The sequence below is a fragment of the Hyperoodon ampullatus genome (genome assembly GCF_949752795.1).
Source record: "Hyperoodon ampullatus genome assembly, chromosome: 1".
Lineage (NCBI taxonomy): Eukaryota > Metazoa > Chordata > Mammalia > Artiodactyla > Ziphiidae > Hyperoodon > Hyperoodon ampullatus.
Window position 1 is genome coordinate 177,332,004 of NC_136914.1, and position 72,089 is coordinate 177,404,092.

At 42.8% G+C, this 72,089-nt stretch overlaps 1 protein-coding gene across 1 annotated transcript; it reads left to right on the plus strand.

Annotated features, from left to right (window-relative positions):
* Positions 1 to 14,201: 14,201 nt before the first annotated feature.
* SLC34A2 (solute carrier family 34 member 2) lies at positions 14,202 to 37,763 on the plus strand (the record flags this gene model as incomplete). The annotated part of the gene is made up of 13 exons (XM_079706072.1): positions 14,202 to 14,329; positions 23,289 to 23,403; positions 23,507 to 23,641; positions 24,685 to 24,813; positions 26,292 to 26,435; positions 27,857 to 27,968; positions 30,853 to 31,048; positions 31,838 to 31,933; positions 32,364 to 32,484; positions 33,648 to 33,815; positions 35,201 to 35,317; positions 35,416 to 35,540; positions 37,158 to 37,763. The coding sequence occupies exons 2-13, from the start codon at positions 23,292 to 23,294 to the stop codon at positions 37,761 to 37,763; spliced, it is 2,061 nt and encodes a 686-aa protein (XP_079562198.1). The 5' UTR covers positions 14,202 to 14,329; positions 23,289 to 23,291.
* Between the last annotated feature and the right edge of the window lie 34,326 nt (positions 37,764 to 72,089).

A 72,089-nucleotide genomic window follows, 5' to 3' on the forward strand; every position in this document is an offset into this window, starting at 1 on the left:
TTTCAGGCTTTTATGGTACAATCCACTTTAGACCTTTTTCTTGCAACGGCTGCGGCCAGGACAGCACCAGGCTGCTTGTGTACTGCCCTCTGGGGTTGGTGCCCGAGCAGACAGGCTCAGAATGCAGCTGCCTTCTCTCCAGGCCCAGTTTGGACAGCTGTGAGTCAAACAGGTATACTTGCCATCCCCTTCTTTTCTTGTTTCAGTCACTGGCAGCTTCCTAATGTTGGGGAATTGGGGATGAACAGGGCAAAGGCCAGGGATTGGTTCTCCTATCAGTCTGAGTGCCTTGGTTTTCCCAGGCCTGGTGACTCAGAGGGCAGGGCACTGAGCCGAGGAAGAGAAATGAGAGTCTGGCTCCTGGGTGCCCATCTCTCATGGCACAGCTGTCTCCCGGGCAAGAGTGTCACTGTCACCTCTCGGGAGCCTCTTTCTGCCACTTTCAAGAACACCAGCCCCACTGAGTGGATTAGGAAACCAGCAGGAATAAGTACCTGGGGGCTCAGAAGACACGCCATATACATGACTGGTGGAAAGGGGAAAGGGCACTGGGCCAAGGTCTGAACACCTGAGAACATATTCTGGCATCAGGATGAAAAGTGAATTGGCAGTCCATAGACCTGCTTTGTTTGGCCTGCCCAATTTTATTATTATTATCTTTTTTATTTTTAGTGGTAAATTTCACATGAAAAACTAGCCTCTCCAGGAAAGTCCAAAGATCTGGCAGTACCAGTGCCTGGCTCTCATGCAGAATCTGGAGCCGAGCCCCAGCCTGGGCGTTCCCTGTCCAGGCTAGCACAGAACACACCTGTCTTATCCCTGCCTGGGGCCTGCCCCTGAGGGAGTGACTCCTGTCCCACTCTGTGCTCAGGCACTTTATCTGTGTCCTTAAACAGCTAAGTGGGACTGATGATGACCTCTAAAAACAGCAGCACTCTTTAAAGATAAGATGTCTTACCCCTGGTGTGTCTTCCTCCTCCAAAGGCAGGGACATTGGGGTGGGAGGGGTTTGCTGGAAAGCAGGGACATTTGGGGAGGCTGCTGGATTTCTAGGAAATAAATCTTTCCAGAAGGAAACAGTGGGAGAGGACACTACTTATGGGCAAAAAAGTCTGAAAGCCTTTCTCTTTTAGCTGGTAAAGTGTGAGGTAGGTAACAGGGTGGGTGAAAGCAGGATGCATTTCAGAAGGAAGAGATAGGACAGCATCATTTCGGCACAGGCCAGGCTTCCCCTTAACATAACCTCGGGTTGGGTTGTTATATGCATGAGAATAGGTGCCCAAAGGGCTAGAGTTTGTGTTATTATAATTTATTATGCATTTCAGCAGCTTTTCAGGTAAAGCCAAGGGCATGTAACTGATAAAAATGTTCCAAATGCACTTCCAATCCTTGTCAATGCACAAGTACACGTTTGGTAGAGGTTATTGGGGATGTAGAGGGACTCCCCTGTTTTCTACCTATTGAACATAACAATATTTGTATATGTGTATATGATGTTGAAACAGTTCAACTATCATACATTTGTGTAACTCTTTACAGTTACAAAGTCCTTTCCTTATGTTATCTTACTAAATTTTCATCATCTATGAGTTAGGTAAGGCAGGTCTAAATGTTGTCCCCATTTAACAGGTAAGAAAACAGAGGTTCAGATTAGGTGACTTGTCCATGTCAATGAGTGACAGAATAAATGGATGGATGATGGATAAAAATTAAACTTTTATTTCTAATTTCAAAATTAGTGTATATGGATATATATATCCATAAGAATAAATTATTAAATCCTCAGGTGATCTCTGCTAAAGCTGGTATATGTCTTCCAATCTTTTTCTCTCCGTAGCTATTCTCTGCTTTTTCAGTAGTACCCCAATGGCTCACAGTTGGCTGGATATAAGGATTTCGTTATGTATGTAAATACAGCATCTAGACTATATTACAGCATTATAACAGATGTCGATGTGAAAAAGGTTGTGAAGTTTGAAGTCATTATACATTCACTTAAATGGTTTCCAATTATTTGTCAACATAAACATTGTCTTTAGGAACATCTAAATACATAATGCTTCGGGGAAAAGTCATGAGGCCTAGGAGCTAAAGCAGAGTAGGAGACCATTTTTTAAAAATTAATTAATTAATCTATTTATTTATTTATTTTTGGCCATGCCACACAGCTTGCAGGTCCAGGGATTGAACCCATGCTCCCTGCAGTGGAAGCATGGAGTCCTAACTACTGGACCACCAAGGGATACCTAGAAGACCATTTTTTAAATTTTATTTATTTATTTATTTATTTATTTATGGCTGTGTTGGGTCTTCATTGTTGTGCACAGGCTTTCTCTAGTTGTGGCAAGCGGGGGCTACTCTTTGTTATGGTGCACAGGCTTCTCATTGCGGTGGCTTCTCTTGTTGCGGAGCATAGGCTCTAGGTGCACGGGCTTCAGTAGTAGTGGCACATGGGCTCAGTAGTTGTGGCTCACGGGCTCTAGAGCACAGGCTCAGTAGTTGTGGCACATGGGTTTAGTTGCTCTGCAGCATGGGGGATCTTCCCAGAGCAGGGCTTGAACACATGTTCCCTGCATTGGCAGGGAGATTCTTAACCACTGCGCCATCAGGGAAGTCCCAAAGACCATTTTTAAGCACTACTGTCACACTGTCAGCATTGTCTCCTAAGATAATACATACGCCCCCTTTTTTTCCCCATAGCTCCACCCACATTGGGTTCTATACATTTCATTTTCTGAAGGGTGTAATACACATGATGGGAATGTGAGATGCCTTAAAGCCCTGTTAGCAGATCTTTCTGTGTGGGTGGGGTGCTTGGGAATCACTCACATCTCTTCCTTTGGCATCTCCAACCAGGCCTCTTGGTCCCAGAATCAACGGAGAATAGAAGGGAGATGAAACCCTCCTGGATGGCATTCAGGCTAAAGTTCAAATGTGATCAAAAATTATATATTCTAAACTCTTTTTTTTGGCCGTGCCACGTGGCTTGCGGGATCTTAGTTCCCTGACCAGGGATTGAACCCGGGCACTGGCATTGAAAGCACGGAGTCCTAACTACTGGATCAGGGAATTCCCTATTCTAAACTTCAAATCCTCTTGGTTAAAAAATGTTTAAGTCAAAAGTAAAATATTTAGGGAGCAATTTGGACCCCAATTCCAATCCCTCAGCCCAGGAAAAGGCTATCTCTTTGAAGGTCTGCTGTTGAAAAAAAGAAGGCATACAATAATCTGTGAAGGAAATAAAAATAGGGTGACAATGGTTGTGGAAGAAGGAAATGCTCATAGAAACAGAGAAGGTCTCTGAGACCTGAATGATAAGGTGGAGTGTCCTTGCGAAAATCTGGGAGAATGTTCCCAGCAAAGGGGATGGCAAGAGCAAAGGCCCTGGGGTAGGAATGAGTGATGGAAGCAGAAAGAAGGCCAGAATGTCAGGAAAGCCATCTCTTTCTCCACACTGGTCTCCCGGCCACCACCCAGGCTATGAGGCTAAGAGTGTGTGTATGTGTGTGTGTGTCTGTGTGTGTGTGTGTACATATATATATATATATATATATATATATACACACACACATACATACTTGTCCAGATTGGCACCAACTTGTTAGACTTATTCCTGATATGGTATGTCCTTTTAAAATGGGAGTTTAGTCGCCAAAGTTAGCAGAAGGAAAGAAATCATAAAGATCAGATCAGAAATAAATGAAAAAGAAATGAAGGAAACGATAGCAAAGATCAATAAAACTAAAAGCTGGTTCTTTGAGAAGATAAACAAAATTGATAAACCATTAGCCAGACTATCAAGAAAAAAAGGGAGAAGACTCAAATCAATAGAATTAGAAATGAAAATGGAGAAGTAACAACTGACACTGCAGAAATACAAAGGATCATGAGAGAATACTACAAGCAACTATATGCCCATAAAATGGACAACCTGGAAGAAATGGACAAATTCTTAGAAATGCACAACCTTCCAAGACAGAACCAGGAAGAAATAGAAAATATAAACAGACCAATCACAAGCACTGAAACTGAAACTGTGATTAAAAATCTTCCAACAAGCAAAAGCCCAGGACCAGATGGCTTCACAGACGAATTCTATCAAACATTTAGAGAAGAGCTAACACCTATCCTTCTCAGACTCTTCCAAAATATAGCAGAGGGAGGAACACTCCCAAACTCATTCTACGAGGCCACCATCACCCTGATACCAAAACAAGACAAAGATGTCACAGAAAAAGAAAACTACAGGCCAATATCACTGATGAATATAGATGCAAAAATCCTCAACAAAATACTAGCAAACAGAATCCAACAGCACATTAAAAGGATCATACACCATGATCAAGTGGGGTTTATCCCAGGAATGCAAGGATTCTTCAATATACGCAAATCAATCAATGTGATACACCATATTAAGAAATTGAAGGAGAAAAACCATATGATCATCTCCATAGATGCAGAGAAAGCTTTTGACAAAATTCAACACTCATTTATGATAAAAACCCTCCAGAAAGTAGGCATAGAGGGAACTTTCCTCAACATAATAAAGGCCACATATGACAAACCCACAGCCAACATCATTCCCAATGGTGAAAAACTGAAACCATTTCCACTAAGATCAGGAACAAGACAAAGTTACTCACTCTCACCACTATTATTCAACTTAGTTTTGGAAGTTTTAGCCACAGCAATCAGAGAAGTAAAAGAAATAAAAGGAATCCAAATTGGAAAAGAAGAAGTAAAGCTGTCACTGTTTGTAGATGACATGATACTATACGTAGAGAATCCTAAAGATGCTACTAGAAAACTACTAGAGCTAATTAATGAATTTGGTAAAGTAGCAGGATACAAAATTAATACGCAGAAATCTCTTGCATTCATATACATTAATGATGAAAAATCTGAAAGAGAAATTAAGGAAACACTCCCATTTACCATTGCAACAAAAAATAAAATACCTAGGAATAAACCTACCTAAGGAGACAAAAGACCTCTATGCAGAAAATTATAAGACACTGATGAAAGAAATTAAAGATGATACAAATAGATGGAGAGATATACCATGTTCTTGGATTGGAAGAATCAACATTGTGAAAATGACTCTACTACTCAAAGCAATCTACAGATTCAATGCAATCCCTATCAAACTACCACTGGCACTTTTCGCATAACTAGAACAAAAAATTTCACAATTTGCATGGAAACACAAAACACCCCGAATAGTCAAAGCAATATTGAGAAAGAAAAATGGAGCTGGAGGAATCAGGCTTCCTGACTTCAGACTATACTACAAAGCTACAGTAATCAAGACAGTATGGTACTGGAACAAAGACAGAAATATAGATCAGTGGAACAGAATAGAAAGCCCAGAGATAAACCCACGCACATGCGGTCACCTTATCTTTGGTAAAGGATGCAAGAATATACAATGGAGAAAAGACACCCTCTTCAATAAGTGGTGTTGGGAAAACTCGACAGCTACATGTAAAAGAATGAAATTAGAACACTCCCTAACACCATACACAAAAATAAACTCAAAATGGATTAAAGACCTAAATGTAAGGCCAGACACTATAAAACTCTTAGAGGAAAACATAGGCAGAACACTCTGTGACATAAATCACAGCAAGATCCTTTTTGACCCACCTCTGAGAGGAATGGAAATAAAAACAAAAATAAGCAAATGGGACCTAATGAAACTTCAAAGCTTTTGCACAGCTAAGGAAACCATAAACAAGACCAAAAGACAACCCTCAGAATGGGAGAAAATAATTGCAAATGAAGCAACTGACAAAGGATTAATCTCCAAAACATGCAAGCAACTCATGCAGCTGAATATCAAAAAAACAAACAACCCAATCCAAAAATGGGCAGAAGACCTAAATAGACATTTCTCCAAAGAAGATATACAGATTACCGACAAACACATGCAAGAATGCTCAACATCATTAATTATTAGAGAAATGCAAATCAAAACTACAATGAGGTAGCACCTCACATCAGTCAGAATGGCCATCATCAAAAAATCTACAAACAATAAATGCTGGAGAGGTGTGGAGAAAAGGGAAAGGGAACCCTCTTGCACTGTTGCATTCAGTGGGATGGGGGGTGGGAATGTAAATTGATACAGCCACTCTGGATACAGCCACTCTGTTACAGCCACACTTTAGAATGGTGTGTTAGTTTCTGTATCAGGGAATTCCCTATTCTAAACTTAAAATCCTCTTGGTTAAAAAATGTTTAAGTCAAAAGTGAAATATTTAGGGAGCAATTTGGACCCCAATTCCAATCCCTCAGCAGCTCTGGAGGTTCCTTAAAAAACTAAAAATAGTATGGAGGTTCCTTAAAAAACTAAAAATAGAACTACCATATGACCCAGCAATCCCACTACTGGGCATATAACCTGAGAAAACCATAATTCAGAAAGAGTCATGTATGACAATATTCATTGCAGCTCTATTTACAATAGCCAGAACATGGAAGCAATCTAAGTGTCCATCGACAGATGAATGGATAAAGAAGATGTGGCACATATATACAATGGAATATTACTCAGCCATAAAAAGGAACGAAACTGAGTTATTTGTAGTGAGGTGTATGGACTTAGAGTCTGTCATACAGAGTGAAGTAAGTCAGAAAGAGAAAAACAAATACCGTATGCTAACGCATACATATGGAATCTAAAAAAAAAAAAAGGTCATGAAGAACCTAAGGGCAAGACAGGAATAAAGACACAGACCTACTAGAGAATGGTCTTTAGGACACGGGGAGGGGGAAGGGTAAACTGAGACAAAGTGAGAGAGTGGCATGGACATATATACAGTACCAAATGTAAAATAGATAGCTAGTGGGAAGCAGCCGCATAGCACAGGGAGATCAGCTCGGTGCTTTGTGACCACCTAGAGGGGTGGGATAGGGAGGGTGGGAGGGAAGGAGACGCAAGAGGGAAGAGATATGGGGATATATGTATATGTATAACTGATTCACTTTGTTATAAAGCAGAAACTAACAGACCATTGTAAAGCAATTACACTCCAATAAAGATGTTAAAAAATAAATAAATAAAATAAAATAAAATGGGAGTTTAGTGCCAATGGCCTCAAGTATTTATTTATTTTTTGGTCTCTGCTATTTAGAACCCAGCCCAGTAAGTATCAATACGTAAGGGAAAGTTTTCTGATTATCCTAAGTAAAGTTATTAAGTCTAGGTAGCAAAAGATGAATATGAATAGAACTTTGCTTGACACACGGTTTCATTGACTGTTAGTGGAACAGATAAATAGATGAGGTGAGCTATTTTCTTATTCCACAACAGGTTAGAAATAGCAATGTAATAATGATGGATGATGATGATGATAAAGTAGGGCGGTTACTGCTACATGTAGTTATAGTGATAACTCAGAAAGTGCCTGTGAATGGCCTAATTGCCAACATCATGCTGCAAAGGAAGAAGCAGAAAAATTACCCAAAAAGTATATATAGGGACTTCCCTGGTGGCGCAGTGGTTAAGAATCCACCTGCTAATGCAGGGGACATGGGTTCGAGCCCTGGTTTGGGAAGATCCCACATGCCGCAGAGCAGCTAAGCCCGTGCGCCACATCTACTCAGCCTACGCTCTACAGCCTGCAAGCCACAACTACTGAGCCCATGTGCCACAACTAAGGAAGCCCGTGTGCTTAGAGTCTGTGCTCCTCAACAAGAGAAGCTGCTACAACTAGAGAAAGCCCATGCACAGCAAGGAAGACCCAACGCAGTCAAAAATAAAAAGATAAGTAAATAAATAAATTTATAAAAATTTTTTGAAAAGTATATATATGTGTGTGTGTATATATATATACACACACATATACATACAGATATATACACACAGATACACATATGCACACAGGAAAAATTTTAAAGCGCAGTAGCAGTCTGGACCTATTTAGGATATAAAAACAGCTCTGAAGTGCTTAAGGAGTTATGGGATTGTCATTGGATTTCGTAAAATGATCATAAGTCAATAAGCCATGAGGAGGTTGTTATATTCAGTTTGCTCCCGGCAGGAAAGTCTGTATGTTCTGTTTTAAAAGTTTATCACATAATTGGCGTTAGAGGAGGTAATAGAGAGGACGTGACCGCCATTTGACCCACGAGCTGGACCCAGGCAATTGGAGGCTCCTCATCCCTTCCCCTGTCCTTGGAATGTACATTCTGCCAACTGTTCCCATGGTGGGAACTGTTCCAAGGACACAGCCTTGGGAGAGTAAAGTGTTGTTGAGACCATCTGGGTGGTATATGGGACTGAGCCCATTTAAGGCTTCCATATAAACTTTTAAGATTCTGGCAGGTGGCTGCAGAAATCTACTTGTCCTGCAGCTGCCCAAGACAAGCCTCATATGTGAGTTCCGTAGCTTATTAAACCTGCCACCTATCAATCTGAAGTGGCTGCCTCTTTGGTCTCTCCCTGCCCTCTGTTTATGGGGCCAATTGATGAACCAACAATTGGTTAAGCATCCTGGACAGAGCAAGCCACATAAAAGTACTAGCTCTGCTGATGATTAAACATTTATGTGGCATAGCCAGTAAGTGGCTCAAACTTACTGGCTTTAAAAGGACTCAACTCAGTGACATAACTCAGAACGTACCCTCTTCCCTGCTTTCCTCCCTAATACCAATGAAAATTTTAATTGTGACATATTCATAGAAAAAGATACACAGGATTAGTATAACTCAAGGATTTATCACAAAACAAACAGCTACAACCAAGAAGGAGATTGTCAACACCTCAGAAATCCCCCAATGTTCCTTCACTCTTACTCCCTCCTTCCCACCAAAGTGACCATTACCTGACTTCTTTTTTTGGCAGTGCTGTGCAGCTTGTGGGATCTTAGTTCCCTGACCAGGGATCAAACCCATGCCCCCTGCAGTGGAAGGACCAAGTCCTAACCACTGCACCACCAGGGAATTTCCAGTCTATGCTTCTTTTCTTCAGAGTTTTACCACTTAACGCATGCATTATTGAACACTAAGATTTAGTATTGGCTGGTTTGGGAATTTTCTATAAGTAGAATCAAACAGTATGAACCTTTAGTTCTTTTTTTTTTTTTTTAAATATATTTATTTAATTGTTTACGGCTGTGTTGGGTCTTCGTTGCTGCGCGCGGGCTTTCTCTAGTTGCGGCGAGCGGGGGCTACTCTTCGTTGTGGTGCGCGGGCTTCTCATTGCAGTGGCTTCTCTTGTTGTGGGGCACGGGCTCTAGGCATGCGAGCTTCAGTAGTTGTGGCACGTGGGCCCAGTAGTTGTGGCTCGCGGGCTCTAGAGCGCAGGCTCAGTAGTTGTGGCACACGAGCTTAGTTGCTCCGCGGCATGTGGGATCTTCCCGGACCAGGGCTCAAAATCGTGTCCCCTGCATTGGCAGGCAGATTCTTAGCCACTGCACCACCAGGGAAGTCCCGAACCTTTAGTTCTTTAACTTAACATTATGTTTGTGAGATGAGACTTATCCATTTAGTTCCATGGAACAATAAATTGTTCATTTTCATTGAGGCATATTATTTGACAACTTTTGACTACAAAAAATGGCAATTTCCTAATAGTATTTCATTGTAGGAGTGTTTCACAGTTAATATTCCATTCTATGAATGGAAATGGACATCCAAGCCATTTTATGGGCTATTTTGTGTATGCCTTTTGGTGAACATAGGTGCACCTTTCTCTTGGGCAGAGGCCTGGGAGTGGACGTATATACACTGGGTTTAAATCTCACCATGGTTCAATTTGCATTCCCCTCAATTGTGATAAATAAACCTTTAATGTGTTTATTAACTATCTTCATTTGTGAAGTCCCTGTTGTAGTCTTGACCATTTTTCTTTTTTTTTGGCTGCGCCACGCAGCTTGCAGGATCTTAGTTCCCTGACCAGGGATCGAACCTGCGCCCCCTGCAGTGGACGCATGGAGTCCTAACCACTGGGCTGCCAGGGAATTCTTGATCATTTTTCAATTGGATTCTTTTTTCTTGATATACAGGCATTCTTTACATATTTTGGAATAAGCTTTTAGTCAGTTATATGTGTTCCAAATCTTTCCGTTGACTCTGGTTGGCCTTTTCACTCTCTCAAAATATCTTTTTCTTTATGGTTAATGCATCCTGTGTTCTACTGAAGAAGTCTTTTCCTACCTTGAGTTCATGACTATTTACCTATTTTGTCTTCTAGAAGTCCTATTGTTTTGCCTTTTACATCTAGATATATTCTTGTGTGGCGGAGGCAGGGTGTGGGTGTATAGGTGGAGAGTACTTCATTTGTTCCCATTTGGATATCCATTTATTGCAGATTTTCTTTACCCTACTGCTCTGCAGTGATATTGTTGTAAAGCAAGTATCCATATGTGTTTCTGGGTTCTCTGTCTTATCTCATCCCTTTCATCACACAAGTCCTCTGGGCAACCAAATATCCGTATAGTATAAGGAAAATGAGGTAAGAAAGTAGCAAAAAACTTTGCTGATTCTGTGGTTGAAATTGGTTAACTGGGTTAAGACCTTAATTCTGCCACCTACTAGTCCTATAACATTAGGGTAAGCTGTTTGACTTCTCTGGGGCCCCGTTTCCCTGCCTTTATATCTAGCTCATAATATTATAAGGATTAATGACTTTGTATATGTAAAATGTTTACAACAGTAATTGCACACAGTAAGCACTCAATAAAGGACCTTAAAAGTCCTCATCATAAGAAAAAAATCTTGTAACTATGTATGGAGATGGATGTTAGCCAGACTTATTGTAGTGGTCATTTCACTTTTATACAAATAGTGAATCATTGTGTTGTACACCTGAAACGAATATAATGTTATATGTCAATTATACCTCAATTTAAAAAGTAAAAAAGCTACTAATACACACCACATTAGGCTGAATGAATCAAGTCTTTCACAAGAGAGCACATATTCTACAACTCCCTTTTTTTGGAGTTTGAGAACAGGAAAAACTAATCTCTGGTGGAAAACAGTTGTAAGTGTCATGCCTTTTGGGGAGGGAAAGTTTAGATTTATTGATTGGGAAGAGGTATGAGGGGATTTCTTAGGATGGCAGAAATACTCTATATCTTGATAGGAGTTTGAGTTTCACAAGCATACGTATTTGTCAAAATATACAATTCACATTCATTTCCATAAATTTTACCTAGAAAATAAACCAGAAAGAAATAGTGAACTCTGGTTAATAATATGCATGCTGAAGAATTTATAGCTGACGTAAACTGATGAAAAATTAAGCAAAAATAGTGGACTAATAGAAGAATTGATAGATGGACAGATATGTAATGAAAGCAAGTAGTATAGTAAAATATTTATTACTAAATCTAGGTAGTATGTATATAGATGTTCAGTGTAAAAATATTTCCACTTTTCTGCATGCTTAAAAATGCTTATGGGGAATTCCCTCTTGGTCCAGTGGTTAGGACTCCACGTTTCCCCTGCAGGGGGCATGGGTTTGATCCCTGGTCAGGGAACTGAGATCCTACAAACCGTGCAGTGCAACCAAAAAAATAAAAAATTAAAAAAAAATTAAAATGTTTATAATAAAAGTATAGATAAATGGAACACATGTATAGATAATGTAAATTACCCTACATATGTAAAATATTATAAATAAATGTAAAATACTTAGCTGTGGCCCCCCCCAAAAAAGTCATGATCTCTAATCTGCAGTTTAAAAACCCATTTAATGCCCTAGCCTGATGTATAAAATCAAATTTATTCCACTTACTACCAATATTTATACATTTTTACAGTAAAAATATCAACAAGTTTGATTACAGGATGCTTCCCAGGTCCCATTAGAGTATCTGCATCTTTCTAAAAATGTAAATTCCTAAATTCTGAAATACATCTGGCCCCAGAGACTCAGTAAGGGATGTGGACATATATTAGCTCAGAGTGTTGTAGCTTTGGGCAAGACACTATGTGGTCTCTAGGTGGGCCTCAGATCCACCTTAATAATATCGTGGAATTCAGTCAATTCTACTTTATAGGACAACAGCAGGCAAACAAGGTATGCTGAAGGAAAGTAGTTTAGAAGTTTATGGGTAAACATAGGCTGTACTTTAAAATGCTAAATGGTGATAGTATCAGATTTGAAATGAAGATAGGAAAATATGTTCCACTAAAGGGACAGATTCTAGAGTTATATGCACATACACCATCCACCCTTTCTCTTCACTGTACAAAGTAATACAAAAACCCTACAATCCCAAACTAGAATCAAACAGCTATCATCCCTGATCTATAAATGAAATCCCTTCCCATTAAAAAAAAAAAAAAGCCTCCTGATTGAAACAGCATTTTGCCTTTTCAACTGGAACATAAAAGGGAGACCTGAGACCTTCTCCAAGTTTTTGAAATTCCCATCTGTCAGCTCCTTGTTGGGAGTGATATGAAGGCAATGGGAACACAGTTAGATCCATACCCCATATAAAACCCCCAGTTACTGGGGGAGGCTCAGCGGGATGAATGTCCAATTAAGGCCTGCCCTAATTGGGAAGGGAATTAAGGGAACACCCCCCGCCCCCCCCCCCAGATGAATCTGCAGCCTGCCTAGGGCTGGAGGCGGAGCTGAGCCCAGTGAGCACCTGCCAGCGCCTATCACTGGTGGAGTCTGCTTTAGAAGTCACTCCCTGGAAAGGTGCTGCTTGCTCACTGTCTCCAAGGGCCGGCTTTTAAGACCAGCACCCACTGGCAAAATCATTATCCCTCTAATAAGAACAGGCTGACCTGATTTGATTTCTAGTGCCCACTCTCCAAGCAATATGTCTTAGCCCTTGGACTGATGTGACCAGCATTTGAGTCTGTGGAGAATGACCTCAGAGTCCCAAGGTTCCAGATGAGTCTAATCAAAGCTTCCCACTCATCTCCCAACACGAGGGGTTCCCAGTGAAACTTTTAACAGTTAACATGTACTGAGGACTCTTCATATGCCAAGTACTGTTCTATGTGCTATAAATATTTTAGCTCATTTTCACAGAGAGGGTTCATTATTTCCATTTTATAGACAAGCAAATGAAGGCAGGGAAAAAGCAAGGGGCAGAACAGGAAACTGGTCTCAGGCAGTTTGACCCCAGAGTTAGTGTGTGTAACCACTGACTTCTCAGCCTCAGGGAGATCCTCGCTCTGTGGATTCCTGGAAGCAGCACTCCTGGCTTCTTCCCCCTTATGGTGGGGAGAACTCTTGGTTTTGGAATGAAACCAACCTAGTTCCAATGGGGCACTTCCACTATTAGCTGTGGGCTACTGGGCAACTCGTAAACTTGCTAAGCCTCCCTTTCCTCAGATGTAAAACCAGGACCAGTTGGCAGCGGGAGAGTGCCTGGGTATTGGAATAAAACCCAAGTTTGACCCTGGCTCAGCAAGTCCTGAGTAATCCTACGTCATGCTCGCTAGCCCCTCTAACCTCAGCTGGGAAGGGAACCACTCTTACCGCAAGGAAGGCATTGTGTGGGCCCTGGAGGAAGTGTTTGCTCCGCACATAAATGAGCTGCTGCTTTGATAAGTGTCATGATGGGCTCTCCCTGGGACAGGTCTTCTCAAAGCCAGGATGGAGAAACATGTGTGGTCACACAGGGAATACAGGGCACAGTGGAAGGTGAAATAAGGGCCACGGTTTGCCAAAGCCGGGACAGGCAGGCAGGACGTTCTGGCGGTGAGATCAGCCCTCCTCGCCTTTCTCAGCCTGGCTAAGCCAGCACCGACCTGTCGCAGACCCAGGGTTCCAGCTGGCCAAGTGTCTGACTACTGACTCCGAGCTACGAGGGCAGAAAGCATCCCGGAGCCTGATAAGGCGAACAATCCTGGCTTTGTTTGGAAAGATTTGTCCCTGAGTTTCCAGTTGGCTTCTGTCTATGTCTCAACGTCTCTGACCTCTTCAGCCTTAGAGGAGCTAAACTAGAAGGTTCAGGTTCTTGGGGAGGAGGAAGCCGGGGACACGGAGACCCCCTAAACCGCCTTGGCTGGGATCTCGGGCGGCCTGCGACGGGGCGGGGTGGGCGTGCAGCAGCCGGGGGCTCTGGGCGCGGGGACACTGGCCGCCTTTCGGGAGCGGGGGGCCGTCTGAGGTTTCTCCCCGCAGCCCGGCCGCCTCTTTCCTCGGCGCAGCGGGCGAGGTCACGATGGGCTCATTAAGCCGGCGGGTAAGTAGTGCCCCGGCGGCGGCCGCAGGCGGTCCTGGAATGTGCGAGGGGCGTGATGACTGCAGCGGCCGCCGGCCTTTTTGCGCAACACCCTCCTGATATATATCAGCGCGCCCGCGCTCCACCTGGGTGCCTGCTCCGGTCCATTACCTGCGCAGAGAGTGCGGGTGAGTACCGCCGCTGGGATCAGGGCGCTTCCTCCTCCCTTCTGGCTCTTGAAAGAACCTTAATTCACTTTTAATTTACTTAATTCTTTTAGATCTCCCTCTATCCTGACCTCAAGGAACTTCGCTGGCTTTGGGCTTGGAAGAGAAAAACATAACCTCCCCCAAATTTTCAGATTTTTCTTTTTCTTCTGACTGTTTCTACTTACTGTTGCCGCTGTTGTTTTTGTTTCAACTCCTATGACTACACTCTTAGTAGTGGCATACTTGGGGATTCTAAAATAATAGATGTTTGGGGATTCCTACCCCGTAGGAATCAGGACTAGTGTGTTCTCTTTTTGGTCATTAACTAGCTGTGTGATCTGAGGGAGGTCCCTGTGTGCCCCTGGACCTCAGTTTCTCCCTCTTTACAAGAAGGGGAACAGAATGGTCGGTCTTTTCTGCTGTCTTTCCTTCGCTGAAAATTCCAGGTTTGGGTGGCTGTCCAGTGATGCCGTGCCTCCCCCAGTGTGACTTCCACGTGCTACTGTTCTAGTTTGTAGGGTTATTTATCTAATCTGACTTGCAAGATACAGTCCTGGTTTGCTGGTCCCATCAGGGCAGGCAGCATCAGACAACCTTCCGCTTGTCTTTGGAAAACAGAGCCCACAATTTTTCAGTGTTTTCGGAGTCAAGGTACCAGGCTGGTGGGCTGGGGAGATGTGTGCAAGGTGTGGTTGTGTTGGGGAGCTCAAGCATCTCCAGGTCAGAAAGGGAGGCATGTGGAGTGGAGTTAATTCAGTCTTCAGATGCCCTGGGTAGCTGGTACTGAGGTGAAGAGAGTCTCTCCTTTTCCCTTAATGAGGAGGCAACTTTCTCAAACTTGTTGGTTTCACGGAGGTGGCTTGTGGATTTCATCACTTAGAATCCCCTTTTCCTGCCTGTTTAGGTTCACCAAGAGATTTGTGTTCGCTTTGCTTGCTCCAGCCCTGTTTGACTTTTTCCTTTCCTGGCTCCTGTGCTGGAATTCTTTAACCTGTTGTCAGTTGAGTGTTCTTGAAAAAGTTGTGCCTCATGGCAGTAACCATTGTTTCAGATTGTTAAGTGTGTTTGAATCTCTCACCCCTGCCAGGCCAACTAGCTGATAACGATCTCTTCTCTATTTTTGTAACTTTGAGAACTGCATGCTTTGTAAAGGTTTGGGTGTTAAACTGCCCCCTCCAAAATCCACCCTAAGTCACTCAACTGTTTCACTGAAACAAGTCCCCAGTGGCGGGAGGATGGATGTCTGGGTTATTGCTGCTAGACACGAGTCAGACATAAATGTAGCCTGAATTCACTTTAATGAAGAAAACATCTTCTCAGGATCAGTGATTTAGAATAAAATTTTAATTTTTAGCTACTTTCCACCCCGCCTTCCTCCTGCCTTCCCCCCAACTCCACCCTGGGGACAGAAAGGCAGTATCAGCTGGGAGCAGTCAGGGCATCCCAGAGAATTAATTCATCCCAGTGAATTTAAAAATGCAAAACAGTACAGAAAGAAGGCTGCAAAAAGATTGCAAGATGTTTATAGATGCTTATCTTTTATAAATTAGCCCTTTTAAACCTCTGCCCCCCCAAAATTACAAAATAATTGATATGGTTAAAGTTAATTGGAGGATTTATTTTAAAATATCATAAATACAGATTGAAAGCACACTGTGAGGGAGGGTGTGGTTTGGTAAGAGGGCCTTAGGTTAAAGCAGCAGGGTAAACATCTTTTTTTTTTTTTTTTTTTTTTTTTTGCGGTACGCGGGCCTCTCACTGTCATGGCCTCTCCCGTTGCGGAGCACAGGCTCCGGACGCCCAGGCCCAGCGGCCGTGGCTCACGGGCCTAGCGCTCCATGGCATGTGGGATCTTCCCAGACCGGGGCACGAACCCGCGTCCCCTGCATCGGCAGGCGGACTCTCAACCACTGCGCCACCAGGGAAGCCCTAAACATCTTTTTAAAATCCTATTAGTGCATATCTTCCAAAGTCTAAAGCCATTCATCAAGGTAAAACTGAGCCAATTGATTCTCTGTCTCACATGCTTCCCTCCTCCACCACCCTGTTCTCTGGGGATTATTTTGCTTTGTGATGGCTAGAGGAAGCTGAAGGAAAGTAACCACTGCCCTCTTGGGAATTTCTGAAGTCTTGGTCATTCTTTCAAAGTATAAGGTAATATTTCTTGAGAACATTGGAGTCAGAATACCCAAGCTTGAGTTGTCTCTGAAGGCTTAGTGCGATTTGAAGCAATTCATTTCTTTGTGCCTCGGTTTCCTTTTCTGTAGAATGGGGATAACATTGGTACTAAGGTATAAATACTTCAAGCAAATGGACAGGAATACATCAAGTGCTTGTGAGATTAAACAGGTTAATTTGTGAACAGGGCTTACTGCAGTGCCTGGCACAAATCACTCAGTAAGTATTTGGCTGGCAGACACTGTCTGCACTGTCCTGCCTGCTGGGAGCTCAAGGTCATTCTCCCTGTGCTTGTGGAGGCCACAGCCCGGTGGGAAAATGCCTGCGTATTGAGGTCTCTCAGCAGGAGGATGCCCCGTGCCTCCTTCCTCCTCTCCCCACTTCTTCAGATGGCCTTGAGCTGCTGCTGTTCGGATCGCAGGTGGCCCCAGAACAGGTCCTGGTTGGAGAGGCTCAAACAATGCAGACCATAGGGGTTGGGTGACTTCCAAGTACCCTACATTTCCCTGCTGCCCAGGTCTGAGAAGGCTGAGCAGTTTATTTTCCTTGGCCTACAAGAGTTCCTCTTGGCATTGGGTACACATGTGGATGCAGGAAATTGAGCCAAAAGAGTTATCAATACAGCCAGCTCAAATTATAGGGAGGAGCTTGGGGTGGGGGCACGGGAGCAGATGTGCAGTCATAGTCACTAATCTTGTGCCTGGGCAATAAAAAACACTCTTCTGGGTATTAGTACCAAACTGCCAAAAGGGATGACTTTACCCTTCTCTGCTTTTGGCAGATAGCAGGAGAGTGCTAGAGTACAACCTTGGGGGAAGGCGGGGAGAGGGAACAGCTGAATCAGAGGAATAGGGATGGGAGAAAGGCTTTGGAGGGGAACACAGGCTCCAAGGACCCCTCGGGCCCCCAAACCCCTTCCCAAGGGAATTGGGTTCCAGACAGGCTAGTGTCTGCCACACCCCTGGGAGTAGTGGCCTCAGATTCAGGCTACATCTGTCTGGCCAGTACCTACTAAAAGTCTTGGCATATGCCGAATCCAGGCCTCTGGTATGCCTGAGCCTTTGTAGGGAATCAGCAGCCTGCCGTTAGAGCATCTTAGCTGGCATTTCCATCTGTCTGAATGACTAGGCAAGAGTGACCCCTGCAGAGGTGTGAGCCCAGCCAGCTATCTCAGACACCTTCAGAGCCTCCACTGAGCCTGGACCTGAGGCGTCTTGCTGCCCTGATGCGGCCCAGAGCATAACTGCTCCTTCCTGTCTTGGCACGTGGCTGAGAGCTCTATCGAAAGCCTCTCCGGCTTTGGAACCAGCAGTCCTGGGTTGAAATCCTGACTATCCCTAGGTAGCTGTGGACTTTTTTTTTTCCCGGCCTTGCTGTGGGGCATGTGAGTCCTTAGTTCCCTCAGCAGGGATCGAACCCACGCCCCCTTCATTGGGAGCGTGGAGTCTTAGCCACTGGACCACCAGGGAAATCTCACTGTGGGACTTTTGAAATTTTTCTGTGCCTCAGTTTCTTTGTAAACTGGAAAGAAGACTTCCTTATTATAAGATTTAATGAGGTCACAGACCACATAGGACACTCCCCATGGCAAAACAAACGTTAGATCCTTTTTTCTTAGGTGCTTTGGATTCATTTGTCAGCACAAATATTTACCGAGGTCCACTCAGCTGTGCACTGAGATGAAGAGCTTATGCTCTGGGGCAAAGTGGAGTTGAGGCTGTTCATTGTTTGTGATGCAATTCATTTCACAAAGTTCTGAGTGTTCACTCTGCCAGACACTCTGCTCGGGGCCTCACCTACACTCATTAATCAATTAGTCTCACAACAGCTCAGTGAGTATTCTCCCCATTTTTGAGATGATGAAACCGAGGCTCAGGGTCACACACAGTGAGTGACAGGGCTCTGCAAGGCTCTCACCTACTGCATGGTTCTCTCTCTCCCAGTGCTATGTGACAAGCGCTAGGGTATCAGCGTACTGAACAGCTGCCTAGTCTCGGGACTAATCATGGGCCGTTTGCTCCAAGCTCTCCTTTACTCCAAATCTGCGGGGTGAGCCTACTTGGAGCATTGGGGCTTTGCTGGCTGGGGAGTCCGGGGGAATGGGGCTCCAGAGCCACGCTGCCTAATGCAATGGTTGTGTGCCAGGTGGCCTGCATTTCCCCACTTGCCAGGTCCTGAGAAGAGCAACTTGAGCCGGGGCGGTGGGGTGGTGTTGTTGGTGCAGGGGTGCAGGGTGGGGGAGGGCTGGGAGCCGGAGAAGGCGGGGCAGCTGCCTCAGAATGTCCTGGGCTGGGTTAGATGACTCCTGGTTGCCTGCCCCTCTGGGGGACAGTGCTTCGGTGTGTGGACCTGCACCTCCTCTCCTTACCTGCAGGCGACTAGCACAGTGAAAGTCCAGTGAGTGATGGTGGAGTAGATGAATGTACCAGGAAATGAAGAACAATGGCCCCTCGGTGTCTGCGGGAATTGATTCCAGGACTTTCCCAGAGTCCCGTGTATAAAATGGTGTAACATTCGCACATAACCAATGCGATCCTCCCATATACTTTAACTCATCTCCAGACAGATTATTTATAATACCTAATACAGTGTAAATGCTATGTAAATAGTTGTAAATACAACGTAAACACTGTGGAAATAGTTGCCTGTGTGCTGGAAATTCAGCTCTTGCTTTTTGGAACTTTCTGGAATATGTTTTTTCCCCCTGAATGTTTTCCATCTGTGGTTGGTTGAGTCCATAGATGCAGAAGCCAAGGATAAGGAGGGCCTACTGACCTGGATGAGGAGAAATGATTGCTTCATCAGGGAAAATTTGTAAAGGGGATTTGGGCTTCTGACAAATGGCTGAACTTGGAGTAGGGGAAGCAAGATTTCCAGGAAGGAAGAGTAGAGAATTTCATTAGAAAGTTGCCTTTGGTTCTTGGTGATGCTGATTAATAGTAAATGAGGACCCAGGACGTGGAAGGGAAGGAAGCCAGCACAGGCCTCGCACAGAGGAAGTATTCAAGGTGCCCTAGCTTGTGGGATCCCTTACAGCCATATTCTACTCCTTTCTGTCCAGTTCAGTGGAAATGGGTGTCTGCCCATTCTGTTGCTTGTATTATTGTGAATTACTTGGATGTCAGACCATAGACGTGTCTGTGTCTGTTTCTGAGTTCGCTAGACGCTTTGTTCACTTCTTGAAAGAAAATGATTCTGATCAGTCAGAAATCCAGTCACCGGAAACAGTTTAAATAATAACACCTTACTGCTGATGAGAATTCCCAGGTGGCACTGCTGTGACATCCTGGTTGCAGCTTCTTGATACAGTTGCTCCATCCAGCAGATCTTGGCCAACCCAACTTGCATATGATGATGAGGAACAGCACTCATCAGTAAGATTCAGGCTTGATTTGTTTCCTGGTCATGATCAATGTGGGTCTACGACACAGCAAACCTTCTAGGGTTTCCCTCAGCAAACGCTATATGTTGACTCCTCCATTCACAAATGTACAGTACCTACTATGTGTAGTCTACTGAATGCTGGGAGGAAAATCCTAACAGGGTTTCTGCCCTCTAAAACTTAAATTCTAGTTGAGAAGGCAGTATAAGTGTGCATAAATGATAGGAGAACAACCCTAGGGTGAATTACGATTATAAGAGAGAGAAAGATGGTAGAAGGTGGCAATCTCCAAATTTTTCCTTCAGAATGCCCCCAAGAGCAGAAAGGCAGATATTTAAATCCTTGGAGGTCTGTAAGCCCAGAACAGCCAGTTGCAAGCTCAAAGCAGTTTTTTGTGCTCTGTTTTCTTTCCTTAATTTTTAATTATACATCTTGCATTTTGTACTATAATATGTCCATGCTCATTTTAGTATGATCCTTGATAATCACACAAGGTTTACACTATGTCAGTCACTGTTCTGAGAGCTTTTAAAACATGACACACTTGATCATCACAATAACCCTTCATAGGATTAGTCAAATGTAAATCATCCACTGGTCACATTATTTAACATTCCCTTGCCCCAATTGTGTGGGTTAAAGCAGTGCTCCAGGAAGATATGTCTGTCACAGCCAAGGATATTGGGGATATGGCCCATAGCCTCACTGACAGGTGGAGAGCTGTGTTTAAAAACTGGCTGTGTCACTCACCTACTGGGTGACTTTGAACAAGTTGCTTAAATGTCTTGGAGCTCCAGTTTTTTCCCATTTGTAAATGGCGATGCTCACCACCCCTTTCTTGCCTAAAGACTAAATGACATAATATGTGTCAAGTACCAGCACAGCCCCTGTCACCTCTTTGGTACTCATTAAAGTGATAGTTGTTGTTATCAGAAATCAGTTAAAAGGTATTGCAGTAATGTGTGATGGAGTGCCAGATGAGTCACACCGGTAGGACACATGCTTGAGTGGCTGCAGGAGACTCTGAATTCAAACTGACCTGTGTCCAAGGCTCTACCATGTGGGACCTTGGGCAAGTTATAAGTCTCCTTGTGCTTGAGTTTCTTCATCTGTATCATGGGAGAATAAAAACACCTCCCCAAATGGGTGGCAGTGAGGTGGGGCACAGCCTGGCTCAATAAGTATTGGCTTTTGCTGGCCAGGCAGGTCCCAGTATCCTGCTCAGAAAGCGCACGAGGCCTGTTGTGTGTCAGGCCCTGTGCTGGGTGCTTCTTACGCTGAAAAGAAAGACCTGGCCTATGCCTTCCTGGAAGCCAATGACTGCAGGATGTTCCCTGTGATCACAGAAGTGTGTGCCATGCGCTGCAGCTGCATGGGGAAAGTCGAAAAGTTCCCTGGGCCAAACAAATTCACGAAGTCCTCTCATGATGGGGACTCACAGAATCAGCTTCTTTTAACTTCTAGCTTTGTCAGTATGAGTGACAGTAACAATACAGGTGTCCTGAACCATTTTACCTTTGTGGGTTTGGGGGTTGGGCTGCATCTCTTAAAAGAATATGGAAAGTTCAGATAGAAGAAAATAATCACAGACAATCCTATCACCCACTCTGAACCCCATGGAACATTGCTGGTTCCTTACTGAGATCATACTGTGAATGGGACATAAATGTGCCTTTTATTCACAATTCATCTAAAACATTTTCCTGGGTTTTTTTTTTTTTTTGGTTTGGTTTGCCGGTTCTTTATAACATTTTTAACGGCATGCTATTATGCTGCATGGATGTACCATAGTTAATACAATAGTTTCCTGTTTCTATTTTTCACTCTGTAAATTATAGTGCATTTTGGCCTGCATCACATTCATTCATCAACCAATATTTATTGGGCACTGTCAATGTCCCAGGCAGAGCTGTAGACGCTGAGGATGCAGTTATGAGTAAGACAAAGCCCCCTTTCTTGGTAGAGCTTACATTCTGGTAGGCAGGAAATAGATCCATTGAAGAAAGATAGGAAAGGAAACGCATAGACAAAGGTTCTGGGAAACCCTCTCCAAAGAGGTGATCAGAGCAAGGCAGGTGGTTTCGGTTTTCTGAGGAAAAAAAATGTTCCTAGATTCTTCTTCTTTTTTAAAAATTTTATTTATTTTTTTATATAGCAGGTTCTTATTAGTTATCCATTTTTCCTAGATTCTTAATTCCTAGAAGTGAAATTATCGGGTCAGAGATATTTGAAAAATATAGGGCATTTGAGGCATTTCGCCAACTGCTTTCCAGAGCTTCAGCTGTGCTTATTTCACTGCATCTTCTCCAGAGTGACATATTATACTTAAATTTTTATTTATTTTTTGCTAATTTGATAGTTGAAAGTTATCTCACTGTTTTGGTTTGCATATCTTGGGTCGCTGATGAGGCTGAACTCCTTTTCTGTAATAAGTATTTTAGCCACTTGTACTTCCTGTCCTGTGAATTGTTCGTTCCAGTCCTTTGGGCCGCATTGTCTGATGTGTCAGGACAAGGACTGCGAGTAGTGGACGTCCTGGCTTGTCGGGAGCCAGGCTTCCTCTCCATGGAACCGAGAAAGCCTTTGTTGAGAAAATGGGTTATGAGGAAGTCTCTGTCAAAGGCTGGGAAGAATGTAGTTCTGACAAAGGGTCATTAATTCAGGCAGCATAGCCTAGTAATCATTGCTACTATTTACCGGGCACTTTCTAGGCATCACTATTAATCTCATAACCCTGCAAAGCATGAAGAATTGTCCCCATTTTATAGATGGCTCAGAGGCATAAAGGGACTTGCCTAAACACACACCCACTGAGAAGCGGCTCCTGTGGGATTTGAACCAGATCTAATGTGTCATGCTTCTCATAGAAGACCCAGTAGCAGGTAAAGCAGGTAGAATGTGTATGAGCGTATACATAGACGTTAAGTCCACTGGATGAGGTTTGGCACAGATCTGCAGGTGAACTTGTCCCTTAATGAGCAGCAGGTGGGGAGCCCATTGGAGCGTTGTGAGGACTTGGTGGTACCACAAGGTGATGAAGATGAATGGGTCCGTGTTCCCTTTCAGACTAAGGGAGAGAGTCAAGACAGAGGCCAAGACAGACATTAGAGCAATCAAAGGAAGATCAACTGATGTATATAGATTTGTGGCTTTGGAAAAATTGGAAACAGTGGTTTGACTTAGTGACAGCCTGGGTGAGTGATTGAGGGAGGCCTACAGAGGTGTGAAATATGGTGCTTAAGGGTCCATACTTAGAAGGTATAAGGACGAAATCCCTTAACTCCCCCAAATCTTTGCAACCACTGGAACTTCTTGTCGCAGAAACTGAGTGTGCCTCCTTTCAGTGGCTAGTTCTGTAAGCTGTTTTCCCATCCACAGACCATGGCTCCTTGGCCTGAGTTGGAAAATGCCCAGTCTAACTCGGATAAATACATCGAAGGGGCCGCCGGTCAGCAGTCCACCACACCCGCAAAAGGCAAGGAGAGCGGCAAAAGTAAGTACCACCCCTCCAGCCCTGGGCTGGCCCCCTGGGAGGACACCAGGAGACCCAGGCTTGGTTCCTTATTCCTCATGGTCTTCACTGCTTGTTTGGGCAGATGACACTGACACCTCTGTCACCAAGATTGAACTTCTGCCCTCTTATTCCACCACGGCACTGATAGAGGAGCCCACAGAGGTGGAAGACCCCTGGAACCTGCCCGAGCTTCAGGACACAGGGATCAAGTGGTCAGGTAAATGAGGCCAGCCGGGGCAGGCGGGAAGGGACTGCCCGTCGGCAAGGGATTGAGGCTACTAGCTTCACAGCGTCACCTCCTTCGTGTCAGCCTCTCCCTTCCATTGTTTAAGCAAAGGTCCTGGCTAGGGGATGCCACCCAGGTTAAGAGTCAAGCATCCTGTGATGACCGGGGGATGTTTCTGTTCTTTCATTCATTCATTCAACAAATGTGGGCCGGCACCGGGGTTATAACCAGGCCAGACCCTGTGCTGCTCTTTATAATCCATTTTGTGCTGAACCCAGGTACTGTCCAGTGCTGCAGATGCAGCAGTAAATAGATGAGGCCCTGCCTCTGAGAGCCCCGGGGGTTGGGGGAGAGGAGTCCCCTCACCTAAATGTGGGCATCAGGGAAGGCTTGCAGAAGACAGACTATACAGACAGAACAGCTGGGGTGCAAGCAAATGCTGTACTTCTTTTCCAGGCAGGGTGTGAGGTCTGTGCGGATCAGACAGCTGGGAGGGTAAAGGAGCTGGGAGGAGGTGAGAACCATTTTACAAGTGAGTGTGGAAAACAGCCACCAAGGAGGTAGCCTTCCAGGATGTATGAGGGCCCAAGCCCTCCCAGATGGAGGCTGTGATGGCTGCCTTGCGGCCACTTTGTAGAAAGTATTCTGTGCGGTTCTGAAGGTGCTTAGGACAGCCATTATCTCTGACCCCACCCTTAGCAAGGGGCAAGTGCTCTTAACGGCTTATCAGTGACCCTGGTTCAGCCCAGCACAAGCATGTGCCCTGCTTGGCCTGTGTGTGCCCCAGGGCCCACTGACCCCTCCTCCCAGAGCCAAATGCTTTAGAGACATTTCACCACAGGTTTCAATTAAATGGAGTACAGTGGTAGTTGCTTTGAAAACTGCAGCCGTGGACACAACCCATCTCTAGGTCTTGTGATCCATAAGATTACAGCTGCCTGGCTGGGAGGGGAGGTGGGGGAGTTCCGAGCTCATTGTCAAACTTCTCAGTGTTGCGGACACTAAAAGCCTCCATGCCTTTTCCCCTTCCCCAGAGAGAGACACCAAAGGGAAGATTCTCTGTGTCTTCCAAGGGATTGGGAAATTTATTCTACTTCTGGTATTTCTCTACTTCTTCGTGTGCTCCTTGGATGTCCTCAGCAGTGCCTTCCAGCTGGTTGGAGGTATGGATGGAAGAGGTCAAAAGTCTGGGTTGGGGGCGGTGTTCTCATTGAATTTGGTTTGGAAAGTCACAACTCCAGCAGGCCCTCTCCAGCTGCAGCCTCCTGGAGTATTTTAGGACTGGAAGCCACCTCAGATCATCTTGTGAAGTCATGCCCCCATTTTACAGAAAGGAAAACTGAGGCCCATGAAAGAGCTATGACTGGCTGGCTGAAGTGGCTTAGGCCAGAGCCAGGGCTAGAGCCAAGCCCAAGCGATCAGCTCCATGTGTTTGTCTATGAACACTGGACAGGAAGCTGTTTGACCTAAAGGTTCATCTGAGGGATCCCTGCTGTCTTTGGGCTTCCCCACCTGAGGGGATTATTGAATAAGAGTGTTCTTAGGCTAAAGCCACTGCTAAAAATCAAAGCTGGCCCTTTGCTGGAGAAGGATAGGGGTCCTGTGCTAGGTGATCTGCATTCAGAGCAGTTGCCTAAACACCTCCCACAACTGAGTGTGGCTATGGAGGGTGAGGCGACCTGGAATGTAATCACCATACATTTGGTCACCTGTGTATCCCTGATGGGCGGCAACAGTAAGAGCCAACACTTTGAATGCCTACTGAGGTAGGCACTTCCAGGGGCATTGTCTTAAACATTCCATCCCAAAAGTCCTTCCCACTTACAGAGGAATAGGCCAAGGCTCAAGAAGGTCACCGCCCTGCACTGAGTTTCACAGCCATAATTGTCATAGTGGGATTTAAACTCAGATCCAGTGACATGGAAGACCATAGGTTTCTGCACCCTTTGGTGCCTTTCTTGAGAACTCATCTTTGTGACCTGGGAGAACTGAGAAAGTGTGAGGAGCAGACCGACTTGCTGGATGCCACTCTGGTCCCCCTGGTCCAAGGCAGCATCAGTAAGGGGACTTGCACTCTATCTCAGACAAGTCATTCCACTCTCCATTCTCTGGGCCTCAGTCTTTTTTAAAAAATGTATTGGAGGGTGGATTGATGGTCTCAGAGGCACATTCTCAAAAAGGACACTGCCAGAATTCAATTATAGGCTGGGGCTAAGGGCTGGGGTCTAAGAAGGTAGATAGAAAAGAATGAGAAGATCCACTTGGGTAAATCTTCTGAATTGGGAATACATCCCAGAGACAAGAATGAGGACATCAGGAGTTGCACTGGCACTCATCGGGCCAAGTACAGAGTTGAGGCCAGGTTCATGGAAAGAGAAGACTAGAGGGGGACTTGCTGATGAAAGTGGTTGAAGGATGGGAGGGTGTAGGGTGAAGGGACAAGAGGAACAGGGGTGGATGGGGAACTAGGTCACAGAGGCAGAGTCAGGGCATCAGAGAAGCACTGGGGAGAAGCCCGAGGAAGCAAGATGCCCAAGATAAGTCTGGAGGCTGGTACCTATGGCCAGCTGGTCTTGACAGAGACTTCTGTTACTCAGCGCCCACCTAACCCCCATCACGTGGCCATGGGTTTGTTTTTCAGGAAAGGTGGCCGGGCAGTTCTTCAGCAACAACTCCATCATGTCCAACCCTGTGGCGGGGCTGGTGATCGGGGTGCTAGTGACTGTCCTGGTGCAGAGTTCCAGTACCTCCTCATCCATTGTCGTCAGCATGGTGGCCTCCTCATGTGAGTCCAAGAACCCATGAGCCCAGATAACATTTCAGGCATTTCCCTGTTCAGCTGGGGAGGCTGGGATTTACTCTGAATGTGTCCAGGCTTATCACCATTACCTTCTTGTCTAACTATGATGTGTTCTGCTTAGATCATAGGCAGTCTCCTGTTTCCCTTCCCATAACTGAGTCTGAAAATTGGCCCCAAAGCTTGAAGACTCAGTTCTGAATTCTCTAGAACTGTGTTATCCTGTCCAGCAGCCACTAGCTACATGTGGCTATTTCATTTTATTTATTATTATTATTATTATTTGCGATACGTGGGCCTCTCACTGTTGTGGCCTCTCCTGTTGCAGAGCACAGGCTCCAGACACGCAGGCTCAGCGGCCATGGTTCATGGGCCCAGCCGCTCCGCTGCATGTGGGATCTTCCCAGACCGGGGCACGAACCCATGTCCCCTGCATCGGCAGGCGGGCTCTCAACCACTGCGCCACCAGGGAAGCCCCCTATTTCATTTTATTTAACCTTAAATTCAGCTGCTCAGCTGCAAGAGCTATATTTGAAGGGATCAGTAGTCATATGTGGCTAGCAGCTGCCATATTGGACCACATAGATTTAGAACATTTCCATCATCGCTGTCAGGGCTAAGAATAAAACCGTGTAATCACATCACACACTGGCTTTGGGGCAACTGAGTTTGGGGAGCTGACGTTCCAAACTTGAACCTGTTCAACATTTGCCCTGGCTAAATTGAGACAGACCCTCTGGGGTGGACCAGTTTGAACTGGTTAATTTTCAGCCCAAACCAGCATTTTAGCTAAAATTAACTAGAACTTTCGGGGTCCAAATTAGAAAAAGTTATTCATTACTTCTCCAAAATACTTTCATATGTTAGAACATGTGGCAATATATTAATTTTGTTAGAAAAAGAAATTATACTGCCATAAATTTGCCATAATAAATATACAAGTCCTTACACATTGTAAGGTCTCTTTTAAGCTACCCTTGCATCTGTAATAGGGAGGACAGAGGAATTTAGAAAGAAACTTTTAAACTGGGGTCCACAAAAGGGCTTTATGGAGACTCTGAATTCCCTGTAATTAAGTGCTGAAATTTTTTTTTATTTCACACTGTTTGATTTTATTTTTAATCCATAAGAATTAGACATTGAAACTGAACAATATTTTTCAGAAAGTAAAATTTTTTACTTATTTTTTTATTTTTAATTTTTTGGTACATGTGCATATTTCTGTAGTGAGCTGTCCACGCTTTTGTCAGATTCTCAGCGAGGTGCAGACCCTAAAGAGGTTAAGAACTGATGCTTTAGGGGATTGCCAGCCTGAATGTGATCAGCTTGCCTTGGGCCACACCAGGAACATGGCCAAGCTGCCTTCCTCAACTTACTAACTTGATAACTTACTCTTTTCCACCCTCCAGTGCTGAATGTGCAGGCTGCCGTCCCCATTATCATGGGGGCCAACATTGGGACCTCCATCACCAACACCATCGTGGCACTCATGCAGGCAGGTGACCGGAGTGAGTTCAGAAGGTAGGAGGCTCAGCATCAGCCTTTGCCACCACCCATTGGGATTGACCAGGTTGTCCTAACTACCGTTAACATTAGAGCATGTTTCTTATCCCTAGACCTCTTTAGAAATAGACACAGTGGAGTATGGCTGGGGTTGGGATCACATACTTATCAGTTGATTAAACTCAGTTCCCTGATATGCAGGGCTGGGATAATAGTTTCTATCACTGCCGTGTTGTCTAAAGGAATTAACACAATCATGCAGATAAATGCTTATCAAGGTGCTTGGCACACAGTCAGGGCTGCCTGAATACAAGTCCTAGCTAGAAGCTTGAGCTAGAAGCTTGACCTGTGGTGTAAAACAAGGCCAGTTAGAATAGGATTTACTGTCTCAGTTAGAAATCATCATTACCTCCTAAACCTTCCATTTTTGGCCAGCTCAACCCATACCACTTTTTCTTCTTCACTCACATGCCAATAAAAGGCAACATAGAGCCTTTGTGAATGTGTAAGATCTAAAAATGGGGCAGGATAAATACAGGCAAAGGAAACCCTTTTCTTCCAAAGTTTCATGCGAAAATTAAGCACATTTCCCAGCCTCTCTTCTAACTGGTGATGGGCTTTTTCCACAGCTTGTTAAAATAGAGAAGCAGTCCCCATCCAAAAAAACCAGACACTCTAAATTGAAAAAATACATGCCCCACAATGGTCATAGCATCATTATTTACCAAGATATGGAAGCAACTTAAGTGTCCATCAAGAGATGAATGGAAGAGTGATGCACACACGCACATGCCCACGCACACACACACAATGGAATACTACTCAGCCACAAAAAAAGAAAGAGATTTTGTCATTTGCAGCAACATGGATGGACTTGGAGGGCATTTTGCTAAATGAAATAAATCAGACAAAGAAAGACAAATACTATATGATATCACTTATATGTGAAATCTAAAAAATACAACAAACTAGTGAATATAACAAAAAAGAAGCAGATTCACAGATATGAGAACAAACTAGTGGTTACCAGTGGGGACAGGGAAGGGGGAGGGGCAAGATAGGAGTAGGGGAATAAGAGGTACAAACTATTAGATATAAAATAAGCTGCAAGGATGTATTGTGGGGAATATAGCCAATATTTTATAAGAGCTATAAATGGAGTATAACCTTGAAAAATCGTGAATCACTGTATTGAACACCTGTAGCTAATATAATATTGTACACCAACTATACTTCAACTGTGGCATCAGACATCATGAGACATCTGTGGCATCAGACAGATGACTGGCTGGCTGGGGGTCAGCTAACACCATCCCTCATCCATGGATGGCAGTGGATGTCCTCAGAGACATTCATTTTCCCTCAACCATGGCTAAAGTCTGGACCCTGATGAAATGTTCTGAGGTCTAAATAATAATACACATTACCCAGGGTGTTTGCTAATTTGATCTCCTCAAGAAGCTAAGCAGACTTTTCTATGCCCCATTTTATTAATATAGGAACACAAAGAGGTTAAGTAACTTCACTGAGGGGCATAGCTGGGACTCAGATCCAGGTTTTCTTATTGGAAATTTTGGTACAAAATTTTAGATATAAAATAAGCTGCAAGGATGTATTGTGGGGAATATAGCCAATATTTTATAAGAGCTATAAATGAAGTATAACCTTGAAAAATTGTGAATCACTGTATTGAACACCTGTAGCTAATATAATATTGTACACCAACTATACTTCAACTGTGGCATCAGACATCATGAGACATCTGTGGCACTGTTACGCTAATTTTTACCTCTGGGTGTATAAATATATGATCTATGAAAGTGCCTGCACATAGGAATATAATTGGCCTAGCTCACCCCCTGTTTGGAATATTTAAATAGATTGCTTTCAGTAACATCTTTGGAAATGTGTATCATTCTTTCCTGGTTATTTTTTCCTGGATAGATTACTGTATCAGACACACCTATAAGGCTCTTTAAACATTTTGCCAAACTACAAAGAAATATTTGTATCACTTTGCATCAGCAGTGTATGAAAATGTCTTAAATCACCCTCTCCAGGAAGAATAAGTTAACTTTGTAAAATATTAGTTAAGATGGTATGTGAAAATTTGTACTTGCAAATTTCTTTTATTACTGGTGAAGTTAAGCATTTCCCCCTGCATGTTTAATAGCTTCTGTCCCTCATGTCCCATCTTCTATTTGTTTTGGGTATTTCTTGACATGCAGAGTTTTTATAAAGGAAGATTTTTTCATTGAGGGAAAAAAACTATAGAGTTTTTTTTAATCTGGAGATAGGTAAGATGGAATTCAGGGGGGAATCAGTGAACCTTCTCCAGTAGATGCAAATTGTGGTATATATTAGCTTTATTTTCTGTAGAGACTGTTCAAATATTTGATCAAAGTCTCAAGATCTTACAGTTAAGAATTCAATTGTGTAGAAGGCTCTGATGGTAACCTTCATACTGGCCCCCGCCTTTCCAAAATCCATATGCATGATTTGAAACTGGTCTTGATGAAGTTTTCTCAAACAGTGCTCTGTGAACTAATAGTTGCAGCCAAAACACATCTAGTTCCCTTTTCCCCAAGCAGGGCAAACTGTGTACTGTCTGATCTGGTGGGAAAGGTTCTGCTGGACAGTGGGAGACAAGGGTCCTGGACCCAGTGCTCCTGCAGTGGTCTTCAATTCCTCCATGCTCACTGGCCTTTAGTTTCCTCATCTGTTGAATGGGGATCTTCATACCACTCACTTTGGGGATTGTTGTGAGAACAAAAGTGAGACTGTACACCTCTATGCACTCAGATAGGTGGCACCTGGCCGGTGATACAAGTGATGACCTGCCTAGATGGTGCCCAGTCGCTTGTTGGCTAATCAGGCTCGGGATGGGGTTCCCCTCCTGCAGGGCCTTTGCAGGGGCCACCGTCCATGACTTCTTCAACTGGCTGTCTGTGTTGGTGCTCCTGCCTCTGGAGGCTGCCACCCGTTACCTGGAGCGCCTGACCAACCTGGTAGTGGAGACCTTCAACTTCAAGAATGGAGAGGATGCCCCAGAGCTTCTGAAAGTTATCACAGATCCCTTCACGAAGCTCATTATCCAGGTAACTCGTCTTTCTGCAGAGAGGGAAAGGCCCCAACACCCTCCCCTGCTCCCCACTCACCGGGCTGGGACGGAAGAGATGGATGAGGGTCTGTAAAAACTGCCCTTTGGCTGCCTCTGAAAAAAGCCAAGGGAGGCAGAACTTCAGGGACACCCGATGAGATGGAGTAATTAGCCTTTATTATCTCCTTGATTTCAACAAGTGTATCATCTTTATTAGGATGGGGGCAGGTGGCGGGGGTGAGCGCTTCTCTAGACTCAAGGACTCTCTACTGGACACCTGGGCGCTTTGTTCCCACTACTGGCCTCAGCACCCATGGGCTCACTGATTAAAGTAGCACCCTGCTCCCAGCCAAAGAGGAAGAGTTTACTGCCTTTCCTTCCATCTCACCCCTCTGCTCACTAGGGTCTGTCCATATTATTGAAATAAATGAAAGAAGGCTTTGTGGATGTTGCCTTGGGGAGAAGGGGCCAGTTTGGACCTTGCCTTTTCACTCTTACCTTCTGTTTTTTTTTTCTGTCATTCAGTCATCTGATGAATATCTACTGCATGCTTCTTAGATACGGGTTCATTGTTCATACAATCATTCATTTATTGAGCACCCACTGACATCTGGGTGCTGCGCTCTGCCCTGAGAGTGCAGATAGAGTGAGTCCCAGCTCACCCTTTCAGTGCAGTTCACACCCTCACAGTCCGGTTCACATCCTCAGCCCCTTTTAACAGCTTAACATCTGTCCCACATCAGTTCTGAGAACGTGCTGACTCTCTTCTGTCCATTGCCTTCCTCAGCTGGATAAAAAAGTTATCAACCAAATTGCAATGAACGATGAAACAGCCAAAAACAAGAGTATGATCAAGATTTGGTGTAAAACTTTTACCAACATGGTAAGTTTCTGAGAATATTGCTGGGTGCGTGAACTCTTGTGTCTATACTTGATAAAGCAAGATCTTGCATTTAGATTGGGCATATAAAAGGTAAGGGGAAAGAAAAATCAGGGATTCCTGAAAAATCAAAACTAGCCAGTGAGAATCCTTAAGTTCTTGAATGCTAGATGGACAGACATTATACAGTAGGACAGACAGAACCAACCCACATCATGGACCCATTATTCCTGGCTTGTTATTTTCATGTCTCCTGGCTTACCTCTGGCTGCCTCCTTGCTCTCATTTATGGAGGGACCCATGGGAGCAGTGCATCATGCTTACGGTGCACGAATTGATATGGGTCTCCCCTGACGCCTCACATTTCCTGCCATTCCCCACCAGAAATGAGTGTTATGGACTGTACATAGCATTTCTCATGTTTGCCACCCAGACTGAGAGCAATGTCACCGTCCCCTCGCCTGACAACTGCACCTCTCCTTCCCTCTGTTGGACGGATGGTTTGCACACCTGGACCATCAAGAACGTGACCCACCAGGAGAACATTGCCAAGTGTGAGTGAAACTCACAGCATCAGCCTCCAGGACAGGCTGTCTGGGGTGATGATAGGTGTTTCCTATCTGTGTGGAGCCCCAGTAAATGAAGGAAAGAAGGGCAGTGAGATTCACTGAACACTAATCCTACACTGGCCAATGAGCTGTGAGCTTTCACAGCAGAGGAAACTAAGGCTTAGGGACAGGGGACAGGCCCAAGGTTCCCCCGTAAGGGGCAGAACTAGGACTTGATATTCAGTTCCTCTGGCAGTTCCAGGCGGATTCAGAACTCATCAACAGATACCAGAGTGCTCCTTCTGTGTGCTTCATACTCTCTTTGGCAGTACCTCTAGGGAGATGACAGCCTGATTTGAAGGAGATGTGGGGCACACACAGAACACATTCACCCTCAAGTCATCAGTCCCTACGGTACAGCAGGCCCCATATGGCAGGGCTATAGCACTGAACAAAGCAGTGAGCCTGCATGATGCTCCAGTTCTTTAAGAAGCTATACTGTTGCCTCTGGACTCTTTTATGGCCCTGACGTTAGTTCTTCTAATTATTTATATTCCTTATATACCCATTTGCACATCTCTTCTTCTCCTCCTCTCCGTGCACCCCACATTAATTCTGAGCCATATACCTTAATACTCCAGTTGTGTTTTACCTCACAGAATCAAGTGAACGTATCACCTCCCATGTTCTAGGTGCTATAATATCCATTGATATAACCATGTTTTTCTGGAATCATCATGGGGACACACAGGGGTTTTTAAAAAACACAAGGAGTTTTATAATTAACAATAGCTCCCACTCTGACTTGCCCATCCTACCCCACCTTGCTCCTCAAATACTTTCTTGTAGGCATCCTCATTATCATGAGTAAAACACAACATGGGATTTAGAGGCAGAAGAATGGGGCTGGAAACCTGGGTCTGCCCCTGGATTTCACTACATCTTCACCCTCATGAGATCCCATTGGCCAGAACATAGCCTCAGGGCTACACTTAGCTGCAAGGGAGGCTGGAAAGTGTGGTCTTTATTCTGGGCTACCTTGCTGTGTGTCAAGCTGACAACCAAGATTCTGTTACTCTGAGACAGAAGGATGCTGGGGAATAAGTAACAATCTGTGGCTGTCAAGGGTTCCATGCCTTCCTAACAAGGGCATGCTATGGTCTCTCCAGGCCGGCACATCTTCGTGAATTTCAACCTCCCAGATGTTGTTGTGGGCACCATTCTGCTGGTAGTCGCCCTGCTGGTCCTCTGTAGCTGCCTGATCCTAATTGTCAAGCTCTTGGGCTCTGTGCTCAGGGGGCAGGTAGCTGTTGTCATCAAGAAGACCATCAACACTGGTAAGCACACTGCCCCCCACTCTGGACCTTCTAGGGGATAGTGTCACTGTGGTCCCTCCAGGGGCGCTCCTTTTGATTCTCCTCTAGCCGTGGCCTCTGTATGGAGTTTCTCTCTGGGCTCTGATAAGTTGCGGAAGTTAAGATGCCATTCACCCTTGAAATCTTCCCTAGTGTCTTGGGTGGAGCCTGGGGAGAAAGCGCAAGCTTCCATCAGATGTTTGCAAGGTCCTGAGAGAGAGCCAGCTCAAATCCAGAGAGCTGTGAGATAGGCCTTCCTTCCTGGCAGGTTCCCTGTTTGCCCAGGACTTTACTGGGTCTGTCAGGATACCTTAGGAAAAGGTTAACAGAAGTCCATCATGGTCCCTACTTCCCTTTGACTCTTGGGAAGAAAATGTGGTTCTGGATAAATACCTCAGCATTTTGAGGCAGCCAGTCAGACTCCATTGCTGAGAACGGCGTCCTGGCCAATGAAAATATACCCTGTAAACTCTCCCTGTGAAATGGGGCCGAGGATATCTACCTCTCAGGGTTGTCATGAGGGTGAGCTGAGTACCCGTGCCCTGGATGCTTGCTGGCTGTGCAGGGCCTGATCCTGTGCTGGTGGTGCCGAGGGCGAGGTCTATAGGGCTTCCAAGCTGCTTCATATCCTCACTGCTCTTTTAGGTGGAAACAAAGGTGGAGGGTATGCAGTGTTGGGAGACCAGGACAGAAGGAAAGATAGAGGTCTGAATGCTCCAAGTGCTTTGTCGTTATTCAGCTGCTGTAGCACATTCTTGTAGGCTGGGTGGCTTAAACAACAGAAATTTGTTTCTCACAGTCCTGGAGACTGGGAGGTCCATGGTCAGGGTGCCAGCACAGTTGGGTTCTGGTGAGGACCCACTTACTGGTTTACAGATGGCTGCCTTCTCATTGTGTCCTCACATGGAAGAGAGAGTGGAGAGGAAGCAAGCTCTGCCTTCTATAAGGGTACTAATCCACTCATGAGGACTCCAACCTCATGACCTAATCACCTCCCAAAGGCCTCACTTCCTAATACAATCACATTAGGGGGTCAGGGTTTCAACATATGAATTGGGGGAGGGGGGAACGACACAAACATTCTGTCCATAACAGATGGGTTCAGCATTTAGAACTCCAGTGAAATGTACTTTTGTCTTCATAACACGTACCCACATCCTTGGTTCTACCATCTGGATATGCAAGGTGAAAGGATGCTGAAAATCCAGTTTGCAATTTCAGACTTGGTATGGGGTGGGGAGGATTTTACACAACCTCAACCTCTGGCCCAGCCGTGCACCCTGGGTCCTGTGGAGATGCCAGCTGGGCCTCCAACCCATGCCTTCCCCAGAAGGATTGTGACGCATCTCTTATCCTCTGTGTTCCAGATTTCCCTTTCCCCTTTGCCTGGGTGACTGGCTACCTGGCCATCCTTGTGGGGGCGGGGATGACCTTCATCGTTCAGAGCAGCTCTGTCTTCACGTCTGCTATGACCCCTCTGATCGGTGAGTTTCTCCCTGGGTCTCCCTCCGGTCGACATCACCATCTTCTGTCATCCTCTGGGGCTGATGCTAAGGGCTTTGTATTTTCACCCCGCCCCCAGGTATCGGTGTGATATCCATTGACAGGGCGTATCCACTCACGCTGGGCGCCAACATCGGTACCACCACCACCGCCATCTTGGCCGCCTTAGCTAGCCCAGGCAGTACTTTGAAGAGCTCGCTTCAGGTCAGGAAATGCTGCATGGGGCAGGGGCTCTGTGGGTGGGATCCAACCCTATCCATGGTCTTGTAAGCAGATGGTTTTTAACCAAGAAACCAAGCCAAGCTTTTCTCTGTTCTGTCCAAAACTGTGTTGTGGAGAAGCCACGGAGAGACAGATTTGAGAACAAAGCCATCTCCTCTTTAGAGTGGTAGTCAGTCTCCCATCACCAGTGGTTGTTTAAACAAAGGTGGGGTGGCCATTTTACTAGAGGCGGAAAGGGTATTCAGGAAGCATAGATACCACTTCCCGTCTCCTTGCCCTCCTCTTGGTGAACTCTGACTGGGCACTGGGAAGTCACCTGTGTCTTGAGCCTGGCATTGAGAAGAGTCAGGGGGACCTGCCTTGCCTGGATCAACTAGGTGACCTTGGGCAAGATGACCTTTGGTGTTTGAATCACTGTGCCACCATTTACACATGAAGTGCCCTTAGGTGACCTAACCTTTGAACATCAATTCCCTCATCTGAAAAATGGGAGCCATAATCCCTATCTCATTAGGATTATTATAAGGATCTGATGAGGCACTGTCTAAAGCCATGCTGTTGATAGAAATATAGAGTGAGGATAGAATATGTGAATCACCCATGAAATCTGAAATTTTTTAGTAGCCACAGTTTCGAAAGGTAAAAAAGGAACAGGGAGATTTTAATAATGTGTTTAATAATGTGTTTAATAATGTGTTTAATAATGTATTAATTTTAATAATGTGTTTGATTGAACCCATTATCATTTCAACATGTAATTGATCTAAAAATATGGTGATAGTTTACATTCCTTTTTGGACTAAGTCTTTGAAATCCAGTGTGTATTTTATGTTTTTGCCACATCTCAATGGAGAGTGGCTAATATATCGGACAGGGCTGGTCCAAAGCCCTTAGCATCATGCTTGGTACCTGGTGGGCACACCTAGCAAAGTGCAAAGTGCATGGCCTCTGGAGACAGGCTACCTGGGTTTGAATCTCATCTCCCACCTGTGTGACTCTAGGAAAATAGCTTGACCTCGTGGTGCCTCAGTTTCCTCCTACATGAAATGGAGATAATGTTGCCAACTCAGGATATTTTTTGAGGATTGAAGTAATCCATAAAAGGGCTTGGACTTGTTGCCTCCCCCCTAGTAAGCGCTCTATAAACATCAGCTGCTGCTGCTATTATCTTTATTAACTGTAGCCATCTTTCCTTGTCTCTCCCCTCCCTGAAATAGGGCCACTGAGCCAAGAAAGCCAGCTCTCTTGCACACCTTTCCTTCTGCCTCACCAGCTCTTAACTGCTCAGCTGGAAGCAGCAGGGTCAAGGCACTGGGTGGCAGCGGGCACATTCATGAAGTTCATTGTTAGATTTGGCCTAAAGGACTTCAGGCCCTGGAAACTGAGCTGTGATTCAGCCGGTCACCCACCTTGCCCTCCCTCGCCCTCCCTCCCTTACCCTCCCAGACACGTAGTAGGACCTCAGGTAATACGGGTCCCACTCTGGGCTGAGCTATGAAGACGAGGAAGACTCAGGCCTCTGCTACTAGACGACGCCCTCTTCTCCCCAACCCCACAGTGCAGCAGACCCCTTCACCTGTCCAACCTCTTGCGTTTCAGATTGCCCTGTGCCACTTTTTCTTCAACATCTCAGGCATCTTGCTGTGGTACCCAATCCCATTCACCCGCCTGCCCATCCGCCTGGCCAAGGGGCTGGGCAGCATCTCAGCTGAGTACCGCTGGTTTGCCGTCTTCTACCTGGTCACCTTCTTCTTCCTGATCCCTCTGGCAGTGTTTGGCCTCTCGCTGGTCGGCTGGCCAGTGCTGGTGGGTGTGGGAGCGCCCATCATCTTTGTGGTCTTCCTGGTGGTGGTCATCAGGCTCCTGCAGTCCCAGTGCCCGCGCGTCCTGCCCCACAAGCTCCAGAACTGGAACTTCCTGCCGCTGTGGATGCACTCGCTGAAGCCCTGGGACAAGCTCATCACCACGTTCACCGGCTGCTGCCAGAGGCTCTGCTGCCGTACCTGCTGTCTGCTGTGTGGCTGCCCCAAGTGCTGCCGCTGCAGCAAGTGCTGTGAAGACCTGCAGGAGGTGCAGGACATCCCCGTTAAGTCCCCTGAGGCTTTTGCTAACATGGCCATGGACAAAGAGGCCCAGGACGGGGTCCCCAAGTCCGAGGTGGATGCCTCGGGCACCAAAACCATTTCCAGCATCACAGCCTTGTAGGTAGGAGCTGCCTGGAGGCTGGAGGAGGGCCCCACCTCCACCTCTTCCTCCACCTCGGGAGGATTTATTCCCCGTTGAGAAATGACATCCATCCCGACTCTCATTCCCTGGCCCAGCGTATCAGCCTGCACAGCAGTTTCATCTCGGCCCCATGCTCCCTGGGTCTTCCAGGCCTGGAAAGGCACAGAACAACACTGAAAGAGAATTAGATAGTGAAACCTGGCCAGAGAGGTGATCACACCTGCTGCCACACACAGCTGGGTTGGTCAGTAGGACTTTTTTTTTCAGACCTTCCCCTTGCAAAGGAAAAGCCCCAAGGGAGGAATTTATGGCAGGTTCTTTGTCAAAGGTGCATATACACATACACTTTTCTTTATTATGATCCAGCTCAGACTTCTCTCTTTTACCAAAGACCAACTTGAACCAAGAGCAGCTGCCCCCATGTGTTCCAGAGCAGCCCGATTCAGGGGAAATGGTGTAATTGTTGGGGACTTGGGTGAAGACCATAGATGTGGGCCCTTCCCCCTTCTCAGTGCTCCCCACGTCCCCTGTCAGGGTTTTCTCACCCGGGCAGGGAGGGTTAGTTCCAGTAGTTCAGCTGCTGTGCCCTCAAGTTTCCAGGATGGGAGCCACATCAGAGCTACAGAGAGGGTCTCAGAGAGCTTTGGTTCACCCGGCGCTCCGGTCTTCATAAGAAGAGAGTGGTCCTATCCCTGAGCTGGCAGGTGGAGGATGAGAGCTGGGAAATGGGAAACATCTGGGGGAGATGTTTCATCTGCCACAAAGGACTCGGGTGCTTCTTAACCTGGCTAATTTAGAAACCAAATTGGCAGACATTCTGGCTAAAGCTTAGTGCTGATAAAAATCATCCCTGCTGAGTCTTTCCGGAATAAGATATGCAGGTTCTGAATCCCCTCCACTGTGCCCCCTTGAATCACAGGAAGCACCTGAGCATGGAACAGCTCTGTGCCTCTCTCTGTCCTGTGCAAGATGACTATCCGGGTCAGCTTTCGGTGGTCAACTTCTGTCCATACATCCACCCACCCGTCCATCCATCGAAGCCAGAACCTCTTTCCCAGCATCCTCCCATACTCCCATAGATAGAAGAACTTTGATTTTCTGCCCACTCTCCATGCCTGCAAAGCTCAAAACTGAGGGCAGAAACCAGGGCATGTCATCAAGTGGCGGTGGGGTCCTTGTGTGTCTGTGGGGCCAAGAAGTGTGCTCCTTCTTGCCCCAGATGCCTTCTCTGTGCCTTCAAGAGCCCCCTGTGGTATGTATACCTCCTCTTTCCCTTGCTTCTCATCCTCAACAACCCCAGGTCTCCTCAGAGAGTGAGTGAGCTTCAACCGAGTCTGGGAAAAGGGGTCAGTGCAGACGTGCTCCCAGACCCTGCCCTCCCCCCATCCTAGCTTCTCCATCACTTTCAGAGGTTGTAGTACCAAACTGAGCCTTCCCCTGACCTTCCCTGTGTAGATACGGATTCCCAAACAGAGCCGTTGATACTCTATATTTATACTCATGCAATGTACAGCATTTTTCATAAGTTATATAGTAAATAGTTCTGTGATTTGTGTCATGAAGCGCTCATTTGGAAACAAGGCTGGCTTCTACTAAGAAAGACCAACTTTGTATATTTTGTAATCCTGCCTTTTAAACTGCTTCTGCAGCCACACCTGTGTCACACGACCTGTAAATATGTAAGTTAAGCCTGGGCAGGGCTGTGGCCTTCTTTATACTCCGATGATTTTTAAAAATTGGATCCTTGTACCTGCGTTGACTTTTTTTTTTTTACTGGTTGTGGGAAATGAAAAATAAAAAATGATAATCAAGCCCAAAAGGAACAGGTTGCTTTCAATTACAGGGAAATGAGGACCTCCTGGATCTATTTCCTAAAAATTTGTGGTCTTTCTCATTTAATATCACTACTGACCAACAGCACCAGCTATATAATTTGTGGAGCCCCTCGTTCAAAAAGTGGGAAAAGTGCCATCATAAGTACTAAAAATATCAAGCTTTCCTTTCTTCCACGGTTTCTCTCTTGACTTGTCGTTTTTAAAAATTGCTATTTATTGCTATTCTAAGTTGAAATTTAGAAATTATTAGCATGAATTTTTTTTCTTTAAGATCTTTATTGGAGTATAATTGCTTTACAATGTTGTGTTAGTTTCTGCTGTATAACAAAGTGAATCAGCTATATGTATACATATATCCCCATATCCCCTTCCTCTTGCATCTCCCTCCCTCCCTCCCTACTCTACCCCTCTATGTGGTCACAAAGCACCGAGCTGACCTCCCTGTGCTATGCAGGCTGCTTCCCACTAGATATCTATTTTAAATTTCGTAGTGTAGATATGTCCATGCCTCTCTCTCACGTTGTCCCAGCTTTCCCTTCCCCCTTCCTGTGTCCTCAAGTCCATTCTCTACATCTGCGTCTAGGTTGATCAGAGCCATTTTTTCTTTTTTTTTTTTTAGATTCCATATATATGTGTTAGCATACGGTATCTGTTTTTCTCTTTCTGACTTACTTCACTCTGTATGACAGACCCTAAGTCCATATGCCTCACTACAAATAATTCATAGCTGAGTAATATTCCATTGTATATATGTGCCACATCTTCTTTATCCATTCATCTGTCGATGGACACTTAGGTTGCTTCCATGTCCTGGCTATGGTAAATAGAGCTGCAATGAACATTGTGGTACATGACTCTTTCTGAATTATGGGTTTCTCAGGGTATATGCCCAGTAGTGGTATTGCTGGGTCGTATGGTAGTTCTATTTTTAGTTTTTTAAGGAACCTCCATACTGTTTTCCATAGTATCAATTTACATTCCCACCAACAGCACAAGAGGGTTCCCTTTTCTCCACACCCCCTCCAGCATTTATTGTTTGTAGATTTTTTGATGATGGCCATTCTGACTGGTGTGAGGTGATACCTCATTGTAGTTTTTTTGGTTTGTTTGTTTGTTTTGGGTTTTTTTTGTTGTTGTTTTTTTGCTCCGTGGCATGTGGGATCTTCCCAGACCGGGACACAAACCCATGTCCCCTGCATTGGCAGGCGGACTCTCAACCACTGTGCTACCAGGGAAGCCCTTCTCTAAATGTTTGATAGAATTTGCCTGTGAAGCCATCTGGTCCTGGGCTCTTGTTTGTTGGAAGATTTTTAATCACAGTTTCAATTTCAGTGCTTGTGATTGGTCTGTTCATATTTTCTATTTCTTCCTGGTTCAGTCTCAGAAGGTTGTGCTTTTCTAAGAATTTGTCCATTTCTTCCAGATTGTCCATTTTATTGGCATATAGTTGCTTGTAGTAATCCCTCATGATTCTTTGTATTTCTGCAGTGTCAGTTGTTACTTCTTTTTCATTTCTATTTCTGTTGATTTGAGTCTTCTCCCTTTTTTTCTTGATGAGTCTGGCTAATGGTTTATCAATTTTGTTTATCTTCTCAAAGAACCAGCTTTTAGTTTTATTGTTTCATTTATTTCTGATCATAGCATGAATTTTTATGGTTCCTCTTTATATTGCGTGGTGCCAGATTTAAATACAAGCAAGAACTTTTTAACTCAAATGCAGTATTGCTGGAAGTACACAACTCATATGTTGTGGCTCATTCACGTATTTTGCTCCCACCAGCAGGGACACTGCACAAAACTCACTCAATTTTAAAAATTTCTTTTCTTGTTCGTGCATATTCTACTGACATTCCTTACCTTACTGATGAGTGAGGAAGCAATGGAAGGGAGAAGAACTCCTGGCTGTCCTTTCCTTCTGCATCAGCATTTTCAGCCTTGAGTGGATTGCTAATGCAGGAAAGTAACACCAGTGAGGAAGGATGTGATAGGGCTTCTTAGTTATTTCTTTTGTTGTATTTGGACAAAATTCTGGTTTGGATGGAAAGCATGATCTCTTGGGGCCCCTGCTTTATCAGTTGTAGATGTAACACACCTGTAGTTTGAGTCTTGCCGTACTCCCACTTGTTGTGGGTCTACTGGAGTTCTGTACTCATAAGGCATTGCAAATGCTCTATGCAAATGAGTGGGGTGGCAAAGAAATGTGGACACACACCATGCCCATTTGCCTCTGCTCACACGCATGCTCCATTGCCCTGTTGGACTTAATTTGCAAAACTAAATTAAAAGATAAAATTGTCAAGAATTTCAGGACCCCAACAGCAGAGCATTTCAGCCAGGAATGAGGCCCTGCTGTGTGAGTGCATGCTCAAGAAGCTGACCCTGCCCACCACCCCATGCCAATCAAAGTGTTAAGGAAAAGTAGACTTAAATTAAGGAATGTGAGCAAGAAGACTATAAATTGGTAGCAACTCTCTAGGGCAGCTGAAGCATGTGCAGAGGGCTGGGTCAGCACCACAGAGTGATGCTAAATTGGAGGTTGGGATCATTTGAAGAGTTGTGTTCCATCTCTGGTTGTGTCATTTGCTAGCAAACCTACTAGACTTTCTCAATGTCAGTTTCTTCTTCTGGAATATGGGACAGAAACCCTTGGCTTCCTATGGTTATTAAAATGAGGCAATGTATATAAACGTTTAGCCCTGGGGTTGGTTTACTCTAAGTGCTTGGCATATAGTTATGCCTCAAAAGTGTACTGGACTAACACCCATGGCAGTTGTACAAGACACACTTCCCACGCTTGTTTGCATTTTTCTTGAGTATTTCCAAAGTGTCATACCAAGTTAAGAAAGTTACCATCAAACCCAAGCCACAGAGGCCAGAACTGGCCTTGGATTCATTATTAGCATGAGCTAGACTAGTGTCATATGATGAGTCTCCAAATGGACCTGGGTCAGTTGAGGGACAGGGCTACAAGCAGGTGGGGGGAGGGGGGATACAGGATGCAAAGAACCCTTAGCCTTTAGGAAACTGTTGTATTATCCTCTGACTGACTCACTTTCTAGTCCCAATCAAGGACATGGTAGTGGGCTTTGTTTTACAAGGATTTTTACATTATTTTTGTTAAAAATCCAACAGTTGGAGAGAGTTTATAACTGTCGACATTGTCATTTGCCCCATCCCTCCACATATTCCTGTTTGGTTCCCCAGAGGCTACCCTTTCCAATTCTTATAGTGCTTTCTTCTGGAATATTGCTCCATAACCATCATATGATTATAATGGCTTTTTCTCAATGTATCTATTCCTGTTTTTTGGTATATGAGATTTAGCTTTCACACCATCCCTCCACTGCTGCTCATTTTCCAAACCAATAATCAATATTCATATTATTGTGATTATATGATTATGATAAATTGCAGAACTAAATAGTGAGCCAACATTATTTTCTTTCTTGAGTTGAAAATAATTCAATAACACATCAGTGCTGTCATATCTGTAAATATTTTTTCTTTATTGTTCCAAAGTTTCTGATTACATTTTGGTTTCTTTCTTTTTCTCTTTTAAAAACTCTTATCCTCTTGACTCAGTCTGGAATAGTGATTCTGTCTGCCTTTCAAACAACTGTCATCTTGGGCTTTGCCACTCTCCTAGGATGGCTACCCTGTTTTCTCGAGTTCATATTTGATTTTTTTACTCTCTAGTTTGCTTGGATTACCCAAGACAGGGTACAAAAGAAAGAAAAAGTTTGAGTCCATACTTACATGAGAATTTATTTTGTCTTCGCAGCCCAAAAAGCCCATCCCAAATTGCTGACCTATAATGTGGGCAAATAAAATCATGATTTTTTTTCTTTTTTAGGATTTCCTTCATTTTTTTAAAAAGTATTTATTTTATTATTTATTTAGGCTGCAACGGGCCTTAGTTGCGGCATGCAGACTTCTTAGTTGCAGCATGCAGGATCTAGTTCCCCAACCAGGGATCGAACCTGGGCCCCCTGCACTGGGACCATGGAGTCTTACCCACTGGATCACAAGGGAAGTCCCATGATTGTTTTTAAGGCACTAAGTTTCGGAGTTGTTTGTTACACAGCATTAGATAACTGATACAGAACCCAACTGTCCAAAGCGGAGACTTTTCCTTAAGTCCAGTGTTTTTCCTGCACTTCATTTTCAAGCACCCCTTCTTACTATGTCTGTTTTGGTTTAATTCCTTCAGAGAATGTCTCCTATGTCTGGCCTGGAGTGGTAGGGCAGACCTACAGTTCCACCAATGGTGCATTATTTAATCATTAGCTTCAGTTCAGTGTTATTGGGGTGTCATATTAGAATAAATCATCCTCCTCAGGTACAGGCTAACATATTGGCTGCAAATAGAGGATAAATTATGCTGCCATGATATAAAATTATGCTTCCCCAGGAAACTCCCTGGTGGTCCAGTGGTTAGGACTCAGTGCTGGGGCCCAGGTTCGATCCCTGGTCAGGGAACTAAGATCCTGCAAGCCACTTGGCACAGCCAAAAAATAAATAAAATAAAATACAATAAAATTATGCTTCCTTATTTGGTCCAAGTTCATTACATAGGATCCAAAGGGGTTCTGAGATCTGCCTGTTAGTGCTGAGGTTTTAGTTTTACATTCTTCACTGGAGTCTTAGGAGTTAGTAAATAATGTCCCTTTTGTCCCTTACAGAATTTGAAATCAATTGAAAAATAAGACAGAAGATAGACTTATGGAGATGAAAATATCCATTTTATTACTAAGGAAGCTGATTGTAAGACGTGACTTTTAGCTTTGCAAAGGGGGAAAAATCTTGCTAACATTCCACCCTGGAATTAAACCAATTTATTAACCCAGCTACAGGCAGATATAAATGCCACAGGTGTCCCCCATGGGGCGTTATCAAACCCCCAAGGCCAGCTCCCTAGTCCTCACAGGTGCCCTGGTCCTCAAGTGAAGTATCTGTGGGACACATCATGAGTCAAGGCAGCAAGTCGCTCCCCAAACACCCAGGGCTGAGGCGAAAATGAATGCATGTTTCTTCCCCCCTGGAGTTTTAGTCCCAATTAGCCAAGAGGGAAGCTTTGCTCAGGGAGTGTGTACATCCCCTGCCTTGATCCTACCTCTGGCTCTCCTCATTCTGTCTGAAAACAGTAAAGAAACCTTATTCCTTCTTTGTTCTTATGACTCTCATTTTTGCTCCTCAAGATAACTTCCTTGAGGAAGTTAAGAATCTAGGTGTGGTAGAGGGAAAATATTATCAGGAGACTTTTTTTAGATAGAGCAGCAAGTTACAGTAGAAGCAGGTCTAGTAGTTGGTGGCCCAGGTGGAAGCTGAGGAGTGTTGGCTGTGACCATTAACTCCTGCTCTCCGCCCCCCTCACATGCTTCTGTCTGAATGCTGGTCCAGATGGGCTTGCTTCCTCTCTCACTCAGGTCTGTGGGGTGGCTTCGATGGAACCCTCAGAGAGCGAGTGAGGAGTGTCCTGCAATTGGGGATGCGTCTTATGTCAGAAAAAGTAGCTGGTGGCAGCAGAGAAAAAGGCTGTGTCTGAGAAATAACTGCAGTCCCCTCTGACAGACAGTTGAATGATGTCCAAGATGGCTCACTCACATAGCTGCTGGCTGCCAGTCTAGCTGGGACTGTCAACCAGAGTGCCATAGTTCTCTTTCATGTGACCTCTCCATGTGGCTTGGGCTTCACAAAACATGATGACTGGTTCAAAAGGGGAATGTACCAAGACTGGGGAAGAAGAAGCTCTGGATCTCTTACATAGGGCCTTGCTTCAGAAGTTATATAGCATCACTTCTGCCACATTCTATTGCTCAAAGCAATGCCAGTCCCAATTCAAGGGGAGAGGAATAGACTCCAGCATTCCATAAGGAAGAATTGCAAAGAATTTGCAGCCATCTTTAATCCACCCTGTTAGTTTTGTGACTTAAGTGATCCTAAGACTTTTTAATTTGTTTATTTATTCTAATTTTATTTTGTATTTTATTTCTAGTTATGCAAACATTTTCATTGTAGTGTTTATCCAAATCTGGCAGCCTTTATTCATTTGTTCATTCTTCGAATGTCTACAGCACTGAAAGTGGACACTGCGCAGAAAGATTATTTTTTGTCTCATTGCATTCTCTAATCTTTTATGCGTATTTAGACTTTTCATCTCCATGATAAACCCCTAGAGACCAAGGACAATATTTGAAGCGCTGCTTTGGGTTCCTCCTGGGACTGAGAGGAATGCTAACTAGTGGATCGGTTACATGATGGAATTGCCGTAGGGGATCTTTCGATTGGACGTTTCTAATCTCAATATTCAGAACACTTCAAGCAAATTTTTAGGTATAGTTTAGGCAGCAGTGAAGTTCACCTTTGTTTGAAAGGCCCTCCTTCTTAATACAGGTTAATCATTTCAACAACATCACAGGGAAGAACGTTCAGTACCTGAGGACAAAGAAAGTGAGCTCAAGAACTTCACAAGTTCTCATTTGTTTCACGGTTGACAGGTCATCATGGCTCACTTAAAAGGGGAGGAAAAGACCCGTAGTTTTTTCTAACAAAACTTTTTGGAACACTTTGAGGCCTTCCTCTTTTGAGTGCTTTTGATAAGAAATATCTTATTGAATTTTCCATTTATCAACAAAAGCAATATAGAGTCAGTGCCCCCAAGCAAACAACACAGAGACATTAAAGGAAAAACCGAAGAAAAGAACTCATTCCTTCCCCTTCCTAGATAACTGGTGCCAACATTTTGAAGTATACTTTTTTTTTTTGATGCTCAAACATATCAAGACATGTTTATTCACATATAGTTTTGCTTTCTGTTTTGTTTTTGTTTCCTTTTTTTATCATTTAATGGTTAATTTATTTTTTCCTCTTTTTTACTTAATTATTTTTTATATTACTATATATAATACAGTCCTTGTTGGTTATCTATTTTAAATATAGCAGTGTGTACATGTCAATCCCAAACTCCCAATCTATCCCCCCCGCCCTTCCCCCCAGGTAACCATAAGTTCATTCTCTAAGCTAAAACTTTTTTTAAAAAAATTGAAGTACAGTTGATTTACAATGTTGTGTCAGTGTCTGGTGTACAGCAAAGTGATCTCAGTTATATATATTCTTTTTCATATTCTTTTCCATTATGGTTTATCACAAGATATTGAATATAGTTCCCTGTGCTATACTGTAGGACCTTGTTGCTTATCTATTCTATATATAATAGCTTGCATCTGCTAGTCCCAAACTCTCAGTCCATCCCTCCGTGGACCTCCCTCCCACTGGTCAAGCATAAGTCTGTTCTCTATGTCTGTGAGTCTGTTTCTGTTGCATAGATAAAGTAGATAGGTTCATTTGTACCATATTTTAGATTCCACATATAAGTGATATCATATGGTATTTGTCTTTCTCTTTCTGACTTACTTCACTTAGTATGGTAATCTCTAGGTCCATCCATGTAGCTGCCAATGGCATTATTTCATTCTTTTATATGGCTGAGTAATATTCCATTGTATATATATACCACATCTTTCTCCATTCATCTCTCAGTGGACATTTAGGTTGTTTTCACGTTGACTTTTTTACTAACCTAACAAGGACTAGAAAAACTGTGGGGTTTTAGGAGGAAGCAAAGAAAGAACTTTCCATTGAACAAGTTTTAAAGATCAGTGGGAGAAAAAAAGTAAAATATATTACTCATTATATTTATTTAATTTCTCAGTTATGATCATAAAATTAAACAGAAAATAATATAGCACTGAAATACATAAAGCAAAATACAGGAAACTTTTGATAGAAAAAATTCATAAAGGGAAAATATTTAATCCAAAATGTTTTTTAAAATTTCTTTTATAATGAAAATTTTCAATCACTTAAAAAAGTAAACAGAAGGAGCTTCCCTGGTGGCGCAGTGGTTGAGTCCGCTTGCCGATGCAAGGGACACAGGTTCGTGCCCCGGTCCAGGAAGATCCCACATGCCGCAGAGCGGCTGGGCCCGTGAGCCATGGCTGCTAAGCCTGCGTGTCCGGAGCCTGTGCTCCACAATGGGAGAGGCCACAACAGTGAGAGGCCCACGTTAAAAAAAAAAAAAAAAAAGTAAACAGAAAATTATAATGAATTCCAACATGCCTTTCACTATGCTTAAACAATTATCAGCTCAGAGCCAGTATTTTTTCACCTATACCCCAACCCACTTCTTCCCTTCCCACATTGTTTTGAAATCAAGCTCAAAGATCATATAATTTCATTCATAAACATTTCAACATGCATTTCTAAAAGATAAGAATGCTTAAAAAATATACACAATGATGGATGTTAACTAGATATTGTGGTGATCATTTTGTAATAAAAACATATAATGAATCATTATGCTGTACATGAAACTAATAGAATGTTATATATCAATTGTATCTCAATAAAAATTTTTTAAAAATACAATACCATTAGCACATCTAAAAAAATTAACAAAAATTTCTTAAAAGTAGTTGAACATTTTAATACACCTCTGTTTAATAGATCTAGTGGTCAAAAATAAGTAAAATAAAGGATATAGTCCTGCACTCGCCAGTACAGCAAGTAGCAGCCACAAGTACTGGGCACTTGTGCTTACTGTAACTGGGAAACTAATTTTTTTAATTTTATTTAATTTTAATTAATTTATATATAATTTTTAAAATGATACTTGATTCAGTATTGATGATTTTTAAAGAATGTTTAGATCAATTTGAATGTGTGAATCTACTTTTTCAACTGTAAATTTTATGGAATCTAAATATAGAGCAATTACTGACGACAGTTTAGCATCCAAATTGAGACATGCTGTAAAACACACCTTGGATTTTAAAGACCTGGTATGAAAAAAAAATGTAAAATATCTCAATATATTTTATACTGACTACATGTTAAAATATTTTAGATTTAGTAAGCTAACTAAAATATGATAATTAATATTAATTTATCCTATTTTTCTTAACTTTTTTATCATAGCTACTAGAAAATTTAAATCACATATGTTGCTCACAGTATATTTCTATTAGACAGTGCTGATATAAAAAGTCTGAATGGTATGATCAATAAGATCAATTTAATAGATAAATATTGGACTTCCTTTTTCTACAAACATTAGCTCTCTATTACTCACAGATTATTTTGAAATTAATTATATATGTTCAACAAAATAAATTTTAATAAATTCCCCAAAGCACAAATTATTCAGAGCACTCTCTAACCAATATTAGTAGCACAACTAGAATCAACAGAAAGACCCAACCATACAAAAATATACGAATTCTCTCCTAAGTAATTCTTTTGTCAAATATGAAACCAAAATGCAACTGTAAGATATTTAGAAACCAGCAGGAATGAGCATAGTATCCAGCAACCCTACAGGACCTGACAGAGCTGTAATTAGAAGCAAATTCAAAGTAGCAAATGCTTTCATTATTAAACAGGCAAGAATGAAGCAGTAAATTCAAAAAGTTAGAAAGCAAAGTAGCTTGAAGGAAACCCAGAGAAAGGAAATACAAAGATAAAACAGAAAGAAATTGAATTAGAAAAAAGAAAGGATAAGTAAATAGTCTTAGATTTTAAAAAACAACAATAAAATAGATAACATTTCATATAAGGCTTATTAAAAAGGCCTTATAATAAAGAAAAGAGTGAAAACTCAAATACCCAATATTAGATGCATAAAATAGCTCACATTTACCAACTATTTCCCATGTACCAGGCACTAGCTAAGCACTTTACCTTCTCCAGCTCACCTCCCAGCATCCTTATGAAAGACAGAATACTAATAGCTCTATTTTTCATTTTCTACATTTCAAGAGCCAGGATCAAAGAAGTCAAAGTAACTTATCTAACTAAGCTCATCATAGGAATAAGAAATAGAATGGGCACTTAAAACCAGGACCTCTAAACCTTAGGCCCTGCCATTTTAAATCTCTACACAGTACTGAGTAGTGGATAAAATTTCAGATACAGAAAATTTTTATATTCTGCATGCAACTCAGTGCTAATACATTTGAAAATCCTTATGAAGGGTATGATTCCTGAGTAAAATGTAAATTACCAAGCTTGACTCAAGAAATAGATAACCTAAACAAAGCAATAACCATGAAAGAAAAGTTGATTGTCTCCACAAAAAAATACTGGGCTAAATAATTATAAAAGAACTTTCTTTTAAAAAAAGACATTTGAGGAATAAATAATTCCCACGATAAAGAAATTTTTCTAGGACAAGGAACAGAGGAAACTATGGGTTGTGTCATAATTCAGTTTTAAAGCAATTCAGACAAAAAGTTTTAAAAAAATAGATAATGTTTTCTTATATAGAGACAAAAATTTTAAACAAAACTCCAGTAAATAAGCCAAGCAGTATAAAAAATGCCAAATGATGTTATGTCAGAAAGGTAAGGAAGGTTTAATATAAAACTTCTCATGAAATTCACATCAATATCTGTCCTCTCGACAGACAGTTTTGAAAAAATTTAATAAACTCCAATATCCATTTCTGATTTCTTAAAAATAAAGTTTGATTTAGAAAACATACTTTCTTTTCATGATATAGAACATCTGTCTCAACATCCAACATCTAACAGGTATAAATAAGAATTAATATCATGCTTAAAAGTTAAACACCAAAAGCATTCCCATTAAAATCAGAAACAAGACAAAGATTCAGGTTACCACCACAATTATTTACCATGATTCCAAAAGTTTTAGCCATTTCTAAATAAAGTGCAAAGAAATATCATTCACAATAGCAACAATGACATTAGCTATGCAGAAATAAGCCTAGAAAGATATATGGAAAAATGGGGAATCAAAATTATATGCAATGTAACCTTTATTAAAGAAAAAAGTGCATAGGTAACAGGCAACTTTTTTATTATAGCTTCCTAAACTTTCCATTTAGCATAAGCATAAACTGTATGGTCATAAAAAGATAAACCACAACAAGAAAATTAAAAAATCCCTAGAATTGGAGTTGAAAATATGATGAGTTTGCAATGTCAGGAGAGAGAGGCAAGTTGGGAAAGGAATAGAGTGGGAACCAAGGTGCATACCCTCCTCTCCCCAAGACTCTTTAGGAAATACTACTTCCTGGAATATGTCTCTGTTCATCCAGACCTGAGTGTGACATTCAGAGCTGCATGATTGGGGTTCAAATTCCTGTGAGTCAAGCTGAAACTTGATGGCAATTAGATGGCTGTAAAAGACACCAGAGGGCAAGCAGTCTGTGTGATAAAATTTTTCCACCTGGTTAAAGTCCTCTAATCCCAGATAGTGTGCAGACTGGGCTTCTGGGGCCCTAGGGCTTCTAATGGCCCAACTATTCTCAGTGAGTGCCTGGCCCCAGCCTAGGGCAGGAATGAGTCTTTGCTGGCCAACTTTACTTTTCACCTCCTCTTTCCTAGGGCCCACCTGGAGAGAGGGAGAAGTAAGGGGTGTGTGTGTGTCTGTGTGTGTGTTTTGGGGATGTGTGTGTTGATACACAGTTGTCACTATATTCTCCAGACATTTCCTTTAAAATTCACCCTCAGGGCCTCCCTGGTGGCGCAGTGGTTGAGAGTCCGCCTGCCGATGCAGGGGATACGGGTTCGTGCCCCGGTCCGGGAAGATCCCATATGCCACGGAGCGGCTGGGCCCGTGAGCCATGGCCGCTGAGCCTGCGCATCCGGAGCCTGTGCTCCGCAACGGGAGAGGCCACAACAGTGAGAGGCCCGCGTACCGCAAAAAAAATAAATAAATAAAATAAAATAAAAATAAAATAAAATTCACCCTCAGTCCAGGATAACAGGAATTCTGGTTCATTCCTGTTAAGTTCTATGGATCGCCAGCAGTGCTTATACCTTTGGTTGTGACTGGTCACCTTTCCTTCCAAATTGCACCTTCTGTCTCCTGCCCATAGCTCCAGGTCATGCTACTACTTCCTTACTTGGTGTCAACTTTACCCTTTCCTTCCTGCTCCCAAAGCACCAAGACTGTGTTAAAGTCACAGGCTTTCCTAAAACCTTGAAAATGTCACAGTGCACACAACGCAAAAAGGAAAACTTTCATCTCAACTCAGTCTGTGAGCCTCATTTGGTCACCTGTCTGGCTTGTTCCCTGGCCTAGCTCCCTGGTGCTCTTCAAGCTCTTTGCTCAGATCGCAGCCTCCTTTCAATTTCCCCTCCTCTGTCCAGGCCCAGGGACCTCCAAACTCCCTGCATCTCAGGTGTCCACAGAGGAAGCCCCAAATCAATGAGCATCCAGGCAAGCCAAGGCAGGCACAGTGACCCTGGGCTCTGCAGGACGGTGGGGCTCTTCCTTCAAAAATGCAGATGTCCAGGCCAGGCCCTGGCGTGAGCACTGGAGAGGTTATCCTCCACCTAAAGCAGCCCCTCCATCGTTCCGTCTCCAGGATGACTTCTGTGGACCACTTGTTCCTGGAGTGCTCGCAACTTCACAGAACCTGTTAAAATGCAGAATCCCAGGCCCCATCCCAGACACTGCAGCTCAGGAGATGGGGGGCCAGGAGTCTGCATTTCGAGAAAATATCCCAAGTGATTCTGATGCTGGTAATTCTCAAATCATACTTGGAGGGACTCTGCCCTCAGCAAAGGGCAAAACTTAAGATGTTTTTTCCTTTTTGGGTACGTGGCATGCGTTATTTTACTTCCCAGGCGAGGGATCAAACCCTTGCGCCCTGCAGTGGAAGCATGGATTCTTAACCACTGGGCCGCCAGGGAAGTCCCAAGATGCTTTTTTTTTTTCTTTTTTCTTGCGGTACGCGGGCCTCTCGCTGTTGTGGCCTCTCCCCTTGCGGAGCACAGGCTCCGGACGCGCAGGCCCAACGGCCATGGCCCACGGACCCAGCCACTCCGTGGCATGTGGGATCCTCCTGGACCGGGGCACGAACCCGTGTCCCCCGCATCGGCAGGCGGACTCCCAACCACTGTGACACCAGGGAAGCCCCCAAGATGCTTTTTCATATAGTTTGTCAAGCCTTCTCTTTTTCTCTCCCTCCCTCCCTCCCTTCTTCCTTCCTTCCTTCCTTCCTTCCTTCCTTCCTTCCTTCCTTCCTTCCTTCCTTTCTCCTTCTCCTTTTTCCTACACTCACAGAGATGCTAACAGTCATTTCTGGGTTGTAAGAAACATTTATAAAGAAAATTATATATATTATATATTTATTTATAGTTATATATATTCATTATATATGAATATATAAGAAAACAGAAATGCCTGTATTTATATTTTTTGGCCTTTTCCCAATTATTTGAACTTGTTTTGTCACTAGGAAAAATATATAATAAAGAAAAGAAAAACTTGAATGACTCTTAGGAAGTGTGTCAACTAGGAAACTGGATATGACCCTGGTGTCTCTCCTTGCTCAAGAACAAGTCTTCATCTCCTAATATCTAAGTAACCAGGGAGCTGTTCCTGGGACTCCAAAGAAACCTCCCAAGTGACTGTGCGTACTGCCAGGGCAGGAAGTTCCTGTGGCTTGGGCCTGCTGACCTCCGAGCCTGGAAAGGAAAAATGTGCTGGGGGTTAAATGTCACCTGCCTTAGGTCTGCAGGGTACCACCCCTCTCCACCTCCCACCTCCTGCCTCACGAGACTGTCCCCTGCGGCTCTGCGGCAGCTTGGTGAGTTTGATCCCACTCTGCCCCTCTCTTAGCTTGAAGGCAAGACTCTGATCATCAGCACTCTCGCCTGTGAAGCCGGCAAAGGAAGCAATCACCTTTTCTTTGCGAGAGGGTTGGGAGAATTAAATGCAAATGCTTGTGAAAATGCTTTGCGCATGGTGCCCAGCAGTCACTCCTGCAGCCCTCGGTGCTTTCCACAGAACCTTAGTAACTTCTGCTGTGCATTGGGATGCCCTGGGCGTGGTCCATATACACAGTGAAGGCACATTCCTGCTTTCAAGGCACTTCAGCTGCCCAGGGAGAGAAACTGACACTTAGACAAAACCAGCATGTGAGTTTTGCTAGGACAGGAGGAATCAAGCCAATCTCAGAGCAAATTCTAACCTTCCTTAAGACCTGTGACCTGAGGCAAGTTATTTGGCCTCTGTGGGCTGCTATCTCAGAAATTTGAAGACATCTGTTTCACAGGGTGGTTCTAAGGATTAAAATGCGATTGATCGATCGCTGCAAGCCTCAGGAATTAGCATCTCTCCTCTAGAACGCTTGCTCCATCTCCCTGCAACTTCTACATTGATTTCATTAACGTTGCCATCCACTTTTCTTCCTAAGCATCAATATTTGTGAAATCATGGTTTTGATGTGTGAGTCTTATTTTTTCTTCTAATGAACATTAAAACAAATGCATAGCTGTAAAAATTCAAGTCCACCTAGCAAATTTCCATGTGCCTGCTGGGGCATAAATACCACATTTAGGTAGGGAAATACAGATAATCTTGGATATTCTTAATTATATTGCTTCTCGAGAGGCTTAAATACACGCAATTTTGTTGATTTGGAGAAGCGTAGAGTAGATGAGAGGACCCGATGCCTTAGGGCTGGGGCAGGGGGAGGCGGAAGGCTCCCCAGAGGGGTGACATCTGAACACTACAAGGAAGCTGGAGCTACCTGTCATCAGACAGGTGAAAGGACTTGAGGAAGGGAGGAGGGGCTAAAGGAGGTGCTTTCTAAGAAAAGGGAGACAAAGGCTAGGAGCAGAACAGGACATTAGAACGTTTTCGAGGAATTGCCTGCAGGGTAGCAGGTTGGGCTATAAGTGGAAGCGTGTGAGAGATGAGCTTGGAAGCGTAGATAAGCTGGCTCAGATACAGATAAAGAAGGGCATGCATGCTCTCTGAGGAATTTGGACTTGATCCTGGTGGATAGGGTGAAACCCTGAGGAGTCACATGTTTCCATTTACAGCCTAAGAAGATCTCAGAATTATTTAGAGTAGCTCAAGATGGAAGGTCCACAAGGCTGCCTGATAAATCTGTAGAAACACCTCTCACACCTCCCGGTTCTCATCCCTTCATTCGCTAACTGAGGTTTCCACCTAAATCATATGGAACTATTTATTTCAGCAGAAATGAGCACTTTGTTTCTGATGTCAGGTTCTACTGTCCCCAAAAGCCATAGCTGTTAGAATTGTCGTGCACTCACCTAGTAGTGAAAGCCGCAAACCTGGGAGCTGTCTTCAGTTCCCTCCTCTGCTTCGCCTTCCACAACAAGGCTCAGCAGCCTGTCAATTTCCCTTTTGCGATACTGATCAAATCCTGTGCCCCCTCTGCCTCCCACTGCCCCTGAAGTTCATACCTTCTTCATCTCTCACTTCAATGCTTTGTAATGGTCTCCAAACCATTTCACTGCTGGTTACATCTGGATTCCTCCATGTAGGTAGCGACAAGATCTTAAGCAAATTCCTTAATCTTATAGATCTCTGTTTCTTCATCTGTCACATGGGGATGATGTATTCATATACCTATCTGTCTCACAGGGTTGCTGTGAGGATTATGTAAGCTACTGAGTGTCAAGCATTTCCTATACTGCATGGTACACAGAAGTTCAATATGGATTTAGCATTATTCTTATATCCCTCTCCCATTCTGTAATCTATAGCTGCCTTAAAAACCCAAACTCTATACATGAATAAATTGGCCTTCTGGTGTTAGTCACCAGCCTCCTGGACAGGGTCCATGGAGTCCCTGAGACTCATAACTGCTCTCTGTGTGCAGATGACCAAGCCCTGCAAAGATCAACTGGGACGAGGCTGGGGTGAGGCGAGAGAAGCACCTGGGGTGCAAAATTGAAGGAGACGCTAACTCTCAGGGTCGTGCAAATGCTCCCTTAAATTCTGTGCCCGGGCTTCCCTGGTGACACAGTTGTTGAGAGTCCGCCTGCCGATGCAGGGGACACTGGTTCGTGCCCCGGTCTGGGAAGATCCCACATGCCGTGGAGCGGCTGGGCCCGTGAGCCATGGCCACTGAGCCTGCGCGTCCAGAGCCTGTGCTCCGCAACGGGAGAGGCCACAACAGTGAGAGGCCTGCAAAAAAACCCCAAAAACAAAAAACACAAACAAACAAAAAACCAAAAAATTCTGTGCCTTAGTTCCAAAGGTGGGTTTACAATTTGCTTTGTTTTGCTCTAGTTGAGTGATCCTCTACAGGTAGAACCACACTCTCCAGCCACAGGTAAAACGCAAGCAATCTCCAGTGCAGCCTTCCAGGTACTCTGAGACCCGAGAGGGTAGAAGGAAGAGGGAGAGCCCAGGGGAGGCTTAGGGCTACAGTGACAGCGGTGAGGGCAGTGCCAGGAGGAGATGAGTGTCTGTGTCCCAGGCACCCAGACTGCCCAGGGATAGGGATTTGCCATCAACCCGGAGCAGCCACAGGCTGCCTAGCAGGCTGGTATGTTTCATTATTAAAGTGTGGATCTGTAGTTTCTCCCACCCCCAGCTCAGCGAGGGAGCAATGTCCCTGCCTCCCTCTTGGTTGGTCCCGGTCCTAAGCAACTAAAGCGGGTGCTGATGAGCTGAGGTCAGCTTTATATTGCTGATTCTCCAGGCAACTCTGGATCCGTTGGGGTGTTGTGCGGAGGGGGGCGGGGCTGAGGGCAGGGACGGGACATCATCCTATGAAGAGGTGATCCGGGCAGACACGTCTGTCTTGACTCCGCACACCCAGCACGAGCAGAAGCTTCCAGGTGATGCGGTGGGCGTGGAGTAGGGGCGAGGTGGAAGTAGAGGGCAGGGAGAGGTCTCAGATTTCCCATGCATCTGTCCTGCCCAATATTTTAGAACTGCTTTCAAATCAGCAAGTGAACGTAGCGAGGTGAGACCACATCACGCTGGTCCCAGTCTGGTGCTTGCAATGAATGCATCGTGAAAGGAATCGAGGATGTTGCCAAGGCCAATTAGAAAGTCAGCGGTGCTGGGAATACCAGTCGGCAGGGTGTGCATCCCACTGCCCCTCCCCCCACCCCCCACCCCAAGAGGGTTTTCCCTTTGCCCCGTGGTTCTTTCTTCCTCTTCCTCCTTCACCCGGGTCCCCCTCCAACAGGCTTGGCCCAGAAGGAAGCTTATACGTTTGGGTAAATGCCGGACTGGGTTTGAATTCTGGATCTACCACTGACCATTGGTGAGGTATTGGTCAAGTTATTTAATCTCTTTGAGCCTCAGTTTCCCCAGCTGCTGTATACCGACCCAGAAGATGGAAGGATGAATGTGGTAGTGTTTGCAAAGTACCTGACAGTAGTTTCCACTGATGCTAGTTAACACTCAGGTTAGTTCTGTCCCACTTTTTTTTCAAATGCAGAGCTGTTGATTTTTTATAATTTTAACAGGAATGAAGGAAGAAATTTTTGTGTTAGGACTTTTGAGGAAGCTTTCTAGTGGGTTTCTTAAGCAAGAATTATTAATAATGATGATAGAAAACATGTATGGAGGGCTTCCCTGGTGGCGCAGTGGTTGAGAGTCCACCTGCCGATGCAGGGGACACGGGTTCGTACCCCGGTCCGGGAGGATCCCACATGCCGCGGAGCAGCTGGGCCCGTGAGCCATGGCCGCTGAGCCTGCGCATCCGGAGCCTGTGCTCCACAACGGGAGAGGCCACAGCAGTGAGAGGCCCGTGTACCGCAAAAACAAAACAAAACAAAACAAACATGTATGGAGTATTTCCCATGCTCACGGCTCTGTTCTCAGTACTTTACAAGGACTAACTCATTAATTCCCCCACCAGCTCTGTGAAGCAGGAACTACTGTCATCCTTATTTTATAGACCAAGAGAAATACCCTCGTCCCCTAGAGAGTGAGCTCACCTATCTACTCCTGCTGGATTGTTTGTTTGATGAAGAATGGCTTTGGACTTCTCATGATTTTAAAAAAATAATAATTTATTGAGGCAAAATTCCTATAACACAGAATTAACCATTTTAAAATGAACAAATCAGTGGCATTTAGTACATTCAGAATGTTGTGCACCCACTACCTCTGTCTAGTTCCAAAACATTTCCATCACTCCAAAGTAAAACGCCTTATCCCTCCCCCAGTCCCTGGCTACCATCTATCTGGGTTCTGTCTCTGTAGATTTATCTATTCTGGATTATTTCATATAAATGGATCATATAATATGGGACTTTGTTGTTTCTGACTTCTTTTCACAAAGCATAATGCTTTCATAGTTCATCCTCATTGTAGCAGGTATCAGTACCTTTTTATGGCTGAATAATTCTCCATTTTATATACCACAATTTATATGCCACATTTTATATACCACAATTTGTTTATCCACTCATTTCTTTTTTTTTTTAATAAATGTATTTATTTATTTTTGTCTGTGTTGGGTCTTCGTTGCTGTGCAAGGGCTTTCTCTAGTTGGGGACCACTCCTCATCGCGGTGCGCGGGCCTCTCACTGCTGCGGCCTCTCCCGTTGCGGAGCACAGGCTCCAGACGCGCAGTCTCAGTAGTTGTGGCTCACGGGTCCAGCCGCTCCACGGCATGTGGGATCCTCCTGGACCGGGGCACAAACCCGTGTCCGCTGCATTGGCAGGCGGACTCCCAACCACTGTGCCACCAGGGAAGACCCCTCCACTCATTTCTTGATGAACATTTGGACTGGTTCCACCTATTGATTATTGTAAGTCCTGCTGCTACGAACATGCTTGTACAATTAATCATTTGAGTCCCTGCTTTCAATTTTTCAGGATATATATTAATGGGTGGAATTGTGGGATCATATGCTGATTCTATGTTTAAATTTTGAGGAACTATCAAACTGTTCTCTACAGCAGCTGAACTATTTTACATTCCCACCAACAATGTGTGAGGGTTCCAGTTCTTCCACATCCTCGTCTACATGTGTTATTTTCCATTTTTTTAAAATTCTAGTGAGTGTAAAGTGGTAACTCACTGTGCCTTCAATTTGCATTTCCGTAACGACTAAGCACATCTTTTCATGTGCTTTGTGCACTCTTTGTATATCTTCTTTGGAAAAATGTCTGTTCAAGTCCTTTGCCCATTTTTTAAATTGAGCTGTTTGTCTTTTTGCTGAGTTGTAAGTGTTCTTTATATAATCTGGATACAAAAACTTATCAGATGTATGATTTGCAAATATTTTCTCCCATTCATATACTGTCTTTTCACTTTCTGATGATGGCCTTGGATGCACAAAAGTTTTTAATTTTGATAAAGTCCAATTTATCTATTTTTGTTGTTGTTTTTGCTCTTGGCTTGGCATCACATCTAAAAATCTATTGCCAAATCTATATTTATGAAGATTTACTCCAGTTTTCTACTCAGAGTTTTACAGTTTTAGCTGTTACATTTAGGTCATGTACCCATTTTGAGTTAGATTTTCCATATAATGTGAGGTAAGAGTTGAGCTTAACTCCTTTGTGTGTAGAAATTCAGTTGCTCCAGTACCAACTGTTGAAGAGACTATTCTTTCCCCATTGAATGGTTTTCCCCTTGTGATTTTAATCTCTGTGGAACAGGCATGAAGACAGTTAAAGAAGAGCAGGCATCTCAAGCCCTGGTCTGGGAACAAGGGGAGCTATTGGAACAGGTTGCTTAGCATGTCAAACAAAGGATTGGGAAGAACCTTTCTAGAACTATAGCCTTGCATGTAAGTGGGGGGACTTCTCACTGTTTATGATTTCATCAAACATGAGTTGACTGACTTTTCAAATTGATTTGATTTATCCAATGCAATGGAAAGAAAAAATGATGCAAACCGTTGAGGTTACATCCAAACCCCCAATTCAGAACTCAGTGCAGCTGACTACCAACACACCAGGCTAACCTTTGTATGGGGAGGCCATGTGATTTCCATCACTTGAGTAATTTACTCCCTCCGCTCGCTTTTCTAATACTCCTGAATGTGAAGAACATTATCCAAGCTGGTAATTACAGTACAGTATTTTACAGTTTTCAAAATGTATTCATATTCTATTTCAGTGAATTATTAACTGAAATAAGATCTCACTGTAATCTGAGAGAGTCAGTGAACTTGAAATTGTAAATAAAACACTTAGGAAGGACTCCACATTTATAATACAGAAACCACAACAGACTTGCTGTTGAACTAAGAGAACGGGAAAAGAGGATTAATGTCTTCTAAGTTTTTACTATATGTTAGACACTCAGACAGATGCACAGTCTTTTTTTTCTCATTTAATCCTTGCCACAGCCTGAGAAGCAGATATTCTGATTCTCATTTTACAGATGTGAAAACTGAGGCACAAAGAAGTTAAGTCTCTTGCCCCAGGCAGATCTCTAAGAAGCGTAAAAGTTAGATTTTAACTCAGATCACATGGTCTCAACGTCCACCCACTCTCTTTTAAAGACTGAAAAATCATTGGGAACAAAGTTTAGTTCAATTGTAATAAAAAAATAAAAAGCCAAAAAAGACCCAAGTAATCCAACTGAAGCTTCTCTTGTTTATGTACATTTAAGATGATCGAACTGGGATATCACATTGGCCTCCCATACACTTGACCAGAAGTTTCTAGGAAGCCAGCACCTGTTTGAGAATCATTTGACTCCTTTATTTAAAATCGACAATTTCAAGAAGCAGTTTCATCTTTCTCTTTCCCTCAAACAGTTCCCCAAGAGATCTTCTGAGCTGGTTCTAACCTGGACTTGTCAGTTCTTCCTGAAGGTTCTAGCAGTTCTAGATTTTAGTTAGTTCTGGGTTCTGAACCTCTAGAGGTCACAGGGCAAGAGAAACATGTACAGGAGTGTCTGGTTACCTAGAGTTACAGAACCGCAGGCCAGCAGGGCAAGCCAGCTGCTGAGCCCTCAAATGTAGCTTTGCTCCTGGAGGCCACAGTTGCTGAGAATCCTGCTGGAAACCCAAGCACCTTAAGCTGAATGGTCAAGCCAGCCCCAACCTGAGGTGCTGAAAACAGCCAGCCACATACAACAAGTCTTAAACTGTAATTCTTTATTTATTTATTTATTTTGGCTGTATGCAGACCTCTCACCGTTGTGGCCTCTCCCGTTGCGGAGCACAGGCTCCGGACGCGCAGGCTCAGCGGCCATGACTTACAGGCCCAGCCCCTCCATGGTATGTGGGATCTTCCCAGACCGGGGCACAAACCCATGTCCCCTGCATTGGCAGGCGGACTCTCAACTACTGCGCCACCAGGGAAGCCCTGTAATTCTTTTTGATCCCACAACTCCACTTCTGTTGATTTATCCCAAGGGAATTAATATGAAAACTACAGATTTGGCTACAAGGTATTTTCCCCCCTCAGCATTTATTGTAATAAATCAAATATAATATAAATATCTTGCATGTGGGGATTGGATAAACCAAACAAATATATCCATTTAATGAAATACAGTTCAGCTATTTAAAGTATGACAAAGAAAAACTAATTTTTTGACATAGAAAGTTGTTAAGTGAAAACAAGAGCTAAGTCAAAAAGATTACAAAGCAGTATCATCTGTCAATCTATTAGCTCTAGCTCCAAAACCTGAAAATATAAACCCTACTAGCAACAGGAGAACTCAGCTATAGGAATTATGGACATTTTTGTGCTTTTCCATATTCTCCAGATTTTTCTGTGATTTACTTGTTACTTTTGTAATTGGTAAAAAATATTATTTAGGCAAAAATTAAAACAGAGCCTGAATCTTGTAGCTCTGTTTGGAGAAGAACATAAAATTTCAGCACTTCAATAGAATTTGCTTTCCAAAGGATGAGATTTGCAATTTTAAACACATATTTAGTCCATCTCACTGACCAACCTGGATAGCTGAGAGCAGATTATGTCATGGTTGTCATAGTCTGGGGATTGTCTTTCCCTTTTACCTAGGACCACTGAATCCCATGGGATCAGACCCCTGTGATGGGCACATCCCTGAGTAGCTACAGAGCAGGTACTAACCAGCCTAAGAAGTATGGGAAGGACCTAGTGCCTTGCACACTATTTCTATTCGTTATGTGTTTGTTAGTTGATTGACAGAGCTCCTTGACTCCCTTCAGAGGTCCCTCCAAGAGCCAGGAGGGAATTCTAGCTATAATCTCCACATTCTTTATTAACTTCCTCAAATAATGCATTACAATAGGTGCAAGAAAAGCATTTGACAAAATTCGACATCCATTTATGATAAAAAAAAAAAATCTCAACAAAGTTGGTATGGTGGGAACATACCTCAACATAATAAAGGCAATATATGACAAGCCCAGAGCTAGCATTCATACTGAATGGTGAAACGCTAAAAACTTTTCCTCTAAGGTCAGAAACAAGACAAGGATGCCCACTCTTGCCATTTTTATTCAACCTAGTATTGAAAAGCCTAGCCACAGCAGTCAGACAAGAAAAAAGAAATAAAAGGCATGCAAATTGGAAAGGAAGAAGTAAAACTGTCACTATTTGCAAGTGACATGATATTATATATAGAAAACCCTAATGACTTCATAAAAAAACACTTAGAACTAATAAACATTCAGTAAAGTTTAAGAATACAAAATCAATATACAAAAATCTGTTTTGTTTCTATACACTAATAATAAACTATTAGAAAGAACAATTAAGAAAAACCATTTACAATTGCTTCAAAAATAATAAAATACCTAGGAGTACATTTAACCAAGGAGGTGAAAGATCTGTACTCTGAAAACTATAAAACATTGCTAAAAGAAATTGAAGACAACACAAATAAATGGAAAGATATTCCATACTCATGTTAAAATGTTTATACTACTCAAAGCAATCTACAGATTCAGTGCAATCCCTATTAAAATACCCATGGCATTTCCACAGAAATAAAGTCTCTTCAATAAATGGTGCTGGAAAAACTGGACAGCCATATGTAAAAGAATACCATATACAAAAATAATTCTTATACCATAAACAAAAATAAACTCAAAATAGACTAAAGACTTAATGTAAGACCTGAAACCAAGAAATGTTTAGTAGGAAACATAGGCAGTAAGCTCTTTGACATTGGTCTCAGCAATATGTTTTTGGAGCTGTCTCCTCAGGCAAATACTTTTTCTTGTGAAAACTGTAACACATTGATAAAAGAAATTGAAGATGACACAAAAATAAATGGAAAGATATTCCATGCTCAGCGATTGGAAGAATTAATATTGTTAAAATGTCTATACTACCCAAAGCAATCTACAGAGTCAATGCAATTCCATCAAAATTCCAATGGCATTTTTCACAGAAATAGAATAGTCCTAAAATGCATATGGAACTACAGTAGACCCTCAATAGCCAAAGCAATCTTGAGAACAAAGAACAAAGGTGGAGACATCAAACTCCCTGATTTCAATTGATGAAGAGAAGAAATTGTGGTATATATTGATATATATAATGGAATGCTATTCATCCATAAAAAAGAGTGAAATCTGGTTACTTACAACAACATGGATCGACCTTGAGGGCATTGTGCTGAAATAAGTGAAATAAGTCAGGTGGAGAAAGACAAATACCATGTGATCTCACTTACATGTGGAACCTAAGAAACAAACAAAAACCAAGGTCATAGATAAAGAGAACAGATTGATGGTTTCCAGAATCAGGAAATAGGAGTTATGTGAAATGGGTTAAGGAGGTCAAAAAGTACAAAATTACAATTGTAAAATAGGTAAGTCAAAGGGATGTAATGTGCAGCATGGTGACAATAGTTAATAAGACTGTACTGTATTTTTGAAAGTTGCTGAGAGAGTAGATCTTAAAAGTTCTTGTCACAAGAAAAAACATTTTGTTTAATTTAGCTTTAATTATGCATGGGGATGATTAATTAGACTCATTGCGGTGATCATTTTGCAATATACACCAATATCAAATCATGAAAAAAATTTAGAAGAGAATTAAGTACAACAGCAGTTTAAAAAAAATAAAGATGAGGCATTTTCTTTTTTATGCTATTTGTATTCATACTTGGCATTCTAGGGCTGGTGGTGTTGGTTTGGGGTTACTAAGCCTCATACTCCTGAAAAGTCATGCAAGAGAGTGACTCTACTAGCTCTGGAGTATGTGAGAACAGCAACCACACAACACGGGGTTTGGAAGTGGGCGGGCACACACTCACATCACACTCCACATCCAGCCTGCAAAGTAATCGGGCAAATTACTCATCTATCCGAGTCTTGGTTTTCTGCATTTTAAAAACAGGAATAATAATCCTCACTTGGCAGGATTGCTGTGAGCCCTAAATCAGATTGAAAATACGTGACCCAATCTGTGTCACAAAGCACATGTTCTGTAAGTGTCTCCTTCCCTCCTGGCCTTTATTTGAGTTTTCAGCATAAATAAGTGTGTGGTATTTTAAGATTTTTAACATTCATTCTCCAAAGCTAGACTGATGGGGTGTGAATCCCAGCTCTGCCGTCTACCAACTGGATGACGTTGGGCAAGTTCATTTCTCAGTGCCTCTGTTTCTTTGTCTATAAAATGGGAATAGGGACTTCCCTGGCGGTCCAGTGGTTAAGACTTCGCCTTCCAATGCAAGGGCTGCAGGTTTGATCCCTGGTCAGGGAACTAAGATCCCACATGCCTCGCAGCCAAAAAACCAAAATACGAAACAGAAACAATATTGTAACAAATTCAATAAAGACTTTAAAAATAGTCCACATCGGGCTTCCCTGTTGGCGCAGTGGTTGAGAGTCCGCCTGCCGATGCAGGGGAAATGGGTTCGTGCCCCGGTCCGGGAAGATCCCACATTCTGCGGAGCGGCTGGGCCCGTGGGCCATGGCCTCTGAGCCTGCGCGTCCGGAGCCTGTGCTCCGCAACGGGAGAGGCCACAGCAGTGAGAGGCCCGCGTACCGCAAAAAAAAAAAAAAAAAAAAAAAAAATCTTTAGGAAAAAAATGGGAATAAACCAACCTAATAGGGCTTTTCTGACAAGCAAATGAGTTAAAATATGTAACATCCTTAGAATAGAGCTTAGCTGTATAACTGGTAACTATAAGGTTGGCCAAAAAGTTCGTTCAGGTTTTCTGTAAGATGGTACAGAAAAACTGGAATGAACTTTTTGGCCAACCCAATATTATTACATTATCATTACTGTTATTATTATTTTTATCATTTATGTTCTCCTCACTCTTTATGCAAGAGAAAAAAGGCACAGTTTACACACAATATCCACAAAACAATAATATGTCAAAGAAAAGATGTAACAAAAGATTTGTTAAACCTTTAGGATAAAAATGATAAAACTTCATTGAGAGCCTTAAAAGATGATGATGAATAAATGATGTATACCACGTTCGTGGATTGGAAGACTCAATATCATAAATACCTCAAGTCTCCAATAATTAATCTGTACATAAACCTGACTTTAAAATTCTTTTGGAAGAGCAAAGGGACAAAAAGGAGTTAAGGCAATTTTGAAGAAAAACAAAGAGGAGTGACTTGCCTTACCAGTTAAACATCAAGATTTATTATTGAGTATAGAAATAAAGCAGTTTGGTATTAAGGCAAATAGACGTGATTCTCTTCCATTGTGTTAAAAAAAAATGCACTGAGATATTTATCCTGTCAGGTCTTGGGGTGGTTAGGTGAGGCCTGGGGCAGCCTTTTCCAACTACTCCAATGTGCTGTATGAAGATGATCATTTTCTTTGTGTTCATGATGTGAAAAGGTTACAAAGCACTGGAATAGACCAGTGGACTAGAAAAGAGAACTCAAAGAGATTCTCATATACATGGAAATTTTATCATGTCCAAAAGTAGTGTAATTACTAATCTCTTAGGACTGAAAGGATTATTCAAGAAATGGTACAGCTAGTTTTATATATATATTTCATATATATGAAAAAATTTTTAATTGTTTTTCTACCTTCACACCATAAGCAATAACCAATTTCACATGAACTGAAGATTAAAATATAAAAAAGAAAAATACTACAAAGTTTTGGAAGAAAATTTAGGGGAATATTTTGATACCATGAGATCAGAGAAGAACTTAGCAAAAGCAGAGAAAGCTCAAACTATAAAATAAAGTACTAATAAATTTGACTATAGACATGACCAGAACCACCAGCAGTATAATCAGATGACCAGTGAACCATCTGGAAAAAAATTTACAACTTACATCACAAAGAGCTAACGTCACTAATAAATAAAAAACCCTCTGGCAAATTAATAAAATAACAATAATTTCATATGAACAGATAGATCACAGAAAAGTATACGTAAGTGGTCTTTTAAAAACCTAAAAATACTTTATTTCTGTGCCAGAAGTTCACCTTCACTAATAGTAACAGAAATGCAAATTAAATCCACATTGAGATACTACTTTTTACCTGTTAGGATGGTAAAAGTCCAGAAGTCTGATTTATGGTAACATCCATGGTGTAGGAAACACACCCTCTTACAACACTGTGGGGTATAAATTTTTACAACCCCTAAGGAGGGAATTTGGCACTATCTATTAATTACAGTCTCATTTATCCTTTGATCATGCATTTCCATATCTAGGAATTTGTCCCTTAGACATTTGCGCATATGTGTGTAATGATAAAAGAACAAGGTTACTCAGGGCAACATTGTTTGGAAGAGCAAAAGATGGGAAACAACCCAATATTAATCAGTAACTGGTTAAATGTAAATTACAGTACATTCATACTACTGAATATTATGGAGCTGTAGAATGAGAAAAATCTATAGTATAGTACTAATACGGAATAATCTCCAAGATATACAGTAAAGGAGAAAAACCCCTCAAGATGTGTAATAGTATATACAGTATGTTAATATTTGGGTTGGGGACTTCCCTGGTGATCCAGTGGTTAAGACTCCAGGCTTCCACTACAGGGAGCGTGGGTTCGATCCCTGGTTGGAGAACCAAGATCCCCACTTGCCACATGGTGCAGCCAAAAAAACCCCAGAAAAACAATATTTGGGTTAAAAGGTAAAAGAGACAATTTATCTTTTGCTTTTTTATGTACATAAAATAATTTTGTAAGTATATTGAAGGAAATTGGGTGACTAAGAAAGGAAGAGCCAGAGGAGAGACATCACTATATGTTCTTCTGTACCTCTTGAATTTTGAGCAATGTGCATGAAATGAAAGTTTTGTTTATTTATTTTTTTGTTTGTTTATTTATTTACTTACTTATTTAGGCCGTACTGAACGACTTGCAGGATCTTAGTTCCCTGACCAGGGCTTGAACCCGGGCCAGCGCAGTGAAAGCACCGTCCTAACCACTGGACCACCAGGGAATTCCCATATTTAAATTTAGCAAATTAACTATTAATACATTGAAATTTAAAAATTTTATACAATTAAAGACATCATAAATATATGAAGAGGTAAATCACATACTAGGAGGCTGTATTTTCAACAGATGTTACTAACAAAAGATTAGTACCCAGAGTTCCAGTTCAATAAGAAAAAGACAAACAAGTCAATATTAAAATGGACAGAAAATAAGATGAAAACATTCACAGAAAAAGAAACATGACTGGTCAATTAACATCTTTAAAAGACATGTATTCTAACAATTAGAAAACTGTAAATTCAAATAAATTGCCATTTACTGCCATGAGATTGGAAAATATTAAAAATTCCGACCATCCCAAATGTTGGTGAGGATACAGGATATGTAGAACTCTCAGGCCTGCTGGTGGGAGTGTAAATGGGTGTTAACACATTAGACAGCTACACAGCTATAAAGTAGAAAATATGCATACCGTTTGACACAGTAATTGAACTTTTTGGTACGTATTGTAGAAAACTTCTAGCACTTGTGCATGAAGAGACACATGCAGAAAATAGTCATTGACATACTGTTGGTACTAAAAAAACAACAGGACAATGGATAACTAATAGTATAGTTACAAAATGAAATATTACATACCAATATTCCAGTTCTAATATTCCTATATATATTTATATATGTACATATTTAGATATACATACATATATATCAACATGGATAAATCTCAAACACACGAGGTGGAATGAAAAGCCAATTTTAGAAGGATATTATTTAAATAAAGTTTTAAAACATTCCAAATGATTCTATATAATGTTTGTCCTTATTTACATATACAGCAAGTCTTAAAAGTACACTGGAATTAGAAATTCTAATTTCAAATACTGGTTCCCCCTGGGCATAGGGGGAGGGCATAGGAGGAGGGAGGGGTACCTGTGGGATGGTTTCCATGTCTGCCATATTTTGGGTTTTGTTTCAAGTCTATCACTGAAAGAAAAAAAAGAAAAAGGTAACATTTTATAAAACTGGTTGGTTGTACCTGACTATTATTTTCTGTACATTTTAATGTCTGAAATAGTTCATTAAAATAAAAAAGAACACAGAGATTTAGCATAGAGCACTAAAGACCACAGATTTTTCTGGTTAGGGTTGATGTCCCATCTCTAACATTTGTAAGCACTGTGACCTGGAAAGTCTCATAATCTCTTTAAATCTCATTTTCTCCAGCTGCAAAATGGGGATAATTATAACAGTTATAAGATGGGGTAAGATAAAGATTGAACAAGGTTATGAATGAATAATCCTGGTACATAGTAGGTGCTTAGTAAATATTAACCAGTATTACCATCGTCTCTGTTTGACTAGGGGAAGGGCATTCTTGAATCACTCTGACTCTTCATTTCTTAACTCTAGAAAGTGAGATTTTGTGCATTAGATCCCCAGAACTTATTCCTCTTCTAACTGCCAGTTTGTACCCTTTGACCCACATCCCCCCAATTCCCATACCTGCAGCCCCTGGTAACAACACCTTTACTCTCTGTTTCTATGAGTTTGGCTTTTTTAGATTCCACATGTAAGTGAGATCATACGGTATTTGTTTTTCTCTGTCCAACTTATTTAGCATAATGCCCTCAAGTTCCATCCAATAAAAATGACCAGATTTCCTTCTTTCTCATGGCTGAAAAATATTCCATTATATATTTATACCATGTCTTCTTTAATTCATCCATTGATGGACGCTTAGGTTGTTTCCATATCTTGGTTATTGTAAATAAAGTGACAATAAACATGAGAGTGCAGACATCTTTTCGAGATCTTGCTTTCATTTCCTTTGGATGAATAACCAGAAATGGGATTTCTGGATCACATGGTAGTTCTATTTTAAATTTTTAACAATACCGTATTATACACTTGAAAGTGACTTAAATGTTCGCACACAAAAAAGAAATGATAATTACGTGATGTGATGGAAGTGTTAGCTAACTCTATGGTAGTAATCATATAGCAACATATAACTGTATCAAATCAACATGCTGTACACCTTAAACTTCACAATGTTATATATGTCAATTATAGCTCAACTTAAAAGAAAAAAGGAAGTGAGATTTTGGTCTGTTGTCTGGATGAAACATAACTGAAAATAAGGAGATAAGCTTGGAACACTTTTTTTTAAGTCTGCTTTTAACAGAAAGCTTAAGTTTTGACAAAAGCTGCTAATCAAGTCTGCAAAGAGGATACAGTACTGATTAAGTCAGGTGTACCTGCTAGTGGAAGATCCTCTGAAATAAATGAAGAGATATCAAATTCTTCCAGCACTGTGGGGCTGCAGTTACATGATCAGCTCTTTTGGGCTTGTTCTCATGTAATCTGCCAGGATACCCATAGTGGCACTTACTGCAGACTTCTTGGTAGGAAAATAGGGAAAAAATACCTGAGCAGTCCTTCTATGATTATTCACTGTGCTCCTTCTCAGTACCATCATTGTACAGGGGCTAGGAGTGACCCTGAAGTGCCCCTGCTTTAATAACTGAATCATCTCACTGGGGAAACAAAGCAAATACCAAAGCACAAACGCCTGAACAATGCGACAAAAGTATGTGATTAATTGCTTCATTGAGTGGTAAACACAACAAGCCTGGGGAATTCACAGAAGAGGGCAGTGGATGAAGGCTGCAAGAAACAGCTCCAGCTTTGGTGTCAGACAAATGGAAGTTGAAAGCAAGTCCCCTCCCACCTCCACAGGAGGCGTACTCTTCCTTACCTTCATGGTTACCCATATGACTTGCATTAGCTAATGGGATGTTAGCGGAGGTGATGTGAATGAAGGCTTCAAAATGCTTGCCCAGTTGGGTTTTGAGCCTCTTGTCATGAGATTGTTGGGGAGGATAAACTTCTCTACCCTCTTCATTTCAGTGTATGGGGGCCTGCAGATTAAAACAATAAAAGACAAAAAGAGAAAAGGCACACACTTTTTTATTAATATTTTACACATTTGAGAATTTACAGAAAAAGAGAAACACAAAGAAGTGGTTAGACTCAGAAGCTCATATACCATTTTAACAAAGGAAAGGGGGTTTGAGATTTGAGGGATGATGTTTTGTGGGAAGTACCTAAGAAATATATGGGGAAACTAATGGAACATAAGAGTTATTTTAGAAAGATTTTTTAATGCAGATTCATCTCAGTGCTGACTCTCCATCTCCAGTGAAAAGAGTTGCTCTCCTCTTCCTGGTATGAGAGAGGAGAGGACACCTTCACAAAGGGAAATTTATGTCCTAATTTTGGGCAGAAAACAGAAGGGCAGAGAACTCTTCCTGCATCTTCTGATTCTCAATAACACTTATGCCAAAGTGGTATATTTTGGGGTTGCATATCCTGATCTCATTCAACGTGCCCAGTTACCTGCTTACCCCAGATGAATAAAAGACACATGGAGCATGGTTGGACCCACCCTACAGCCTGGAACCAAGCCCAGACTAGATCAGCTGAACCACAGCCAACCTACAGGTGCCTGAACGAGAAATAAATGCTTATCTCTATGTGCCACTGAGATTTTACAGTTACTCATTCCTCAGTATGATTGCAACAGTAGTTTATTCATCTGTAAAATGGGGAAAATGTGTATCTTGTTTGCAGTGGTATCATGAGAATTAAGTGAAATACGAACCTAATATCTCATCCTGAGGATACAAATGAGGTCATGTTAATATTGATACCTGACCTGCTCATGAGGACATTCCCTTCCTGGAAGTGGGTCCATAAGTAGACCTTATGTTTCTCAATGTTGGGGTGTGCCCCTTCACTCATCAGCCCCTGGTCCCCAAAATTCTACCAGGGTACCACTCTAAGCTCGGGTTCTTCATTATTTATTGGTTTGGGCTGGTCATTTGGTGGAAATGCTGTGGAGACTCACCAACAGAGGATTTGAACTTCATGATGCAGGATGGCTTGGTTCATTTACTTACTTAACAAACGTCTATAGAATACTGAGCAACATATTTCAGCAGCATGCTAAGCCGGATTCATGACTTAGGGTAATGGTGCTGATGAGAAGAATGAGGATAGAAAATACTCTCTCCCTCATACTGGGATTGACATATATACACTATTGATACTATGCATAAAATAGATAACTCATGAGAACCTACAGTATAGCTCAGGGAAGTCTACTGAATGCTCTGTGGTGACCTAAATGGGAAGGAAATCTAAAAAAGAGGGGATATATGTATATGTATAGCTGATTCATCTTGCTGTACGGTAGAAACTAACACAACATTGTAAATCAACTATATTCCAAAAAAATTTAATTAAAAAAAAAAAAGAAAAGAAAATACTCTCTCCCTCACTTAGTATAAGTCCATTAGTGGACTCCACAGCCTGCTAGGGCCCCAGAGAGTCAGAACTGAAACAGCTCTTTCAAATGTGAAATATTTCCAGAATGGCAGAGTTGAGAAGAGATTATTTGTAAACCCAATCTAGTTCTCCCCAGTAGCCCTGAGGGCCTGTTGCCCAGTCTGGACCCCTAGGGTCAATTTCCTCCCTGGCTTCTAAAAGGACTTTCCAAGCCATGGCCCTCAATTCTGTTAGGCATGTCTGAGCCCCAGACATGAACCGCAAATCAAGACATATTCCCAGAAGACATTCCAGGCTCCATGCAAATCTGAGTTTGCAAATGGTTTCTTGAAAGAGTGGATATCCTTTGACTACTCCCAGTGGATAGATGGGATCCTACTTGGACCTCTGCTTATAGAAATAATGTCTGGAAAATACTAGGTGAATGGTAGGTAGACAAGAAGTGTTGGTTCTCTTCTACTTCCTGGAAGAGAGGAAATTCGAGCTGGATTATGGAGCAGCTGGAATGAAAAAGAGAGGGGCCAGAAGTCTCCAGGCCCACTGTAAGGAAAAAAGTCCAATCATTGTATATCAGACCCTGAAGATAGCTCAGAGATGACAGCTAGACCAGTAAAGTGGGCCCAAATGGCCTGCTGTTTGCTCAGGGCTACATAGCAAGTAGTTCAAGCCAGGTGTCCCTGCTCTGGGCGATTGCAGACCTGTGGACCCAGAAGACATCCTTTTGGGGATGAAACTATTTTAAGGTCTCCCAGAATCCCCAAATTTCCTAAAGTCCTAATGAGTACTATTTTTCTTACATTTGTGACTCTTCTTCAAATGTTAACATTATTCATTTAAAACTATTACTGATCTCTGTTAGTTTTAAAAAAAATTATTGAGACTATTTCTTTAGATCAGTTTCAGGTTCACAGCAAAATTGTAGGGAAGATACAGAGATTTCCCATAACTCCCAGCACCCCACACATGCACAGCTTTTCCTATCATCAACATCCCACACCAGAGTGGT